This window comes from Electrona antarctica (assembly GCF_951216825.1).
Source record: "Electrona antarctica genome assembly, chromosome: 14".
NCBI lineage: Eukaryota > Metazoa > Chordata > Actinopteri > Myctophiformes > Myctophidae > Electrona > Electrona antarctica.
This window is the reverse complement of record NC_136795.1, coordinates 34,901,831-34,973,919: the sequence shown is the minus strand read 5'-3', so window position 1 is coordinate 34,973,919 and position 72,089 is coordinate 34,901,831. Positions and strand designations below refer to the sequence as shown.

General features: G+C 45.2%; 1 protein-coding gene and 1 pseudogene across 2 annotated transcripts; both read right to left on the bottom strand.

Annotated features, from left to right (window-relative positions):
• Window positions 1-97: 97 nt before the first annotated feature.
• On the bottom strand, window positions 98-19,703 carry LOC306936782 (neurexophilin-1; the record flags this gene model as incomplete). The annotated part of the gene is made up of 2 exons (XM_079520398.1): window positions 98-871; window positions 19,650-19,703. The coding sequence occupies 2 exons, from the start codon at window positions 19,701-19,703 to the stop codon at window positions 98-100; spliced, it is 828 nt and encodes a 275-aa protein (XP_079376524.1).
• Window positions 19,704-47,661: 27,958 nt separating this feature from the next.
• Window positions 47,662-51,210, bottom strand: LOC306937158 (bifunctional apoptosis regulator-like; annotated as a pseudogene). The gene is made up of 2 exons: window positions 51,178-51,210; window positions 47,662-48,235 (listed from the first exon to the last, which is right to left on the bottom strand). The product of its transcript is annotated as a bifunctional apoptosis regulator-like (transcript).
• Window positions 51,211-72,089: the final 20,879 nt, after the last annotated feature.

Below are 72,089 nucleotides of genomic sequence, written 5' to 3'. Positions count from 1 at the left end.
TGATTCACAGCCCTGGGGTTGGTTTTCCTCCTCACACATCGTATTCACTCCTCTTCAAATCTCTCCCCTCCTCCCATCCCTCCTGTGTGTTGTTCTTCTAGCCCGAGGGCAGGTAGGGCATCTCGTTGTGGTAGTTGTAGTCCGGGCAGACCTTCTGGACCAGGCGGTAGTCCGTGCTATAGAAGGAGATGTAAATGCAGATGACCTTGAAGGGCTTTGAGCAGATCCAGGACACGTGGCTCTGGGTCTGCTCCTGGAAGCAGGTCTTGGACGGGTCATAGTTGCAGAGTGACGTGCGCTTGCTGCGGTCCACCTTCTCGTAGTCCACGCGGCAGTTGAAGATCTTGGAGTCCTTGGGGTAGACCACGCTCTGACGCTCCAAGTCGAACTCCACCGCCTTGACCGGCGGCACCAGGCTGACGGAGATGTTGCCCTGGCCCGTGGAGTTGTGGCGGAAGTACACGCTGAACGTGCCGTTGCCATGGTCTACGATCTTTCCCGTGATCAGCAGGTTGAGGCGCACCGTCTTGATGTTGGAGTAGAAGTCCCCCCAGCCAAACATCTTCTTGAACTTGCCGGTTTTGACGATGGGCCGGCGCTTTACCCTGGAGCTGGAGGCGTCGGGCTTCAGCAGGTCGCTTCCCAGCATCTCCCAGAACTCCTGCTTGGAGAACTCCTGCTTGGAGAAGGGGAGCGGGGAGCGGTAGGGGAGCTCCAGCGAGGTGGAGTTGGCTGCTCTGCTCTTGCTGTGAAGCATCCAGCGGCTCAGGGGGGAGAGCGGGGCCTGCCCACTCAGAAGGCCCACCGTCTCGGATGCGTCGTCTGAAGAGCTCTTGGGGCTTGAAGCCTCATCTTCTTGACCCAGGGCCAGCTAGAGAGAGAGAGAGAGAGAGAGAGAGAGAGAGAGAGACAGATGCAGATTAGGAAAGGTAGAGCGAGAAAGGGAGAGAGAAGAGTGAGGAAAGAGGTAGCAGGGAAGTAGAGAAAAAAAGTAGACAGCTATTACCAAGGGAGAAAGGAACGTGTACTGAAAATGAATCATAGGCTTAATCGATACTTAATTTACCTTTCATACCTCCAGTGGTCATGAAACGATGTCTGTGTGTGTGTGTGTGTGTGTGTGTGTGTGTGTGTGTGTGTGTGTGTGTGTGTGTGTGTGTGTGTGTGTGTGTGTGTGTGTGTGTGTGTGTGTGTGTGTGTGTGTGTGTGTGTGTGTGCGTGCGTGCGTGCGCGCGCGCGCGTGCGTGCGTGCGTGCGTGCGTGCGTGCGTGTGTGTATTACGTTTTTTAGTTTACTCTGGCGAGACGGAGAAAATACTAAATAAAAATACTATGCAATTTCCCAAGCTACTTGACTAGCCTGAGTGATGACAACGTGGCTTGTAACAGAAAATCCACACCAAAAGAAAGAGAAGTTGCATAATGTTTTTCACCAATGGCCATGTACAGTTCAATCAGTATCTGTTTTGTGAGCAATTTTATTCTGAAGCTATAGAACACAATGCCCTGATGTCATTAAGAGGCACTTCATACTTGTTTCATAGACAATGAAGGGGAGATTGATTTATCCGCACCAGAATAAATGGCAGTTATATAAGCACTTTTATGTTTCTTTTTCCACATTGTCTAACAACTTCTGATTCTTTGTCAATGGAGCTGTTTCCGAATGCATTTGAAGTACTTGATCACATGACATACACTACAAGATTTTGACAAGAGTTTTGAAAGATTTTTAAAAGACTATTACATTCTGATTTCTGACACACACTCACACATTTTTGTCTTTTAAACATCTTTCCGAAACATTTTTCCAAAATCATCTTTCCAAAATCTAGCCACTTAAGCCCTAATTTTAAAAGAATTGAAACGCCTACCGATTGTTGACATGACCAAAATAGGGATGCTAGGTTGAAAGTGGTTAAAAGGGAAAGCTTCCTGAAAATATGTCCTAAATAGAATCCAGAAAGGAAAGGACTCCCCGGAGCATTCCTGTGTCCTTCACCTTCTCGCTGCCGTCAGTGTCCTATCTCTCTACTATGCTATCTAAATTAACCCATTTAGGCCTGACGTCGAAATTTATAAAATGTCTTCTAAATCCTGACAGTTTTCTGTCAGGATTTGCGCCACATTTTCACGAGTTTTCAAAAAATAGCAGACCTACAAGCTCGTAGCGCGGCACTCGGTGCCGCGCTATGATCTTGTAGATCTGCTATTTTTAAATAGCTAAAGTATAACGTAATGTTTAAAACACCAAAAGGGGTTCCCGCCCAAAATTTATTAAGGACAAATCTACCAATACGAAAGGAAGAATGGATTGTCCAATAAATAGACAAAAACATGAATTTTGGTTAAAACATGGATTTTCTTTATCTCTTCCGCTTAAAACCCTTCAGTGTGAGCAGTGTTAGACCATGCTATTGCTATTGTGCTGTTAGCTGGAGGCAGGAACGTGGAATGGGGGGCAGAAATATAAACAGTGATGTCCAATTAAGTCTTTTAATGTTTTAATTAATTAAATCTGTGTCGGCACGGAGCTGCTAGATGTGAACATCAACTGATGAGGAGGACCGTGAAGAGATAAGATAGTAGGGCTCAGCTCAGCTCGCCGGTGGCTTTGAGTAAGTGCAAGCGGGAGAGCAAAGTAATGGCTAATTATTTGATGGTAATGATCTATTAACAGGTAGTGTCTGCTAGTGTCAGCTGTGCTGCAGAAGCTTCCAGTGCCACCCTGTCCTATTTGATCCAGCCATGGAGAGGACGTGCTCATCTTTGTTTGTGTTCTTGCTGTCTGTTCAGTGTATATGGGTGTCATCTTATGATGAATGTGGAAAGTTACAAAGGTGAGAGCATCAGTCAGCGGGCAAATGAGTGAGTGACTTTTTTATTTTTGTGTGCATGTGCCGAATATGTGTCGGTGTAGACTATAGAGAATAAAGTGTGTGTGTGTGTGTGCGTGTGCGTGTGCGTGTGCTTGTGCGTGCGTGTGCGTGTGTGTGTGTGTGTGTGTGTGTGTGTGTGTGTGTGTGTGTGTGTGTGTGTGTGTGTGTGTGTGTGTGTGTGTGTGTGTGTGTGTGTGTGTGTGTGTCTGTGCATGCGTGCGTGCGTGCGTGCGTGTGCGTGTGTATTCATGCATGAAAGTGAGATGGAGAGAGGATCTATGCCCTCCGCCGAGCCCAGGAGGTTTTTTACTATCATACATAATGCATTCTTCTTTGTCTGTGCTCTGATCCATCCACTGTCTTTACTGCCTGGGCTTCCTTATACAAGCTTAGTCAGGATTATTAAGTCTTACTCATTCTTATTCCATTTTAGGCAGGTTTTTCAAGAGAGACCAGTCAGATTTGCTCACTTGTGCCACAGTCAGTCAGCACTATTGATTTCCTGTCTCTCTAAAAACGTGTATTTCCTTTCATAACAACGTGGATCGCATTTCAACGCGCCTTTCGAGGATTTCCCATGCACTGCTGTGGTTGTGGTCTGGTTACGGTATTGGACTCAGATGAGAGGGCTCCCCCTGCCCTAATCTGGCTTTATCCCCATGGGTCCATTGGAGGCTAGACGTCTTCTCCTTTAGTTACCTACCTATTGCTGCTCTGATCCTTTGGCTTCACCACAGGGACCAATGTTCTACCCTCACGACAGACAAAAAAAAAACATCAACAGCCATCGACAAGGACTCCTTCCTCTTTGAGTCAGATGGCGGTGATAACTCCCCAGAGAATCACTCGTTCATTAATAATGGAAGAAAAAATATTGGGAGAGCTGTAGACATATTGATTTTAATCTCTTCAGACGATTCTTTCAATTCTTTCTTTCTTTCTTTCTTTCCCTGGTGGGGGAGTTTGGGGCAGGCAGGATGACTTTCATAACAAATACAGACTATTCCCCACGGATGCTTGCAAAAGAGTGGCTTGTGTTTGACTACTCTCCTCCAGTAAGCTGCTGGCTTCTGGGAAGCAAGGACAGCACTCTACCTGCTTCCCCAGGTAGCACTTAACCCATTTTTGGCGGGAACCCCTTTTGGTGTTAGCATTGTTATGCTTTAGCTATTGAAAAATAGCAGATCTACAAGCTCATAGCGCGCCACCGAGTGGCGCGCTACGAGCTTGTAGGTCTGCTATTTTTGAAAAATCAAAGAACCACTGACATAGAAACATAGCTTTTTCAGAAAACTGTCAGGATGTAGAAGACATTTTTAGAATCTGATCTCAGGTCAAAATGGGTTAAGCATCCCTGTGGTGCCTCTTGATTGTTGGAGTTACGTCAGTCTGAATCTCTCTGAAACTGCCCCTGCTGTTTGACATCGCAGGGGCAGCCATAGTCCATAGTCCGTCTCATTGTGGTGCCAAGGCTAACAATGAGGTTATGTAAATGAATTAAAATACAACACATTACATGGCACTTTGTTATACTGTAGCTACAGACCCCCCCCCCACCCCACCCTTTATAGTGACATTATTTGGAAGGTTGAATGCCCAGGGCTACAAGGGTAGGATGATGAAGTGAGTATTGTGCTATTGTTGAACAGAGGATTTAAGTGTGTGGTCCCTCTAGTCTAGGTGTCCGATTCAGTGTTCACTGTCATTGTGAAATGGTAGAATGGGTTTAAAATATGTCTCGGAAAAAGCACATCTGTAACCTGCAACTGCTGAAGGCGTTGTGAGAGTGGGGGCTGTGCACGCACATGGCACTGAAGGCGCTGTGTGAGTGGGGGCTGTGCACGCACATGGCACTGAAGGCGTTGTGTGAGTGGGGGCTGTGCACGCACATGGCACCTTAATATGTTTGTAAACAAATAAATGATCATGCACCATTATGCAGTCAATTGCAAATGATACAGCAAATCATTATAAAAACAATTATCAAGTTTGGGGTTGATCACTCTTCTGTCTCCCTTTCAAATTCAGTTTTGAGGCTATTTGATGCTGCTTTTGAGGCCCTCTGAGGATATTGATATATTCCATAGTGTAAGAGTTTTTTTTGTGCGTGCGTGCGTGCGTGCGTGCGTGCGTGCGTGCGTGCGTGCGTGCGGTCAAATTACATCCCTAGCTCATTGATGTTATAAACAGAATGCACCTACTGTAACTACATCTTTGCTTATGTATCAATTGGGCGGTCATGGCTCACCTCCCAGCCCTCCCAGTGTCGAACTGTACCTGAACGAGACACTTAACCCCCCAAACTGCACCAACCCCCGCATCCTCTGAGCTGGATGAAGCTGAAACTGATTGGACTAATAAAGGTATAGTTAATTGAATTTTAAAATAGAGTAACCATACACCATGCTGTATATAACCACAAGCGGCAATAGCTTGTGGTTACTTTTGACTGCAGTGTGGAAAAACTCTGCAGTGTTGCAGCTCTAATTGTAGAGACTCTGAGGGTAACAAAGAGCAGAATGTTCCAAGTGCAAATAAAGCAGTATATGAAATGTCACATTTAATTGTCAGACCTGTTCCAGTCTTCACTTGTGCCTGGTAAGCAGAGTCAAAATAGAATAGAATAGCTCCATTGTTCGCTCCTTCAGTTACACTGCCATAAAAGTAATATTTCACTTCAGCAGAGTCTAGCCATCTATAAGAGGGTCTGTGTGTGTTTGTCAGTCAGTGTGTCCAGAGATAATCTTGTAAACTGCTGGACCGATCTACAGTAGGCCACAGAAGTACCTCCACTCATTTTCATAGAGCACCGAAGTCCTGACGTCACTGTCAGTAGAGGGCGCCAGTCCACAGGTTCGTGTACTTTTTATTTGCATTGAAATCCCCATAGGGGGGTTTTAGATCTCTTCATATAAGAACTGTGTTTGAAAAATAAACCGATCATCCCGGCCTTTTCACTCATATGGATATGAAGCATCGACTTAAGGTGGAAATGTACAAATATACCCAAAGACTAACACAATAAGCGCTAGAAACGAGTCAAACAACCCAGAGACTACATTTCCAGGTAGGCGGGGTGGCTGCAGCTGCCCGTCGCATAACAGAAACTGACATGTTAATTAAGTTTTTTTTATTTTTTTTATTGATATTTAATGTTTTGTGGTTACTACGAGTCGAGTCACTGCCAGCTTACGTCAACGAGGAATCTCAGGAACACAATGTGTTGACAGCTGGGTGTGACGTATATTATTAGCAGCGACATTGCTTTCATACACCTTGTAGTTTCAAGGCTTTTGCGGCCACATTAATAAAATTTTCTCCAGAAACTGGCTGTATCAAATATGAATGGACATCATTGACGACGCACAGCCACCCCCCTGACAGAAAGGCCACGATGATCGGTTTATTTTTCAAACACAGTTCTTATATGAAGCGACCTAAAATCCCCCTATGGGGATTTCAATGCAAATCAAAAAATCACACCTGTGTGAACTGAGTGGTGCAAGGTCTTATATAGTCTGATCAGCTATGTCAGTGACGTCACACACTAACCATAGCAACCATGCTCACCTGTGCACGGGCACGTATACAGGTACACAAACATAGATACAGACAAAGCTGGTTGTTGGAGTGGTTTGCACCACTCAAAAATACATGAACCTGTGGACTGGCGCCCTCTACTGAAAGTGACGTCAGATTTCGGTGCTCTATTCATGCATGTTTTATACTTTTGGAATTGTTTATCTTAAATTTCATAATGTAAGTCAATGGGGCTCTGATCAGGATGAAACCATGTGCCCAAATGTGGAGTCATGCGTCAGATTATCACAGGCTGGCCAGATGAAGTCTGGGAACCACACTGGAGCCACGTCATTCATTCCTATGTGGATCCTGAGATAAGGATAAGGATAAGGAAAACTTTATTGTCCACATGGGAGAAACATTCTGTGGTTTTTGATGTCAGTCTCACTGATATTTCTTCTACACTCACCATTACAAATTTCAAGAAGTCATTTTAGCCAATACAAAATAAGTATAGTCTGGGGCAGACAATGTTCATTCATTGTTCATCATTGCATGTTATAAGTGGAGTATTGGTTTTGATATGTGCACAATATAAAAAAAAGTCAAAATCACACCCTGAGTAGGCAAACCGTGGGCGACAGGCAATCATGTACTATTATATTGATGCTGTGATTTTGTCATCTGTCATGTATGCTACAGTCAGTGAGTCAGTGAGATGGTTGGGGAGAAGAGAAGGTGGCTGTGGGCTCTGTCACTACAGTAATTGTGAGTCATTCCGCCAGTGAGCACAAGCCTTCAGCCTCTCTCCCAGCAGGGAAGTCATGGTGGGAGAGGGGTGGGCTGGAGGTTGATATTCACAAACCTGCCAGTTAGTTACAAAGGCAATTATGAGCCTGTGAAACTGAAATGTACTCCGTTTAACCACTATCAACCACTTTGGGCATGTCATTGTAGGTGAAAATTGGCGAAAATTGGCAATTATGCCCGCCGCGCGACACCATCGTACAACAAGCTATAAAAGGAAGTCGATAATCCATTCTCCTTGGTCTCACATAGCCAGACTTTTTGAGTTTTCTTTTTCTTTTTTTTCTTTTACTTTTTCTTAGTTTAGCTTTGATTTGTGGGTTTGCTAGTTTAGTTTATTCTTTGTTTTAGTTTATATTAATTTGTCAGGGACAATATTCAACCAAGTCAGAAAAATAGCAAAAATCTAATCCAATCTACAAGCTTGTAGATCTGCTATTTCGTTTTGCAAACACACAATGCAGTTTTTTTAAATATATATATATATAGATATAGATATAGATATAGATATAGATATATGTATATAAAGCCTCATATTTTTTATTTCAGTTAACTAAAATGATTTTTTCCAATTCAAGTTTTTGTTATTCCGTTTAACTATAATAACCCTGCCGCCTACTGATACGCCTGGTGATGTTTTAATTATCTAGAGACAAAACCAAAACCAGCCCATACAATGAATTTAAATGTATGCATGTATCCGATTAGTGAGAGGAGATAGAGATATCCGATCATCTGGCTATGCAAGACTACTTTCTCCTAGAGCCAGTTGTATGCTATTGCCATAATTCAGCACAGAGATCAGAGCGCAACTTTCACAGAACTGGGCTCTTGCCAACAAAATGTACTCCTGCCAGAGTTTACATTATTCTAATTTCAATTCTTAGCAGTTGTCTTAGCACTTTGGAAATGCAGACAATGACAGTTAAACAATGAGAGAGCCTGCCCGTATACACCACGTGGTATACAGTACACCACCATGAAAGCACGTGATTGTCCTTAGGAGCTGACAGGTTCAATAAGCGCTCCATTTTCCTCTGGCTTGTTGAGTTGAAATCTTCATCTCTAATACGACATAAATTTTTAATTAAAGGCTCGGGCATAGCTCAGTTTTCCTAAGCGTTCATCAATGCTTTTGTGCTCCATCTCCACATCTAATAGGCTCTCTGCAGGAGACTTCTCTGTTACATGATTAAAGTCTAAGAACGGCTGTGCCCTTATTACTAATTATTCTACTGGCTAGTATGAAGGGGGGGGGGGGGGGGGCAGGGGGGGATGGGGGAAAGGTAATTTCACAAGAAACAAGCCGTTTGACTCTGAATGAATAATTTATGCTGGCTCCAAGGAGGTCACTGGTGCTTAGCTCCGTGATAGGTGGACGAACTCACCGCATTGAGGAGCTCTTTTTGTCTTTTCTATTTTCCTCCGCCAACCCCCTCCCCGATTATCCCCCTGACAAATTTTAGACAGGTTTAGTCGTGTGGCCCCATGTGAGCTACGGAGGTAGCAGGTTCATTGTGTATGCGGAGGGAGATGCCCGGCTCTGAATTGGCTATCAAATTTTTACATTATAAGATATCGACATGGAGGCGGGAGCACCAGAGTAGGGCGTCAATGGGGCACACGCAGTGAGAGAGAGTTCCTCCTGGGAGCGCAGAGCACACAGGGGCTGATGGGACGGACAGGGCTGATTAAAGCAGTGCTCACTGTCTGAAAAGCTCAAGCGGAGCGCTCTAGTACCATCTCACGGAGGCACAGGTAGAAAATCTCCACTCGAGTGTTCTCACATACAGTAAAGGGATCTAATTACTATTTATTAGTGCTTTCGGCCTTCTGATTAATTTCTGAATAGCGCCCCCCAAAAAGCTCACATCAGTAAGAGCCAGGCGCTGACAACAATACTTGAGGTTGTCCTATAGGTCCACCTCTGCTACACGTTATTCTGAGCAACTCTGAAACAATCTGACATTTAATGTTCCTGTTACCTGCATGCTGCCATTTTTTGTTTTTCTTTGTTTAACTCCTTAAGTGCCAGGGGGTGGACACCAGTTTTGGTCCTGGGTGCCACTGTCCCCATTATAAATATAAGAAAGAAAATGTAATTCTATTGTGCATGTCATGTGCATGTCATCACCTGCAAACCAGATTAGAGGAATTTTCAAAATATGGATAAAAAATATATATATATATATTATTATATAATAATATATATATAATAATAATAATATATAATATCATATTTTTTTTTTTCAAAAAATCTCGGTTTCTCGGTGGTGGCACCCATTACATGGTTGGATTCATCTCGTGATCTCGTGGGTGGCACCTAAACAGTTTAACCATCTCTTTAAAACTCATGCTAATTGAACCCTCCAGTGGCAAGATACTCCCCTTGTTAGAAACCGCTAAAGAGAGTCTGTGTACGGAGACAACTCTGAAAATCACTGTATTTCCCCGATTATGGGGGAAAACATACAGTACTGGCACACCCCACAATATGTGCTCATCCAAGCAGAACAGTCTGTGTACAGATAACTGAGAAGCGAGAATACAAATTGCAATGTGACCCCAGCACCCCCAGCCCCGTCTCATTCTGATGAGGAAACCAATAGTTCCTGTGATGAGATCAGCATGAAACCAGTGGTGTAAAGTAACTAAGTACATTTACTTAAGTACTGGACTATGTTGTACAATGTACTATGATGAGTATTTCCAATTCCCAATACTTTTTACTTCTACTCCGCTACATGTCGGATCCAAATATTTTTACTTCACTACATTTATTTGAAAACTTTACTTACTAGTTACTTTGTATGATTATTATTACAAAAAATGCATTACCCACTTCAGGCCTACCGTATATACATTTCGACCAATCGAAAATAGCTACAAGCTCACAATGCGTTGTGAGTACTTTCTACTTTAGGTACTTTAATTACATTTTGATACTAATACTCCTGATGTGGATCTGGGACTTCATGTGGCCAGCCTGTGACTTCTGTCGCTTATGTCACATCTGTCCCTAAACCAGTGTCTCTCAAAGTGGGGTCCGGGGGCAGGGGTCCTTGAGGGAGTTCCAGGGGGTCCCCAGCTATAGTAATCTATCGTGGTTAAAATGGATTTAAAAAAAAAAGTGAAATATCCCTTTAATGAGGTGTGGCGTCTATAGGTGTGGCATATTGGGATAATGAATAGGTCCTGGGATGCTAACGTTTGAGATACTATAAAACTTCTTTATGTACTTTTTTTGGGTGAGAAAAATACTTGACATGAACATGATTCTTCTGAGGATTTAAGCCATTAACATGTAAGGGTCCATTCCTATATTAAAATTGGCTTAATGGAGACGTCACTCTGACTCAGACATAACCATAAACAAATCCAATATGCCCATACAGTATACAGGCATACTGCATATGGAAATCCACAGACCCGACCTCTATGCTATATATGGTCCCGTCTGTGCATATATGGGACCGACCCACTTCCAACTTGGGTTGAGTTGTTTGGATATGCGGTTGTCCAGAAATGCAGATCCAACCAATATGTCCAGATACTGTATGGGCATATATGGATATCCAGACCATCTGACCTATATATACCCTGCCAATATACACAGTATACCGTATGGGTATCATATGACTATCTAAATATGGCTATCTGTGAAAGGAAGCTACCGTGGTATCTGTGAAAGGCAAAATATGTGACAGTAGTATTAGCACAATCCATAACTGTGGTGCTATATGCTGTGTTTTCAAGTGCGGGAACGTCTTTATCAAAACGAAAACCTACAGTATACACCTACAGTACTCATTCCACCACAGACTATGAGTCCCTCTTCTTGAACACTGTACACTAGTGTACACCTCTTCATTGATGCTTTCCAAACTAGCAGACAGACCATGGCTCACAGTACATGTGCAGGAGCCATTGTATCGGTCAAGGCTCTTCTCCTCGGAGCAGTGCCACAGTAAATTGTGTTGTTGGTTTGTGCAGACAGTGTGTTATGTCTCAGGACAGCTGCTCTGTGCTTCACTATGAGGGCTGACAGTGTCAGGGAGCATGCACTCTCTCCATCTCTCTCTCTCTCTCTCTCTTACACTAGCTGCTACAGCTGCGTGTCAACCAGGCAGCCGGGGTTGCCACGGACCTTGGAGGTTGAGGCTCTGCCGGGCTCCTCTGCGGGCGGTCGGGAGAAAAAGGCGCGCCTCTTGGGTCATTGATGCCGTGGCCGCGCATAACTCTAGCCGCTTTATACCTAAGGCAGGCAGGGAGCCACGGAGCCTGACCATTATAACACAAGGCAGGCAGGGAGCCACGGAGCCTGACCATTATAACACAAGGCAGGCAGGGAGCCACAGAGCCTGACCATTATAACACAAGGCAGGCAGGGAGCCACAGAGCCTGACCATTATAACACAAGGCAGGCAGGGAGCCACGGAGCCTGACCATTATAACACAAGGCAGGGAGCCACAGAGCCTGACCATTATAACACAAGGCAGGGAGCCACAGAGCCTGACCATTATAACACAAGGCAGGGAGCCACAGAGCCTGACCATTATAACACAAGGCAGGCAGGGAGCCACAGAGCCTGACCATTATAACACAAGGCAGGGAGCCACGGAGCCTGACCATTATAACACAAGGCAGGCAGGGAGCCACAGAGCCTGACCATTATAACACAAGGCAGGTAGGGAGCCACAGAGCCTGACCATTATAACACAAGGCAGGCAGGGAGCCACGGAGCCTGACCATTATAACACAAGGCAGGCAGGGAGCCACGGAGCCTGACCATTATAACACAAGGCAGGGAGCCACAGAGCCTGACCATTATAACACAAGGCAGGCAGGGAGCCACAGAGCCTGACCATTATAACACAAGGCAGGCAGGGAGCCACGGAGCCTGACCATTATAACACAAGGCAGGCAGGGAGCCACGGAGCCTGACCATTATAACACAAGGCAGGCAGGGAGCCACGGAGCCTGACCATTATAACACAAGGCAGGCAGGGAGCCACGGAGCCTGACCATTATAACACAAGGCAGGGAGCCACAGAGCCTGACCATTATAACACAAGGCAGGCAGGGAGCCACAGAGCCTGACCATTATAACACAAGGCAGGCAGGGAGCCACAGCGCCTGACCATTATAACACAAGGCAGGCAGGGAGCCACGGAGCCTGACCATTATAACACAAGGCAGGGAGCCACGGAGCCTGACCATTATAACACAAGGCAGGCAGGGAGCCACGGAGCCTGACCATTATAACACAAGGCAGGGAGCCACGGAGCCTGACCATTATAACACAAGGCAGGCAGGGAGCCACGGAGCCTGACCATTATAACACAAGGCAGGCAGGGAGCCACGGAGCCTGACCATTATAACACAAGCTGCCTCTCCCGTCGCTCAAGCCCTTGTTTTTTAGCTATGGTTTGCTGATAATAGGCAGAGGGGAGGAAGGGGAGTGAATTAAATGGTTGTTATCGATACCAAAAGGGGGAGTGTGTAGTTTTGGTCTGCTAAGGACGACCCCTCCACCAAACGAGTGCGCGAGCACACACACATACACACACACGCACACGCACACACACACACAGTCACACACACACAGTCACACACACACACACACGCACACGCACACGCACGCACACACACACACACCATTTGCACTAAAATGGCATCATAGCAGGAATATAGGAATGAAGACTCTACAGCATAACACCTCACTGTAACATACTGTTGTGATACCGGTAGATATTATTTGGATGAGTGTGTGTGAGACATACTTTGAAATATGTCATGTTTTGTGAGGATGAAGGCATAAGAGACATACAGAGAGGGGGGGGGGGCCTTGGGAAAAGAGAAACAGAAAGCCACAAAGACATCAGTATTCAGCCGGCTCCTGTTGTGACTGCAATGTGTAGTAGTATCAATGGCTAGCATTTCTACCATTTGTTTTTGTTTATACTGGAGTTTGCTTAGATTTAGCCTCAGAAACCCAGACGTTTTATTTCCAGGAAGAAAGAAAATGCTTAGATTTATCTGTCTGGACATGGTTAGTAACCGTGAAAATGGGGCAGGTAACATACGGCTGCTAGCTACAAATTTAAACTTTTCATTTGTGCAAGACGTGTCGCTTTGTTGAAAGTAAGTCAGAATGTGTGGTGAGTGGTACGGACATACATACGCCAAAATAAATAAGGGCTTAACTGTGAAACATTTTTGCCCGTGTTTAATCTCAGACTCTCCAACTATAATAATGCTATATAAATTCCATTTGTTGCCCTTATCTGTAGGTGATTTATGTTTCCTGCTGTAATGCTTTTCTGTGTTGTAGGCTATATGGCTTAATTAGGATCCCCTATCCATTACCAAATATCATAATCATCATCATAAAATTTAAAATACAATTACCTGCAAAACACTTCCTTAATTCATGACCAAATAAAAACCCTCTAAACTGAAGAATGATGACAGGAGATACTCTGTCATATTATTATTATTACAGACAGGCCAAGTAAGCAACTTCAAAACATAAACACCCTGAAAACATCTGCAAAGGGATAATATAAAAATCATAATGTTATACATGATGTATAGCGTAACATTACACAGCACATCACCATTGTCTGTCTGTCTGTGTGCTGTGCTGTGCGTGCGTGCGTGCGTGCGTGCGTGCGTGCGTGCGTGCGTGCGTGCGTGCGTGCGTGCGTGCGTGCACTCGTGCGTGCGTTTCCCTGCTGTAAGCAAGCAGTGGGAATATCAAGCAGAGCAGTCTCTCATGGGCACAGAGAGGCTATACCTGCATGGCTGAGATGCATGTTTCTATACTAAGAGACCTGAGCTTCTATACTCACCTCCCTGTGTGAGTATGAGTTGACTGTGATACGCATGCTTCGACATTGAGCTCATTGTGTGAGTATGTATGAATAGCTCAGATACATGCTTCTATACTGAGCATACTGTACGTGTAATTTGTATGCGATATACCTGAGATTTGTGCTTTTACACTGAGCTCACTGTGTGGCGAGTAGGCCCTATGTATGAGAAACCTGAGGCCACATACACCTGCAGTATACTGTGTTTGCTGCGTGAAGGTTACATTGCAAATTTAAAAGCCAGAGACCCATAACAAAATAAACCCCAGTGTGAGTGTCTGCATGTGCTTGCACATACAGTACCATGTGTGTGCCTGATGTGTCCATGTGTGTGTGCCCCTTTTGTTTTATCTTTTGTTTCCTCCAGTATTCTGAAATGTACATACGGGACACTAATGAATAAATAAGTTATTACTCTCCCAGGCATTTTTGTATAAATAGTAATACACATTTATATTTACATAAAAAAACAGGTATACAATTGGCTTGCACAGTCATGCATAATGTACAGTGAAACTGCACAGCCATTCCAGCAGCACTGGCAGCAATATGTCCCGTTCCAGTTGTGGGTTCACTGCCCTGATCACCCGTGTTTGTGCCGTTTAGCTTTTTGGCTGGACCGCAGCAGCTGGTGCAGCCTATAAACACGAATTACCTGACTGCCTAGATGAAGTTACACCATTGGCTGTTGCTGTTGCTGGTTTGCTTAACAAATAATTAGCCAATTGCAGAGCAACTGTCCCTCCAGGGTATGGAATGTACTAGTCTATCCTATAATAACCAACCTTTTCATATAATTTGCACTTTCTAAAGTGTGATTATTTCACTCGCAGTTGCATCTAAAAATCGATATGTGAGAACCATAAACTTTTCAATCCAAAGTAGTAAAAGTCATTTGTTTACTCATTATTTAAAAAAAAATGTTTTACCGCATAATCCTCTTTTATAAACTACCTTTGCAAGCAATCCCAAAACAATTATTGTCATCTGTTTGGATAGATAGATAATTATTGCTTTTTGGCTCTTGACAGCACACGCCCAAGAGAGAGGAAGCTAGAGAGAGATTGTGACGTGCGTTCATGTGTGCGTTTGTGTTTGAGAGGGACTATCTTGTCCAAGCGCTATACTTGCTGCAGGCACTCAATGCTCTATAGTTTCTACCGAAATTATTTCAAGATTGATACATTTACACACTTTTATTTGTAATGGTGGTGGTGCATATACTGTAGCTGTTGTACCTGCACCACGTTTGTGACCATATGAATTCATGACTTTGGATGAACTGACACAGCCCTATAGTCCATAGTTTCTGCCTCTGATCAGCAGTCAATCAAGCAGAGAGGACGTCTGGTGCTAGTTGACTACATATCTCCGACCTTTGCTTCCAGTCAGTCTTGATCTATTGATCTATTAAACTGCAGGCCCCACTGTCTACGGGGATAACAACACCACACCTTTAACATCCCTGACTGATGAAGTTATATCACTGGTCAGCTGGCTGCATGTCGACGCTGCCTGTAGGCCTATCTGTCGCTTCTAATTAAAAAGACCTTCTGCGTTCACATGAGCCAGCTACTTTCTATACGGTAACACTTTATATTAAGGTCGTCTTTATAATGCATTATAGCGCATTTATAATGCATTATAATGTGCTTATAAGGCATTATAAATGTTTATAATCATGTTTAACAACTTATAACCACGTTTATAACATATTATAAGTGCTGGTCATAATGCATTATTATGCTCAGTGGAACAGCACATTATAACTATTATAACTTAGGTGGTTATAAAGGCACATAGAAAAGTGCTGTAATGTCTGTGTCATAATGCATTATAACCAATGTGTTTAAATGGAATACTGTCTTATAAACATCAATAATATACTATAGCATATTATACAAAGTTTTGTCACTTTACTTAAAGGTCACAAAGTCATGCTATAGGGTATTATAAACTAACTGCTAATAACCATTAAAGAATGTTGCCACTACTTAAAGGTCTCAAATCTGAAGTCCTGCTATATCATAATTTATTGAAGACATTATTCCATTTAATACACATTGGTTATAATGCATTATGACACAGACATTACAGCACTTCTCTATGTGCCTTTATAACCACCTAAGTTACAATAGTTATAATGTGCTGTTCCACTGAGCATAATAATGCATTATGACCAGCACTTAATATGTTATAAACGTGGTTGTTATACATGATTACAAACATTTATAACGAGTGTTATAATGCCTTATAAGCACATTATAATGCATTATAAATGAGCTTATAATGTATTATAAAGGCGACCTTAATATAAAGTGTTACCGTATAGACTATAGGAGGTGAAGACAGGAGTACAAGTCTTTCTTAAAATTGTTAAATCCTGAGTGTTCATGTAACTCCGAGAGACTAAAAATCAACTGTGATTATTATTTTTTTACATTTTACATATCAGAAATAGGCCTATACAAAACATTTTCATGCTGCAATGTCAATTTGTAGTTGCATCAAGTGTGTGAGGAAGAGGAGTTTAGATTTTATATTCTTTTGTGCTTAAGAAGCATATAAACTTTATGTTAATATAGTCTCTTGTTGTGGGGCCTGCCTGGTGTCTCAGCCATGCAGCTATAGTGTAGCCTACTGACTATGGCCCTTATTTATCAACACGGTGTACACAATTGGGTGTACACCTGGTGTACACCCGGTGTACACCAGGTGTACACCCAATTTTGGGTGTACACCAGGTGTACACCCAATTTTGGGTGTACACTGCGTTGATAAATAAGGGCCATATATGTGCACTCCTATAGAGTGCGAGGACATGGCTTCAAATCTGAACCATGTTTATGAAGCATGTCTCTCCGCTAAATTGATCTTTATATGAAATAAAGCATACAAATCCCAAAATCAAAACAAGAATTTAATTATTTTCTCTATAGCATTTCATTTCTGTACACTGACCTTATCTTGCTCACTACGCAGACGCATTCTGAGTGTTCATTTAACCATGGGCCAATCTTTATACACGCTCAAAGTTAAAAGGATATTACTGTCCGTTGTGCTCTCTTTCCCCAGTTTTGGTTTATTCTGCTTCATATTTACTTCAAATGTCTTCTAATAAATGTCAGTTTATCTTCTAGTGGCCATTCCTCCTTGCTTTAATCTGGCTTTAGCTCACTTGATTAATTTCATTACACTTGGTCTGTAGCGTATACACCGTACGGTATATCTTTGAAGCGAAAACACTACAGATGAGGTGGAGTGCAATTGCAGTCTTTGTGTACTGAACCTAAAATCTTCATTTAACACAGAGAGTAGAGAAATATAACCAAACGGTTACATTTGTACACTCTCAGTTAGTTATTTCGCTATGTGCTTGAACTTTTCCCCCTGCACCTTTCACAAGGTCTTCCATAAAGCTGGAATGCAATGGGTTAAGACAAGTGAGTCCTCAAAGTTATCCACTCCATAGTTGATGACGAAACGGCGTTATTGAGCCATTTAGTTCATTACAAGGAAATCTATAGGCAGCTTACTGACTGTCAAAAATGAAAAATAACTATAGCTATTGCAAAAAATAAACACAATTTCTCTAGCAGTAAGTGGCATGATTTATATAATGTATTATAACCGTAACTTATATACAGGCTTTAATTAACATTTGAAACATGAAATCCATCATTTAAACAACACCTTGTGTTAATATTAGTCTAATAAAGTTGTATTTCCAAATGAAAATCATCCCTTGCGACCAGCAGACTGTGGGAATGATGAACTTATTACACCAGAAAGTCATCCACATCTAATTTTTAATTCACGGGAGGCCTATGCTTATTAATCACTTCTCAGTGCTGTAATAAAAAGTTGGATAATGCATTAATTGCCCCATAATTTATCATTGTCACGCAGCTAATGAATTGCCCAAGATCTCATGCTGAGGGATGTCATGTACGTTTTTCATACTGTAGATATACGGTCTGAAGGGGAAAAAACGAACATCAATTAATTAAATTATCATTCATTATAGGCTACAGCCATTCTGATTTAGAATAGGCCACAATACCATGAGCGCTCATATAAATGCCCCAAAGGCCGACATGGATATTAGCTCTCCTTATCAGCTTTTTCTTTTCTTGTCTGTCTTGTCTTTTTTATGATTATTTTTTCACTTGCAATCACATGCCTCAGTTTTTCCCTGCATGCATTTTGGAGATGATGCTTTCTTGTATTTCTGTGAATATATTTATATACAGTATACACACAATAAATATGTGTGTGTGTGTGTGTGTGTGTGTGTGTGTGTGTGTGTGTGTGTGTGTGTGTGTGTGTGTGTGTGTGTGTGTGTGTGTGTGTGTGTGCGCGCGCACGCACACACACACACCACCGCTCCCCAGTCAAATCCGAGGGCAGCTTTCCTTTTACACACACACACACACACACACACACACACACACACATACACATACACATACACATACACATACACATACACACACACACACACAGTCTGTCAGATATGGGATCCATATCCCCATGATAGCAAAGGCACAGCTGGTTAACCTATTATGTTTGGAATTCCCATGTGTATCACCCTCTTTAATGAATCAGTATCAGGAGATTTTCATCATCTTCTCATCGCAATTTGTAGGCAAAGCATATACAATCACTAGAAAGGCCTTTATCAGGTATAAAGTGGTATAGGTGGTTGGAATATCAACGACTATACAAAGCCACAATGTCATCAAGAGGACAAACAATGAGACGCGCCAAACAGACATCACTTGACTCCAGATTTAAACAAAACCACATGGCTGCTTAGCCTATACCTGACCCTAAAGGTATCCTATGTTGGGCTGTTTAAAAGTTCTCTCGAGGCTCATGCGTTTATAGCCTATAACTAAACGATGCATGTTTAGCCTAAATATAGCATTGTATTCGCACAAGGGCCCATTCACATGATCGCGTTATTGGTACATCATTATGCGCTTAGAGGCTGCTATATACTTGATCTTGGATCCTTTTAAAACGCTTAAAGGCCTAACCAGCATAATATGCCACACACACATCGAACAAGCAACCGTGGAGTCTTTCATGTCATCACAAAACTGTATATAAACGAAACGGTGTGCGTAGCATTTAATTAAATAAATGAAGAAACAAATACATTACAAACTAAAATAATAACGTCTAGTGCGCAATGGATAGATATAGACTTATATACTCTACTAATAAAAGGTATACCCGTCTGGCATGTAATTACTTTTGCACGTATAGGCAGTATAAGTTCTCAGTCCTTTTCGGCTGCAGCACATCACTAAAGGTGTTTCAATATTGTGGTGGATATCATGAGTAGGCTACGGTAATAATTGCAATAGTGGACTGGCACTGAGGAACGGCTGTGCGTTCGGAGTGGGACGGTGCGCTTCGCTCCAAGTCACACCGACAGCCAGACACATGCAGAATGAATGGTATTTACTGAACACACACACAACACAGCAGGGAACAAATGAACCGACGTGGACTTTTTTCATGTATACGGACTCATAGACGGACCCCCCTGTCTTACCAAACAAGCAGTTCCGTTGAGGAGGAGGAGGATAAAGCCGCGGATGATAGCCATCGTTGCGGCGCGCAGAGCAGAGCAGACCCCACCACCGCTCCCCAGTCAAATCCGAGGGCAGCTTTCCTTTCAGCACTACTACTCCTCCGGTAGCCTGCCGGTGCTGGATCTCGCACGGCAGGGTCCCATGTCCCACTCAGACACCTATAGGAACCGCTGGAACCCGCGCCCGCCCGGAGGGAGCCTTTTATCAATCCCGGATTTGAGTCAAATTAAGTTGATGTGAGAAATCCATAGATGGATACAGGATATGAGAATGTGCGGCGTTAATAGCATCCATGCATGAAATCCCAGTTTAGCCAGAGACGGGTTGACTGGGAAGTGGGTGAATCATGTTCTGTCATCGCTGTCAGCGTAGAGAGAATCCTCGGGGATGATGAAGCAGGCTGCTGAAAGAGAGAGATCCTTGGCAGAGCTCATCTCAGCGCATGTGGACTGGCAAGCCCTCACACACTTGCTTTGACGTTTAACAGTTTCGTCTCTCTCTCTCTCTCTCTCTCTCTCTCTCTCTCGCTCACTCCCCCTTCTTGCCCCCATCTCTCAAACCCCACACCAATATTCCTCACATGTGCAAGCCCCAGAGGACCTATGCCAACTAATTGACTCACTAGGCTACTTTGCGAGCGTTTTCGAGCACCAAGCATGTCATTAGATATAATCAGCTCTGTGGTGGGTCAGGGTGTGTAAAAAAAATCATTGATTGGGAAGCACTGACTGTTTTCATTCTATGAAACATAAATGCTATATATAACCTAATATCCGAGGGAGTTTATTTGACAGCTTACGGTGCTTACCCGCTTCTAATAGATTCGGCTTTAGGTTGCAATTTTGCAATGCCACACATTTGTTGCAACGTTGAACAGATCGATTTCCTTCTGATTGTCACATCATGCATATATAGGCTGCAGCCTATAGTCTAATCAAATTGTTTGGCCTAGGCATGTCTTTCCCATCGGGGGATCATGTGGATCCAATGATCCAGAACCACCACAGCTTACTGTATATTGACGTGCACCGTAAGCGTATAAGCCCGTTGAGCAAGTGAACATCACCTTAGCGCAGCTGCATGCTTAATAAAGACCCCATGCAGTTCATTACAGGCGGGTTAATGGACTGAAATGCAGGATGTCGCTACGGCAATTCCCCCGGCTCACCACAGCTCAATTTCTGCTTCATTAGCCATATATAGATGAGTTTTACTGTGTCCGTCTCTCGGTCCTCATCCACCCAACCCCACGGTGCAGGTCTGTGCTGCATGGTGCACGTCCTCCTACATCAGACTGTCACTGATATTTAACTTTAACCAATCTGTTTTGAACCTTTTGATCTCGTCTTTTCTGCGCCTGGTAATAAAGCACATGGAGTGTTTTGGGATTTGGCCTAATATCATCTGCTCGTGTGTAAATTGATCGGGGTTCATCGGGTTAATTGGCTCTACGTGCGTAATGTTGAAAGACTCGACATCAAAGGTGAAGGGTCAGCGGCGAGGTCGCGGGAATTGAGATAGGTGGCCTCCGAAGAAGAAGAAAAACAGAGTTAGCAATCAAACAAGGCTGATATATTAAAGAGTGTTGCGTTAAATCCTCCACAGACTGCTCAGATAGACACAGAATCACTCCTCTATATCGCTGTAAACACTGATGATGAAACATGGCTTTGAGCTCGCCGACTCGGGAGACTTCAGGATGTCTCGTTTTTTATTTGGTTATTTCAGACTCTAAACGCGTCTCTGTATAATTGAATCCACACAAATCAGTTGCCCATGCATGGTACCAGGGGGCTCTGTGTGTGTGTGTGTGTGTGTGTGTGTGTGTGTGTGAGAGAGAGAGAGAGAGAGAGAGAGAGAGAGAGAAGGCAACCTATAAAGGGAGATCAGCTCCCCAATCCACTATCTAGAGAAACTACCGACCGTAATAAAACGCCTCTAAAACGGAGCACGTTCATTCATACACACGCTTTCTCTCCTGCACATAATTATAGGGCAGTAACTCAGTCTGTATAGTCCCAGCGGAGCACTGCGACTAGCGGCTCTGCTATTTTTTACTCACTTGAAATAAGCAGTGTGAATGCTAAAGACACCCATCATTCCGCACCTCGGAACGACTTTAATGTTGGTGCGCGAACGAGTCGCATGATCAGTATGACAAAAACAAACATATACATAAAACAACGCGTCTTTGTGTGTGTGTGCATCGTGCTTCCTTTTTATCCGGCTCTCCTGCCAAACAAAATTGTGCTCAATCATAGCATTGCTTGACACGTAATCTTATTTCACGGTATAATTTAATTTGAATGAGGAGCTGCTGCTGCAGGCAGCTTGCCCGATGAGTTTAGGCAACAGACAGCAAGTGTTATAGCGAGGTATTGCTGCCCTCTAGTGTTTCATAGTTGCTATGGTTTGGTGACGTGTGAGCTGTCTGTGTTCACTTCATAGAATAAATAAGATCTCCATGTGGGTGCTTCATTTAAATCACTTATCAATGCACCTAATATCAACCTCATAATAAACAATGATGCATAATTCAATAGAAAAATTATATTCACACAGTATCTAATGAATAACTAATGCACTTGCTTCCCTACATGTGTCCTGCATGGTACATACAATGATAAATACGACGGCACTATAGAACACACACAAATTATACTTACTTATAACTAAACATCAGTAGCACAGGAAACTTCAACAAAGCTGCGAACAACCTGAGAGGAAAGGCAAGAAGGGCTTTCTATGCCATCAAAAGGAACTTAAGCTAGACTGTCCTAATGAGAATCTGGTTAAAGATATTAGACTCAGTCATAGAACCCATCAAATCTGATGCGTTTTTGAGTGGTGTAAACCACTCCTACGACTGGCTTTGTTAGTTTACGTGTCTGTCTGTCTGTGCCAAAAAAATGAGCATGGTTGCTACGGTCACCCAGTTCACCCGGGTGTGATTTCATTACGTCAGACATTACGTCAGACCACAGCTGATCAGTCTATATAAGACCTTACACCACTCAGTTCACACGGGTGTGATTTTTTGTATACTATTTAAAAAGCACATTTTGAGGAAAAGAATGATGCTATTTTATTTGTCCCAAAGTGACTCCAAAGATTGCTGCTATTTGTTTGAAAAATCTTTATACCCTGTATAAACATGCATGTATATGACAACACAATGTGACATAGCTTACATAGTTTACACAATTATGTAGCCTACCCCTCAACTGTATAATATTTTCAACAGTTTTTTATTCTATTTTGACACCTGCTTTGGCAAAACGTCTGTTTTCTCATGCCAATAAAGCTCATTTGAATTGAATTAAGCAATTTACATCCTATCATAATTTGTAGCATGTATAAAAATGCTGAGCAGGCCCAATTATTGAATGGATCAAGATAGCTAGAGAAAAAGATCTAAGCGACTATGAAAGGAGCTTCATTCACAACAACTTCGCAACTGGCTAGTTCGATCGAAGGGGAATAAATGAAGGTTGACATTGTGGTTGAAAGCACACATTTGATGACTGTGATGCGTGTGCATTAAAAAAGGAATAGCACTTCCTCCTCAGGTTGAGTACTGTGTACTTCCTACTCAGGTTGAGTACTGTGTACTTCCTACTCAGGTTGAGTACTGTGTACTTCCTACTCAGGTTGAGTACTGTACTTCCTCCTCAGGTTGAGTACTGTGTACTTCCTACTCAGGTTGAGTACTGTGTACGTCCTCCTCAGGTTGAGTACTGTGTACGTCCTCCTCAGGTTGAGTACTGTACTTCCTCCTCAGGTTGAGTACTGTACTTCCTCCTCAGGTTGAGTACTGTGTACTTCCTCCTCAGGTTGAGTACTGTACTTCCTCCTCAGGTTGAGCACTGTACTTCCTACTCAGGTTGAGTACTGTACTTCCTACTCAGGTTGAGTACTGTGTACTTCCTACTCAGGTTGAGTACTGTACTTCCTCCTCAGGTTGAGTACTGTACTTCCTCCTCAGATTGAGTACTGTACTTCCTCCTCAGATTGAGTACTGTACTTCCTCCTCAGGTTGAGTACTGTGTACTTCCTACTCAGGTTGAGTACTGTGTACTTCCTACTCAGGTTGAGTACTGTACTTCCTACTCAGGTTGAGTACTGTACTTCCTACTCAGGTTGAGTACTGTACTTCCTCCTCAGGTTGAGTACTGTACTTCCTACTCAGGTTGAGTACTGTACTTCCTACTCAGGTTGAGTACTGTACTTCCTCCTCAGGTTGAGTACTGTACTTCCTCCTCAGGTTGAGTACTGTACTTCCTACTCAGGTTGAGTACTGTACTTCCTCCTCAGGTTGAGTACTGTGTACTTCCTCCTCAGGTTGAGTACTGTACTTCCTCCTCAGGTTGAGTACTGTACTTCCTACTCAGGTTGAGTACTGTACTTCCTACTCAGGTTGAGTACTGTACTTCCTACTCAGGTTAAGTACTGTACTTCCTCCTCAGGTTGAGTACTGTACTTCCTACTCAGGTTGAGTACAGTACTTCCTACTCAGGTTGAGTACTGTACTTCCTACTCAGGTTGAGTACTGTACTTCCTACTCAGGTTGAGTACTGTGTACTTCCTACTCAGGTTGAGTACTGTGTACTTCCTACTCAGGTTGGGTACTGTACTTCCTCCTCAGATTGAGTACTGTACTTCCTACTCAGGTTGAGTACTGTACTTCCTACTCAGGTTGAGTACTGTGTACTTCCAACTCAGGTTGAGTACTGTGTACTTCCTACTCAGGTTGAGTACTGTACTTCCTACTCAGGTTAAGTACTGTACTTCCTCCTCAGGTTGAGTACTGTACTTCCTACTCAGGTTGAGTACTGTACTTCCTACTCAGGTTGAGTACTGTACTTCCTACTCAGGTTGAGTACTGTACTTCCTACTCAGGTTGAGTACTGTGTACTTCCAACTCAGGTTGAGTACTGTGTACTTCCTACTCAGGTTGAGTACTGTACTTCCTCCTCAGGTTGAGTACTGTACTTCCAACTCAGGTTGAGTACTGTACTTCCTACTCAGGTTGAGTACTGTACTTCCTACTCAGGTTGAGTACTGTACTTCCTGCTCAGGTTGAGTACTGTACTTCCTGCTCAGGTTGAGTACTGTACTTCCTACTCAGGTTGAGTACTGTACTTCCTACTCAGGTTGAGTACTGTACTTCCTACTCAGGTTGAGTACTGTACTTCCTCCTCAGGTTGAGTACTGTACTTCCTCCTCAGGTTGAGTACTGTACTTCCTACTCAGGTTGAGTACTGTACTTCCTACTCAGGTTGAGTACTGTACTTCCTACTCAGGTTGAGTACTGTACTTCCTACTCAGGTTGAGTACTGTACTTCCTACTCAGGTTGAGTACTGTACTTCCTACTCAGGTTGATTACTTCCTACTCAGGTTGAGTACTGTGTACTTCCTACTCAGGTTGAGTACTGTACTTCCTACTCAGGTTGAGTACTGTACTTCCTACTCAGGTTGAGTACTGTACTTCCTACTCAGGTTGAGTACTGTACTTCCTACTCAGGTTGATTACTTCCTACTCAGGTTGAGTACTGTGTACTTCCTACTCAGGTTGAGTACTGTACTTCCTACTCAGGTTGAGTACTGTACTTCCTACTCAGGTTGAGTACTGTACTTCCTACTCAGGTTGAGTACTGTGTACTTCCTTCTCAGGTTGAGTACTGTACTTCCTACTCAGGTTGAGTACTGTACTTCCTACTCAGGTTGATTACTTCCTACTCAGGTTGAGTACTGTACTTCCTACTCAGGTTGAGTACTGTACTTCCTCCTCAGGTTGAGTACTGTACTTCCTCCTCAGGTTGAGTACTGTACTTCCTACTCAGGTTGATTACTTCCTACTCAGGTTGAGTACTGTGTACTTCCTACTCAGGTTGAGTACTGTACTTCCTACTCAGGTTGAGTACTGTACTTCCTACTCAGGTTGAGTACTGTACTTCCTTCTCAGGTTGAGTACTGTACTTCATACTCAGGTTGATTACTTCCTACTCAGGTTGAGTACTGTACTTCCTACTCAGGTTGAGTACTGTACTTCCTCCTCAGGTTGAGTACTGTACTTCCTACTCAGGTTGAGTACTGTACTTCCTACTCAGGTTGAGTACTGTACTTCCTACTCAGGTTGAGTACTGTACTTCCTACTCAGGTTGAGTACTGTACTTCCTCCTCAGGTTGAGTACTGTACTTCCTACTCAGGTTGATTACTTCCTACTCAGGTTGAGTACTGTACTTCCTTCTCAGGTTGAGTACTGTACTTCCTACTCAGGTTGATTACTTCCTACTCAGGTTGAGTACTGTACTTCCTACTCAGGTTGAGTACTGTACTTCCTACTCAGGTTGAGTACTGTACTTCCTACTCAGGTTGAGTACTGTACTTCCTCCTCAGGTTGAGTACTGTACTTCCTACTCAGGTTGAGTACTGTACTTCCTACTCAGGTTGAGTACTGTACTTCCTCCTCAGGTTGAGTACTGTACTTCCTACTCAGGTTGATTACTTCCTACTCAGGTTGAGTACTGTACTCCCTCCTCAGGTTGAGTACTGTACTTCCTACTCAGGTTGATTACTTCCTACTCAGGTTGAGTACTGTACTTCCTACTCAGGTTGAGTACTGTACTTCCTACTCAGGTTGAGTACTGTACTTCCTCCTCAGGTTGAGTACTGTACTTCCTCCTCAGGTTGAGTATGTACTTCCTACTCAGGTTGAGTACTGTACTTCCTCCTCAGGTTGAGTACTGTACTTCCTACTCAGGTTGAGTACTGTACTTCCTACTCAGGTTGAGTACTGTACTTCCTACTCAGGTTGAGTACTGTGTACTTCCTACTCAGGTTGAGTACTGTACTTCCTCCTCAGGTTGAGTACTGTACCTCCTACTCAGGTTGAGTACTGTACTTCCTACTCAGGTTGAGTACTGTACCTCCTACTCAGGTTGAGTACTGTGTACTTCCTACTCAGGTTGAGTACTGTGTACTTCCTACTCAGGTTGAGTACTGTACTTCCTCCTCAGATTGAGTACTGTACTTCCTACTCAGGTTGAGTACTGTACTTCCTACTCAGGTTGAGTACTGTACTTCCTACTCAGGTTGAGTACTGTACTTCCTGCTCAGGTTGAGTACTGTACTTCCTACTCAGGTTGAGTACTGTACTTCCTGCTCAGGTTGAGTACTGTACTTCCTGCTCAGGTTGAGTACTGTACTTCCTACTCAGGTTGAGTACTGTACTTCCTACTCAGGTTGAGTACTGTACTTCCTACTCAGGTTGAGTACTGTACTTCCTGCTCAGGTTGAGTACTGTACTTCCTACTCAGGTTGAGTACTGTACTTCCTCCTCAGGACATCCTGAGAATGTCGAGGCAGGACATGATCAGATCATCAGACTCTGTCTACAAGGACAGTCCTTTGGCTGCAGGTGTTACACGTAAACCCCTCATTATAAAGACCAGTACACTGTATTACTGCAACGGTTTCTTTACAGGTCTCCCTAAAAAGATCAATCAGACAGGGCCCCGGCCGGCCCAGCGGTACAGGCACCTATGGCTGCTGATCCAGCCCATTATAACTCTATGATCCAGCCTGACAGCGTGTCGCAGGTTCGACTCCCGATCCCGATGACCTTTGCTGAGTGTCACTCCCCATCTCTCTCCCCCATTGCCTGTCAGCTTACTATACACTACAGACAGGTGCTGTTGATTCACAACGCTGCTGCTCGAGACCTATGAAACCAAGAGAGATAATATCACACCGCAAGCTTTCTTTTTACTGCTGCCTTTTACTGAGCTTTATTTTATCATTTCTTCCGCACTGTAAAGGTCATTTCAGATGGGCTAGTGATTAACGGGCCTAGTAATTCATTTTCAATGAGACCTGCGTTTCTTTGTTTTTTGTATAGGCCTACAGTATATGCGCAGAGAAGTCGAGGGGCGACAACGCAAGCGTATTTACGTGAGCGCGGTCCCATGAAATTGTTGCACGTGTGCTCGTTTCATGCACACGCCCACGACTAACTAGACCTGGAATGTGTTGAGCTTTCTTTTTTTACGCTTGCGTTGTCGCGCCCCTCATGAGCAGACCTGTCGTTGATCCAGGCCACAACGTCTGTGTTAATCGATGCCCATCTGAAAGTGCGGTGAGGGGGGTCCATCACAGTCTTGCTAAATCTCTTTGTCCTAGTGCTGTAAATGATGTTCTCTTATTGACTCTGCCGCTATGTTTTTTGCCTCTGTCTATCCGTGTTCCTGTCTGTGAGTCTGTGAGCAATCTCCAACACCGTTAGACCAATTGGCGTGAAACTTTGCATACACACTCCCTGGCTGAAGGCAACCTCTGCCTTGCATTTTCCCTATCAGAGACAGTCTTAAACCGAAGGTCATACAATACAATGTATTTTTCCCCTGAATTCCTTGGATAATTTCAGAACTCCCCAAATAGTTGTTGCTATTCTACAGATTTAGTCCAAACCTCACACAAATCAGTATACACCAGTAAGACACCCTGAGGGCAAGACGCGACCTCGCCCTAAGCATCCGCCTGGGTGACGGCAGACTGCTGGGCGAGCGCTGGCGCTTTGGCATGGGGGGGTCAGATCAACATATGGAATGAATACTGTACTGGCTATATACGGAGCATATTCAGGACATTCAAATTAAGTTCTGTGCAGCGGGCGGGATATCAGGATAATGAGGATATCATTGGCAGCTGTGCATAGGCTACTTGATCAAATAAGCAACACATTGAACAAGCTAGATGATTTCAGGAGGAGTATAGAGACGGGAAAGCAGGAGAGGGAGACAGAATTAGGAGGGAGAGAATTAGGTAGGCTACCGGAAAGCTTTTTTTCCCCTCCTTGACCTTGACCAACCTTGACCTGCGGGCAACGGGCCGGCCCGCGCATCACTAGTGCAGGGTTTGATGAGGTTTGGCCATATATGGAGCGTTTCTTGAGTGTACAGGGTTTGATGAGGTCGGATCAACATATGGAATGTCAGAACAGGTCAGCTCCATATAGAGATCTAAGGGTTTGAGGTTTGAGATCAGATGTAGAGTTGCTGGCCGGCTCCATGCAGATCTAGGTGATGATCCAGTCTTCTCCATGTATGGCTATCCAGGGTTTGATGAGGTCAGTGTCGAAGATATATGGAGAAGATGGCCATATATGGAGCATGTCACGAGGCGTGATGGACCGACGGCCATATATGGTGGCGTGACGTGTCATGGGGCGTGACGGACTGACGGCCATATATGGTGGCATGACGGACTGATGGACTGACAGGTTTTGCAGGTTTTCATAGTAATCTGCGACCTGCGGTCGCAATTAATTATCTCATGATCAAGATGTATCTGACACATTTCTCATATTCCATTCCGATTGGCTATGTTCGGCTTCCAAAGTTTGCACAAAATGCCACGAATGCCATGAATGCAGCACCCGATTGCTGTGAGACTGTACATGCACATTCCCGCTAAGGCAAGAAAGAACCGACATCCTAATTTATTTTCAAATCTCAGAGAGTCAGATCTTTAATATTCCCATTCCAATTGGCTATACTGTATGACTGCCTTCGTTTGTAGGTCCTGAGTAGACAACCCGGCCTGTCAGAGAACTGTGCTCAGAGGAGCACACGTTTACAGTCAGCTCCGTCATAATGTGTCTGAGCAAATTGGCTATTTTTGTCCTGCACACAAATGTAATTCCCATTGACAATGAATGGAGAATTTACGTCATATGTACGTCCAATGCCATTGACAATGATTCAATTCCCATTAACAATGAAGAAATAGATGATAAGAGCGCCCCCTCACTTCACACGGGTGTGATTTTTCTCTTTATGTGTGCAACACTGTTGTACAATGAAGTATACAATATCAGTAATATTATTCACTCAACACACACTGGGGGGAGCTATAATCAAAGGAAAAGCTTGGAGGCGCTCCAGCTCTGAGACTGTGAATACATTGAGTACAGTATTGTACAGTAGATTGTTATGCATCAGGAGACTGCATGGTGCCATTACACGAACAAATCTCTGAGTCATTGCTTGTTTACTGGGATGATGTCCCCCCTATTGTGAGAAGCACATCAGCTGAAAGAGAAGGAGGGTGTTTATTTTTGCCCCGTTCCATCTGTCTGTCTGTCTGTCTGGGACACTATCAGACTTCAGGAGTCTGGCAAGTCTTCCAGCTAAGTGCTTTCCTCACCAGAGTCTAACTATCCCGTTACAGTGGTCTGACTCAATCTACAGTATCATTTCTATGTAATAGGAAAATGTTGAGGAGAAAACACAGTGCATTGTTGTTGCACAGCAGGGGCACGAGGAGGCGGGGCTATAGACATCATAACCATACAGATGAACATCTCTGTGTATTTTTCTCACGTAGTGGCCCTGTATCTATTTCATTCTCCGTATCACTGGCTTTCTTATTGTCTGTCTGTCTGTCTGTCTGTCTGTCTGTCTGTCTGTCTGTCTGTCTGTCTGTCTGTCTGTCTGTCTGTCTGTCTGTCTGTCTGTCTGTCTGTCTGTCTGCCTGCCTTTGTCTGTCTGTCTGTCTGTCTGTCTGTCTGTCTGTCTGTCTGTCTGTCTGTCTGTCTGTCTGTCTGTCTGTCTGTCTGTCTGTCTGCCTGTCTGCCTGCCTGCCTGCCTGCCTGCCTGCCTTTGTCTGTCTGTCTGTCTGTCTGTCTGTCTGTCTGTCTGTCTGTCTGTCTGTCTGTCTGTCTGTCTGTCTGTCTGTCTGCCTGCCTTTGTCTGTCTGTCTGTCTGTCTGTCTGTCTGTCTGTCTGTCTGTCTGTCTGTCTGTCTGTCTGCCTGTCTGCCTGCCTGCCTGCCTGCCTGCCTTTGTCTGTCTGTCTGTCTGTCTGTCTGTCTGTCTGTCTGTCTGTCTGTCTGTCTGTCTGTCTGTCTGTCTGTCTGTCTGTCTGTCTGTCTCTGTCTGTCTGTCTGTCTGTCTGTGCCTGCCTGCCTGCCTGCCTGCCTGCCTGCCTGCCTGTCTGTCTGTCTGTCTGTCTGCCTGCCTGCCTGCCTGCCTGCCTGCCTCCCTCCCTCTCGCTCTCTCACATTATTAAAGTCCTATAGATGTGAAGGGATCCAGAAATATATTAGATTGTGCCCTTTTGATGATCGATGTGTTTGTTGAGCAGAGGAAAAGGACGATGATAAGAGCAAGGGTGAGAGCTACTGTATCTCAGAAGCTGGCAGCCTGGCACTAGAACGATGGGGGATTGGGGGAGGGAGGGAGGTCTAAGTGCGGATTGAGGGATGAAAGAGGGCTAAATGAGAATCGTTGAATGGATGGAGGAGATTCAAACCTCAAGCTTTGGGAAGGTCTACAAACGCAGACTCCACTAATCCACGATAGAGCCCTCTTTAGTTTTCGTTTCATTTCCTCTGTAACGAGTTGGGGAAAGTGGGGAGGTCCCCAGTTATCCCTCGCTGGCTTTCCCATGGCCACCAATCCATATTCACCGCAAAATCCTCAGGGTTAACTTAATTTAACTCTTGAAAGTGTAAAAATTGACCTATAATGGTCCATTTGTGCATGCCATTTTTACGCTCTGGGTTCAATGAACGCCAATACTTTTTGCGGTGTACTATCACTCTTATTGTTTATTTATTCTCTAGTTAATGTGTATATGTAGCCATTGTGTTTGAGCTCCTGTGTTTATTTTCTCTCTGCGGTTCCTCTAAGAATATTCTTCAGATGTACGTTCCCATGTTGTTCGTCCATCCTCCTCGTTCTCCAGGGTCATATCTCTGCCTAGAATGTGATGGAAAAGTTTATGTTGGATAAGTACCACAGAGGGTTAATTGAGTCACAGCGGGGGAAAGCAAAGTCATTTGCGACTTGACAGCTTTTTTCCTCCTTTCTCTTTTCTTCTTCTTTACTTCTTTTTTGGGAGAGGAGTGGATTACTTCCAGACCTAGAATGAGTCTAACTGTTCGCTGTCCCCCTTTCTCTATTTTCTGCACGTATTTTGTCATGTATGTAGGGCATCATTCTACTTTTATTACTTAAAATCATTACTTTGGTCTCTCTCCAATTGGAAATCACCACTATACGTATACGCATAGTGGTATAGCTACGTATAGTAGCTGTTACAACAATCTTGGTACAATATGAATATGAGTATAATAAAGGCAATAGCTATAGCTACACAGTGGTCAATGCTTTGAAGTGCACTGAGAGGATATAGGGGAGGGAGGGAAAGAGACCACCGACAACACAAAGATGAAAGACCAGTAGTTTTAACCACATGCATGTAAGCCCCATTTCAACTAGAAAATTATGTGGATCTCGGGATCCTGATAGAAACAGAGTGTCTCCAGTGTGGATCTCTCAGGCTTCATGTAATGTTAGCCTCGGTCCCAGCCTTACTCATCTGCGAAGAGAAAAGCCTGGTCACAACCTAAGGCAGAGAGTGCATAGTGTCGGGCCGGAACATCGGTCAGATGTATTTCCCCCGGATACGATATTTTCCGACCACTTGTTTCATACACATAGAATGTAAACAGATTTGTAAAGTGTCAACGGCATTTCCTTGAGCGGTACTCAAGCAATGCCCTCTACAGTGTAGGTCTTGCCCAGTGTAGGTTGTAACTAAGGTTGTCCCGATCCGATCACGTGATCGGAAATCGGGCCGATCACGTCATTTTCAAATGATCGGAATCGGAGCGAAATCGGGAGCAAAAAAAATGTGATCGGGACATCATGATATTAGACTGGATATTGTCTGTGGTTTTGGATATTGTAGCCTACTTTTGTGATTATGGCATAAGTGTTCTATAAAAATATAAATATCGGATCAGGAAAAATCGGTATCGGTAGATACTCAATCAAATGATCGGATCGGGAGCAAGAAAACGTGATCGGGACATCCCTAGTTGTAACATCATATGACGTCATATGACTCATTTATGATGTCAGTTATCTATGCCATATCTATGATGTATGACTACATATTTGTGCAAGGTTTGAGCACAGCCCCATTGACTTTGTAAGAACTAGATGGGCAATGGCCTACGAAGCAAGTCGGGAATGATGCAAAGTGTTATCTGATGTACTCGTTGTACCCGTTGTCAGCGCCATGCACATTGGTTCGCTTCTTTCACTATGACCACAGCTCTCGTACTTTCTGTTCCATTCCACAAGCTGGCACTTCTACTGGCGCTGCAGCACAAACAAAGTGAAGCTCGGCCAATCAGTTAAGCCAGCGGGTCGGAAAGGCTAATAAGGGACTTATATATTGGCTAAGATATTTGCAGTTTTCTTTTTTCTCGGAAACCGTTGGTCCGATCGAATTGCCATCGGCCAGCTACAGTACACACACGCGCGCGCGCACACACACACACACACACACACGCACACGCACACACACACACGCTCAACTAAATAAAGTTGTCATGTATAGTACATACGCTATTCGTGTGTTAGGTAAGAAAACACTCTATCAAGCCATGTGCTTCCGATCAGTAGTGTGTCCCTTCTTGTGACCCATTCAGAATTCATGAGGAGTTAGATGTCTAAGAGAGTTAGCGTCTCAGCGCCACATTGCTGTTTATTTGGGGTTTGGACACCATGGGGGTGAACAGTGACTCAGTCTTTACACGAGGGGCTCTCGGTTATAACACCTTTCCTCAGCGTATGCCATTTAACCTCACTCTAATACTATAAATAAACATCCTGTGGAGCCCAGAGAGATAGATTAGGGTTTCCCACTGAGGCCGTACTGGGGGTTCATTCAAACTCCCTTACTCGCGTCGATCGGGTGACACGGCTTAAACCAATCTGGCGTTGTGCGTAACCTTTGCCCTTAAACAAGACAGTTGGTCCGTTCACAAAATGTTTCCTGAACGGTTACTGAAACCATGTTTCACAGTGGTGTCCCTTGGGGGGGTCAAACCTAATACCTTTTGTATTTTTGGTCGGAAGCCCTTCCAGTTCCATAGGAACTCAACAAACCTTACCTAATCAGCACGAGTACTGGTCATCTCTATTAGTGAAGCCATAGAGAAACCATGTCACAACTCACAAGGTCATGCTTCGCTGCCACTCTTTAGATTAGATAGGTTTGGACTGCTCAGGATATCCATCAGTGAAAATGAGATTAAAAATGCTGGCCTAAGGAAGATGGTGAAAGTTTCACAAAACAGATCCAAGGTATAAAAAAAAAACTATAGCTCAAATATAAAAGGCTAGTTCATTCATAGTGGAACAATTAAAAAAACACTACTGGCCGATGCAGCTTTCTTCAGGGCTGTTTGCAATTATCTTTGTTCCACTATGAACTAGCCTATTATATTAAAGCTTTTTAACTTTTTGAAGAGTGCCTTGAATTCATTTCTTTTGTATTTCTGTCACTTTGACTCCCCTTGGAGTATCATCAGTCAACAGGCCTTTACCACAGCCTCTGGCATGTATAATGATAAAACCCAGAGAACAGGTGAGACTTTGTTCCAGCTTTCTCTTTGTTCCTCATTCTCTTTTGTCCTGAAGCTTGAGAAAGGACAAGCCTCCAATATGGCTCCTCTTATATATACTTAAACAGTGTCCTTTTAAGAGGCTGTGGTCACAACCGTCCGCTCCATATGGTCCATATGGACACAGCATATCGGATGCTTCGGTCCTGATGTGACGATGTCAGGTTACATTGGTACAGGCAGATGAAAGTGGAGCCACCGATCAGCTCCCAGCTGATCGGTCAGCTCCGGTCTGCTCTGATCACCAGAGGTGGAGGGAAGGTCACCCAAGCGGGACTGAGGGACTACTGTGGAGGTGTCTAACTTCAAGGTCTTGTTTTGAGTGCCCTGCGTCACTTGCCTTTGTGAGGACGGGCAGGGGGACAGCAGGGTGCCCTCGGGGACGAGGAGGACAGTGACTCTTTGAAGTGGCTTGGGCTGAGACTCTGGCTGTGTGATTCAGTCAGAACCCCACCCTGCTATCACACCACATATGGACACCTTCTCAACCAACCCCCACAGCATGCATGGCTCCCACCCAGACCCGGCCAGCGTAACCCGAGTGCTGCTGCTGCAGCAGCCCGATGAATTGTCCCTGTTGGTCCAAGTAGGAAGTGACCGTGACCCCGTGAAACCCTGGGGTCAAACGTGGAACACGTCTTTGAGAAGAGCAATGATTGGATTAGTGTCTCATGGAGACCAGTACAGCCTCGAGGGCATGTAAACACGTTTTCACTGCATGGTAACACAGACAGTATACAGTACAGCAGGGTTCAATAAAAAAATATAAGAAATAAACCAGAGAGGGGGGGGGGGTGTATATTTTCCTAACCACTTAAGGCTTAGAACATTGGTTCTCAAAGTGGGGCACTGAGGGGTTCCAGGATGTCCCGAGCATAATTAGTTAATAGCCTCACAATAGTTTTAATATTTTGTACTTTGGCTATTCAAAAATAGCAGATCTACAAGCTCACAGCGCGTCACTTCATGCTGTGCAGCGGGCTTGTACATCTGCTATTTTAGATTCATTTTTTTTTTAAATATAATCTAAAATGTTTGGAAAAACTGAATTAAACTGAACTGAATTAACATAAATCTTCTCTTCTGGAGAGATTGTCCTTGGCACGAAAAAGTTTGAGAAGTGCACTGGCTTAAAGGAGTATATTTAACCCCAAAGAATACAGCGTTGCATTAATTTGGTGACCGGAGTCAGGTGACTTGAGGTACAGTAGGAGACTCAAAGACTCTTCTACTGAGTCTCCTATTGACTGATGACTCCATCACCAAATTATTAGCATAGCAATGCGACAAAAACAAAAACAAACAACAAGGCTTCATGGGGTGTGTAATTGACAGAAAATGAGTATTTTGGGGGGTGAACTACTCCTTTAAACCTTATACTTAACTGTACGGAAAAAAGAGAAAATAGCTGATCTAGGGGGGGGGCCTTTATTTTGATAGAACAGTAGGGAGAGACAGAGAGACAGGAAACGAGGAATAGAGTCAGTGAGTGAAATGCAGCAAATCCACCGCCAAGCTCTGGAATCAAACCCAGGACAAGCTGTCAGGCATCAAATCCTACAGTATGTGGTATACCATAACCACATGGCCTGGCTTCACATTGTAAACAATAAATGTTTTATTCAATTGTTTAATTGAATTCAGGGCCCTGAGAGCCATGAACAATGTATGGAACTCCAACCTCCCCGTGAAATCAAACTCAGCTTCTTCTATGCAACGGTAGGGTCTGTTCTTCTATATGGCAGTGAATGCTGGACCCTGAAGCCAACCCTGCAGAAGTCTCTAGACGGGTGCTACACCAGAAAGGATGTCCTGCATTAACATTCGTGGATGTACTCAAGAAAGACGCAAGAGCGCAAAGCACCAACGAACTGGGCAGATGCATGGAGAACCGGGATGACTGGAAGCGACGATGGAGGGCTCGTCTGAGGACGACCTGGAGAGAATTGTGATATTATCAAACATTAACATCAGACAGTCTACGTATTTAATTTGTAGTATTTAATTCAGTCAAAACATGATAAAATAAATGTCCAGAAGGAGGTAATCAAAAACAGAGGCAAGGATTCCAGCAAATCAAACACTGACAGACAGACATCAGGGTGGGTGCCCACACATTTATGACGTGAGATCTACTTTCACAATGACGAGCTCAACAAGATCTACCCACTGAAAAAATAAGTGTACCATTGCTGAAAATAGTTTAAATATATAATGTACCTGGGGGGGCTTTGGAATAGGGAGGGGGATGTCCCCCCAGTATTTAACTTAAACGCCCAATGCATTCTCAATGGCACGTCAAAAAATCACTTTCACCTAGAAACTCCATTCACACATTTTATAATTCAGCTTACTGTGGAGACACATGCTGGAACTTTTTACTTTGAAATGATTTGTAGTTTCTGAGTTATTTAACTTAAACGCCCAATGCATTCTCAATGGCAATAGCACAAACTTTGGCATGCTACTATTCCTACATCAGGGTGGGTGCCCACACATTTATGACGTGAGATTTACTTTCAAAATGACGAGCTCAACAAGATCTACCCACTGAAAAAATTGTACCATTGCTGAAAATAGTTTAAATATATAATGTACCTGGGGGGGCTTTGGAATAGGGAGGGGGATGTCAGGCAGTTTCTACTGTCAAAATATGTCCCCCCAGTATTTAACTTAAACGCCCAATGCATTCTCAATGGCAATAGCACAAACTTTGGCATGCTACTAGTCCTACATACTTACACCTAGAAACCCCATTCAAACCTATTTAGGTTCATCTTACGGTGGACATGATTGCCTGAAAACAAATCTTTGAAGCCGAACGGATAGCGGCGCGGTCTAGATACCGGAAGGTTCCCAGTTCGAACCAGCCGTCCGACACGTTAAAATTACCACCGCTGAAATGCCCTTGAACAAGGCATCAACCACTACGATGAAATGTGTTCTATGAGCAGGGCCTGGCTGGAAACAAGTTCTTGAGCTTAGCCCAGATACCCTGGGTAAATATAGATTTCATTTCATTTCATTTCATAGTTTTAGAAATATAGTGCTTTCAAATTTGAGGGGCTATGAAACCCCTCGAGCTGTGGCCAAGGGCGCATACATATACTCAAGGGGTTAATGTGCTGCATTACTATGTGTGTGTGTGTGTGTGTGTGTGTGTGTGTGTGTGTGTGTGTGTGTGTGTGTGTGTGTGTGTGTGTGTGTGTGTGTGTGTGTGTGTGTGTGTGTGTGTGTGTACCCATGACTGCATGGCTACTGTATGTTCAGCTCCAACAAAGTGATCAAGTTTGCAGATGACACCACAGTCATAGTCTTGATCACAGACTATGATGAAACAGCCTACAGGAGAGCAGTGGAGAATCTGGCACAATGGTTCCAGGAGAACAACCTGGCTCCCAACGTCGACAAAACGAAAAAGCTGATCTTCGATTACAGGAGACCTCCCAGAGACCACTCTCCCATCCAGATCGGGGGTGCTGCAGTGGAAACGGTCAGAGTGTTCAAATTCTTGGGGGTGCACATCACTGAGGATCTCACCTGGGCAGTACAGACGCAGCTGGTGGTGAAGAAAGCACAACAACGCCTCTACTTCCTGAGAAGACTCGAGAAAGCTGGCATGGGCCCCAAAGTCCTAAAAGCTTTCTATACCGAGGAACCACAGAGAGCATTCTGGCTGGCTGCTTCACTGCATGCCTGGTATGGCAGCTGCACTGACCTCAACCGCAAAGCAATGCAGAGGGATGTGCGAACAGCCGAACGCATCAGCGGATGTGATCTTCCGCCCATGGAAGCCCTGTACGACGATGGTTGTGTCAGCAAAGCTCGTGGAATTATGAAGGACTCAAGCCATCCCAAACGCAGACTGTTTGAGATGCTGCCGCATGGAAAATGTTTTGTACATATGTTACTTGTTTGCTCTTTCTTGCACCCTTTATTCTATCCCTTTGTTTGCGGTGCTTGCTGTGATTGATGTTTGCTGCTGCATCGTCTGAAGGAAGCAAGCAAAAATAAGTTTTGCTCTTATGTACCTGTCCTGTACACAAGATGTAACGATAAAGTACAACCTTGAAGACTTATGTATCAGTTGGATTCTAGGTAGTCCAGTGTCTAATATACATATTCATTGTATGACGTAAGAGCAACAAATGTCCTAACATGTGAGAATGGTCAATCAGCTTTTGTAAATTCATACTCGCAAACACTGTACATATTATGTTAACTATAGCTATAATTATAACCATAATACAGCTAATGGAAAGTGCATGAGGGATCATTTCCATTTTTATTTCATGATATGGCACCGCAAAGGTATCTTTTAAAGGGAGAATCGATAGTTTAAGTATACTTATCTATTTTCAATAGATGAGTCACACAGGCCGCTACACTGCCCTCGCTATGTTTAGAACTGCCTTTCAGTGCAGTCTGGTGGCCGCAGAGAGAGACACACACACACACACACACACACACACACACACACACACACACACACAAACACACACACACACACACACACCTCTGCTCTTGTGTGACGCATAGAAATATCATTGTGTTTTATAGCTTTGTTCCCTCGTTCCCTGTCATATATCCAGCCCCTCCCTTTATGTCTCTCTCTCTCAAAGTATATCTCCCCCCTGCCCCCTGTGTGTCTTTTGATCAGATGTTCCTTTCTCTATGGGAGCATGGCATTCTTTGATTGTGCAGACTTCCACAGTAGCCTGGTGCATAGGCAGATCTAATGCCATTGGAGACCATTATTTCATTTGGTCAAGGCATGTGTGTGTGTGTGTGTGTGTGTGTGTGTGTGTGTGTGTGTGTGTGTGTGTGTGTGTGTGTGTGTGTGTGTGTGTGTGTGTGTGTGTGTGTGTGTGTGTGTGTGCGCGCATGTACCTGTACATTATACTGTATGTGGGTGCTGTGTATAATATAGGCAGCACTGTGTGTGTGCGTGCCTCTAATGTCTATATACAAATAATCTATTCTTTGCATGTGCGCGTGTGTGTGCGTGCGTGCGTGCTTTGGGTGGACAGTGGACACACATGTATCCATTCAAGTGCGCTGGCTAGAGCAGTGATGCATCAGTCAGAGTAGAGAGCAAGCCTGCCTTAATGGGCACCATAATTAAAAAAGCTTTTAGACTGGGGCGTGTCACTATAGGGGCAGGGACTCTGTGTGCGTGCGTGCGTGCGTGCGTGCGTGCGTGCGTGCGTGCGTGCGTGCGTACGTGCGTGCGTGCCTGCGTGCGTGCGTGCGTGCGTGCGTGCGTGCGTGCGTGCGTGCGTGGGGCGTGACAGTGCTTGGAGGAGCTGAGTGATGAGTGCAGAGGATGGACGCATGTTAAAAACGCAGCATGCTGCATAATGTGGGAGTGAGTTGAGGTACAGCACACCGCATGCATGGTCTCCAGTGGGCTGGTTAATCCTATCATGATGTCGCAATGGGGTTGTGGCAGTGGCTTTGAAGGCTACTATAATCCTTTATAAACTTTAAGAATTGTAATTTTGGACTCGCCGTCAACTCCCCTGCGCAACGTGCTATACCTGTCCCATGTAATTACTGTTGGATAAACCGTTTTGCTGGTGTGCTCCCAAATGATGCCCGCCATGTTTATATGTGCAGAAAACATTTATTTTGCCGGGGAAGAAGTGAAATGCAAACACAGCGTATGTATGGGAACCCCAGTCCTCCGTGCCCCTGGTGATAACAGCACCAAACTCCAATCCAAACAGAATGGAGAAAACATCAATATTCATAAGAGCCATGGGAGACGCCGGATTAGATAGTAGTATAAATGTAAAATATGTCCTCATGTTTGAGTCATGATGGAGGAACTGCTGCTAATGAGTTTCCAGTATACTTCACTGGGAAATATGTGCAATATGTTGTCATATTCACTCTGGTTATGAAACTTTAATAGCTATAATTTGAATAAATCGAATCTCATTATTTATCGTCACAGCGGGATTTGTGAATGAAATGGTTTTGTTGTTCCATTCATTCAGCGACGGAGGCCACTGTGTTTGTCCCTCCGTCAGTGTTTCAAGTGAAATTGCGTCAGGATGGGTCTCACCGTGTGCTTGTGATTAGCACGGCCCTTAAACTGTCCCAGGTTGTGAAAACATTTGAAAACGCTTTTCATTTCCTCAGGCTGAACTGGAGAGCATCCTAATTTACACACACACACACACACACACAGGCACACGCACACACACGCACACGCACACACGCACACATTAACATACTTAACATAAACACACGTACACACAGAGAATTACTGTGGGACTTTGGTGGGACAGCGCCGTCCCGTAGGAAGATAAACGATCCCTCTCTTACACAGAAGTCCAGTAGAGCGCACCTCAGTGGCTCTGGCCCCCTCGTTGCCTCTGGGGTCATGTAGAAAAGGTTGCAGAGTTTAAAAAGAAAATCTCTGAGCCAGGTGCACAGGACCCTTAAGGCCTAGGGTTCCCAGATTGTAAAATGTTGTTCCTCCATCTTGGGAGAGTTTGTAGGCCTTTCACTGGACCTCCTAGCCACTAAGATGACCACAGGCCCACCACTTAAAGGCCACATGTTAGGGTGCCCAAATCTGAAGTTAGGTGGTCAAATTAACTGAAACTGAAGCAATTCAGTAAAGGTCAACGCTTCCTCATGGGGTCATTTTAGGGCCTAGGACCTCCAGTAAAGGGTAAAATACTCTTCTTGGTTGTGGGAACAACATATCCAACGATGAGGACCCCATGCCCAAAGATGTCCCCCTTGCAACTGTTTCAACTTTGGGTCAGCCTACATGTAAAAGTGCCCAAAGTTGAAGGGCAGAGCTTCAACTTCAGATACCCAGTACCCAAGGTTGAAGCCCTTCAACTTTGGGCAGATCTACAAGCTCGTAGTGCGGCACCGAGTGCCACGCTACGAGCTTGTAGATCTGCTATTTTTCAGTGGGGTACATTTAATCACTGGTCCTGGGTCAATCCAAGGGCCTACCACTCCACTCTCTTGATATGTTGTTCCCCAACTCTTGGAGAGTATTTAGGCCTTTTACTGGAGGTCCCAGCCCCTAAAATGACCCCAGGAGGAAGTGTTGACCTTTACTGAATTGCTTCAGTTTGAGTTCATTTGAGCACCTAAATTCAGATTTGGGTACGGTAGCATGTGGTTTTTAAGTGGTGGGCCTCAGGTCATCCTAGGGGCTAGAACAGGGGTGCCCACACATTTATGACGTGAGATCTACTTTCAAAATGACCAGCTCAACAAGATCTACCCACTGAAAAAATAAGTGTGCCATTGCTGAAAATAGTTTCAATATATAATGTACCTGGGGGGCTTTGGAATAGGGAGAAAATATGACAGGCAGTTTGCTGTCATATTTCCTCCCCGTATTTAACTTAAACGCCCAATGCATTCTCAATGGCAATAGCACAAACTTTGGCATGCTACTAGTCCTACATACTTACACCTAGAAACCCCATTCAAACCTATTTAGGTTCATCTTACGGTGGACATGTTTGCCTGAAAAGAAATCTTTGAAATGTTTCATAGTTTTAGAAATATAGTGCTTTCAAATTTGAGAAATGTATAATGGGGCTCAATGGCAGCTCTATGGCACGTCAAAAAATTACTTTCACCTAGAAACTCTATTCACACATTTTATAATTCAGCTTACTGTGGAGACACATGCTGGAACTTTTTACTTTGAAATGATTTGTAGTTTCTGAGTTATTTAACTTAAACGCCCAATGCATTCTCAATGGCAATAGCACAAACTTTGGCATGCTACTAGTCCTACAATGTAGGACTTTCCCTGGACCTTCTAGCCGCTAGAAGGTCCAGGGAAAGGCCTACATACTCTCCAAGAGTTGGGAAAGAACATATCAAGAGAGTGGAGTGGTAGGCCCTTGGATTGACCAGTGGATGCAATGTACCCCACTTTGAGGTGTCACGTCTTAGATTTAGGTAGGATTGAACCAGTCACATTGTAGCCATACAAAGGCCTGGGGTTCCCAGATTGTAAAATGTTGTTCCTCCATCTTGGGAGAGTATGTAGGCCTTTCACTGGACCTCCTAGCCACTAAGATGACCACAGACCCACCACTTAAAGACCACATGTTAGGGTGCCCAAATCTGAAGTTAGGTGGTCAAATGAACTGAAACTGAAGCAATTCAGTAAAGGTCAACGCTTCCTCATGGGGTTATTTTAGGGCCTAGGACCTCCAGTAAAGGGTAAAATACTCTTCTTGGTTGTGGGAACAACATATCCAACGATGAGGACCCCATGCCCAAAGATGTCCCCCTTGCAACTGTTTCAACTTTGGGTCAGCCTACATGTAAAAGTGCCCAAAGTTGAAGGGCAGAGCTTCAACTTCAGCTACCCAGTACCCAAGGTTGAAGCCCTTCAACTTTGGGCAGATCTAGAAGCTCGTAGTGCGGCACCGAGTGCCACGCTACGAGCTTGTAGATCTGCTATTTTTCAGTGGGGTACATTAATTCACTGGTCCTGGGTCAATCCAAGGGCCTACCACTCCACTCTCTTGATATGTTGTTCCCCAACTCTTGGAGAGTATTTAGGCATTTTACTGGAGGTCCCAGCCCCTAAAATGACCCCAGGAGGAAGTGTTGGCCTTTACTGAATTGCTTCAGTTTGAGTTCATTTGAGCACCTAAATTCAGATTTGGGCACCGTAGCATGTGGTTTTTAAGTGGTGGGCCTCGGGTCATCCTAGGGGCTAGAACAGGGGTGCCCACACATTTATGACGTGAGATCTACTTTCAAAATGACCAGCTCAACAAGATCTATACTGTCCTGCCATTTATCGCCACATAAAGAAAACACACCCCTTCATTTAGCTGTGCACCCAAGAATAAATCAGCAACTTGTGTAGAAGGTGTGAGTTTTGGGTGTCAGACAGTCCCAGACCATGAGTTAACCACTTATGCTCTATTTAAAAAAGAGCGGGAGAAGTTGTGCACTTGTAGATCTGCTGTCTTTGGTATTAAATTATACTAGACCTGTATGTGCCCGTCAGGCCGGTCTACTTGAGAACGATGCAACTTGTGGAACCTAATAATACCCGTTGTCATAGCACCCGTTTTAACTATCTGTCTGTGTCCCACATGGAGATCTCTGTATCTGTCTGTCTGCCTCTTAGAGTATATATAAATAGAGACGGCACCCGGAGACCAGCATTCAAATGCTGCCCTGAGAGCAGCAATTTAACATGGTGCCCTGAGACCAGCATTCAAAGGCTGCCCTGTGAGCAGCATTTGAATGCTGGTCTCAGGGCAGCTTAAATGCTATACATATAACCATGTTAAATTGCTGCTCTCAGGGCAGCATTTGAATGCTGGTCTCAGGGCAGCTTAAATGCTATACATACAACCATGTTAAATTGCTGCTCTCAGGGCAGCATTTGAATGCTGGTCTCAGGGCAGCTTAAATGCTATACATACAACCATGTTAAATTGCTGCTCCGAGGGCACCATTGGAATGCTGGTCTCAGGGCAGCATTTGAATGCTGGTCTCAGGGCAGTTTAAATGCTATACATACAACCATGTTAAATTGCTGCTCTCAGGGCAGCATTTGAATGCTGGTCTCAGGGCAGCTTAAATGCTATACATACAACCATGTTAAATTGCTGCTCTCAGGGCAGCATTTGAATGCTGGTCTCAGGGCAGCATTTGAATGCTGGTCTCAGGGCAGCTTAAATGCTGGTCTCAGGGCAGCTTAAATGCTATACATACAACCATGTTAAATTGCTGCTCCGAGGGCACCATTTGAATGCTGGTCTCAGGGCAGCATTTGAATGCTGGTCTCAGGGCAGCTTAAATGCTATACATACAACCATGTTAAATTGCTGCTCTCAGGGCAGAATTTGAATGCTGGTCTCAGGGCAGCATTTGAATGCTGGTCTCAGGGCAGCTTAAATGCTATACATACAACCATGTTAAATTGCTGCTCTCAGGGCAGCATTTGAATGCTGGTCTCAGGGCAGCTTAAATGCTATACATACAACCATGTTAAATTGCTGCTCTCAGGGCAGCATTTGAATGCTGGTCTCAGGGCAGCTTAAATGCTATACATACAACCATGTTAAATTGCTGCTCTCAGGGCAGCATTTGAATGCTGGTCTCAGGGCAGCATTTGAATGCTGGTCTCAGGGCAGCTTAAATGCTATACATACAACCATGTTAAATTGCTGCTCTGAGGGCACCATTTGAATGCTGGTCTCAGGGCAGCATTTGAATGCTGGTCTCAGGGCAGCATTTGAATGCTGGTCTCAGGGCAGCTTAAATGCTATACATACAACCATGTTAAATTGCTGCTCTCAGGGCAGCATTTGAATGCTGGTCTCAGGGCAGCTTAAATGCTATACATACAACCATGTTAAATTGCTGCCCTGAGGGCAGCATTTGAATGCTGGTTTCAGGGCAGCTTAAATGCTATACATACAACCATGTTAAATTGCTGCTCTCAGGGCAGCATTTGAATGCTGGTCTCAGGGCAGCTTAAATGCTATTCATACAACCATGTTAAATTGCTGCTTCGAGGGCACCATTTGAATGCTGGTCTCAGGGCAGCTTAAATGCTATACATACAACCATGTTAAATTGCTGCTCTCAGGGCAGCATTTGAATGCTGGTCTCAGGGCAGCTTAAATGCTATTCATACAACCATGTTAAATTGCTGCTTCGAGGGCACCATTTGAATGCTGGTCTCGGGGCAGCTTAAATGCTATACATACAACCATGTTAAATTGCTGCTCTCAGGGCACCATTTGAATGCTGGTCTCAGGGCAGCTTAAATGCTATACATACAACCATGTTAAATTGCTGCTTCGAGGGCACCATTTGAATGCTGGTCTCGGGGCAGCTTAAATGCTATACATACAACCATGTTAAATTGCTGCTCTCAGGGCACCATTTGAATGCTGGTCTCAGGGCAGCTTAAATGCTATACATACAACCATGTTAAATTGCTGCTCTCAGGGCAGCATTTGAATGCTGGTCTCAGGGCAGCTTAAATGCTATTCATACAACCATGTTAAATTGCTGCTTCGAGGGCACCATTTGACAGCTTAAATGCTATACATATACAACCATGTTAAATTGACTCACCTACACAGAGACGTGGCGCATTTATAGTAGGATAGCCTACTGTAGAAAATAGTTTACATTTGTTTTTTGTTTAAAAATCTTTTGAATTTGTTTTTAGAATGACATGCCCAAAATAGGGACGCCGAGTTGAAAGTCGTTAAAGATAGTATATGCCTTGATACTGGAGAGGTTATTTATGGATGGATGGTCTTTTCTCTCTCTGTACTGTACATGGCCCTTATCTCCATCTTCCCCCTCTATAAACTGTACTTGACATGGCAGAATGTTTGACGCTGGCCCTGTAGGGTGCACGGAGAAGCCCGGACCCCCCTGGCTTTGCTCCAGAAACCAGAGATGGGTGGAGGGGCACAGCGGAGGTGCTAAACCCAGTCTCTCCTTTCCTCGGCCACGTCGGGTGCATCAGTGACCCCTGCTCTGCTGCAGGAGCTCTAAGCTGGTGCCTGTATGTGTTTAGGAAGAGATCGAGGCAGGCAGGAGCCGCAGGATCTGAGCAATTACACTATTTGGGTTACAGGGGAGCTATTTATTTGCGCGGTTTGACATGTTTCTGTCGTACGGGGGGGGGCAGTGTGCCGGGGAAAACCGATAGCGCTGAAACGGATTTATTTATTCTGGAGGCAAGGCAAGCAAACAGAACAAGGCTGTGGAGAGCAGTTACAAAATAGGGAAGTTAAGGAGAGTATAGGAGAGTGAGAAAGAGAGAGAGAGAAAGAGCGGTTCAAAGAGTTTGTCAAAGTTACATTCATGAACTTTCATCCCCCTTTCAGTGATTTCTGTCCCAGCGTGTTCTGAGACGTGGCCTGTGGTGTTGATGGTGGAATAGAGGACATGTCCTCTATTTGTGCATGCGTGCGTGCGTGCGTGCGTGCGTGCGTGCGTGCGTGCGTGCGTGCGTGCGTGCGTGCGTCACCGTGCGTGTTGGTCCACTCTGACAACACAGTAGTATGTCCTGTTTGTCATCATCAGCATCATCTTCAACATTATTTTTCTTCTGTATGTTATTTACTTATCAGCGTTCTCCTCTCCTCTCCTCTCCTCTCCTCTCCTCTCCTCTCCTCTCCTCTCCTCTCCTCTCCTCTCCTCTCTAACTATTGTATGACATTCAAAGATATGGTGTTCATGGTGCTGGATGGACGAAGACACAGCTGGCCTGGTTCTGGATGTGGGCCTACTGTTTATAGTGCTTACCCTTCTCTCTCTCTCTCAAACTTTCTCTCTCTCAAACTTTCTCTCTCTCTCACACACACACACACGCACACGTACACGCACACGTACATGCACAAACGCTCGTGTGCTAATGTTGACCATGTGTATATCTGGCAGCTATTTTAAACTTCAAACCTTTGCCCTTGAACTGTACTGAGACCACAAACACAGCTAATGGAGCTCGCAGATGAAGCATACAGATAGATGAAGAAAAATAAATCCATTCCAAATTGAGTAATCAATATCATGATATTCAGCAATTTGGAATTCACACATTTTTGGAGGTGTTGTTGAGTGCAGGGTTCGATTTTCTGTGGAGTGTGGGGAGGTGGGGGAGTAATGTGGCCATTCATTCTTATTGCACCAGTGGGGTTATGTTTTATCCTTGCATCTGGTCAGAGTACCCGTTGTACCCGTTGAACTAGCAGTCAGAGTACGTCTTGTATAGGGTTGTCCCGATTCGCCATTTTCAAATGATCGGAATCGGACCGGGGGCAAAAAGAACGTGATCGGGACATTATATCCATATCATGATATTAGACTGAATATCGTCTGTGATTTTGGATATTGTACTATTGTGATATGCATACATGTTCTTTTTTTTTAAAGATATTTTGTTTTTGCGGCTTACGCCTTTTATTGGTTTTTGAAGGGACAGACAGTAGGCTGACAGGAAACGGGAGAGAGATGGGGGAAGACATGCAGTAAAGGCCGTGTCGGGCTCGGGAGTCGAACCCGCGGCACACTGCGACTGGATTACCAGTCGGGTGCCCAGACGGTTACGCCACCGCCTGGGCCATGTTCTTTTTTTTTTATCTTAAAAAATTTACTTTATTTATCTTTAAGTCATTCTGAACAATAAGAACTCATATGCAGAGCATAATCACAGTGTAAGTGCAAAATAACATAAATAAATAAAATCTGTGTTTTGGATTAGCTTAGCGTCTTCTATTGTTCCACTTTCAACGGTCTAGCAGAGAGACATGAAACAGAGCCGCTGCCGCTCTCATATTCTAGATCCCTCCAGAGATCAATAAATATTATTTTATCTTATCTTGTATGAGAGTTATGCCCTTTGGGTCACTACTAAATCCTCCACAGACCTGTCCTCCACAGAAACTGCATTTATGGCCATTTATTTTGGCAAAAACAACATCATCTACTGGGATGCAGACTTAATGTGCATTCCACTGCAACTGTGTCTTCACCAGGTCTATATTCATAATGGGGTTGAAGTAGAGAGCCCAGTAAAACAGACAATTGCACACAAACTGGGGGATGAGAGGCCAAAAAAGGTCAAAGGCAAAGCCTTGCGATGAGATCTTCCACAAGTGACTCCACATTCTGTTTGGCAGTGTCCTTATCCTCGCTCCTTTCCAGAGTCTCCACAGGGCACACACTTCAAGCACAGACAGCAGCATGGCATCAACGATGATACATCGAGATGTCTAGTAGTGGACAGCTAGCCAATCCAAATCAAATGCAGCTATCAGCTGGTATGGGAGCAGGAAGTACATCACCAGAAACTCTGCCCATTCCAGGTGGGTTCCAACTGTGTGAAGAATGGGAGGCTGTTCTCCATTGGTTGGTCGGTGTTGTGAGACAGCTGGACAGCACGTGTGCATGAAGGGAAGGAAGGTTTCCGAATAGTCAAAGAGGTACAGGTAGAAGAGTGTAAGTCGAGGGGAGTTCTGCAGAGCATAATAGCAAGAACAGAGATTTCCTTGCATTAACAGCCTTGTATGTAGTCTAGTTCAAACAGAATGGCATGTCTGTGAGCCTCATTCTCTATGTTGAAGTTACAGTTGGAGGCCATCGATATTGTCCTTTTCTTTTTGCTGAGGTTTGCGTGATCTGCGCAAAACCCCTTTGTGTTTTAAACATTATGTTATAATTTAGCTATTGAAAAATAGCAGATCTACAAGCTCATAGCGCGCCACCGAGTGGCGCGCTACGAGCTTGTAGGTCTGCTATTTTTGAAAAATCGTGAAAATATTTATTTCAGAAAACTGGAGGATTTAGAAGGATTTTTTTTTAATTTTGAGGTCAGGCCTAAATGGGTCAAATGATAAGGGACAATATCGGTGGCACCCAACTGTAGGACTGAACAGTTCCTTCTCCCCAACATCAGCAGTAACCGTCCATTGACATTCTCTTGCCAGAAGAGTTCTCTGTAGAGCTGAGCCCGCAGGGCCCCAAGTGTTCAAGCCAAGACTGGACTTCCTCTGTGGTCCAACGGGTCACAGGTTTGAGGGACAGCGAGTGCATTTTCCGGCAACGGCATGAGCCGCGGAACACCCGCGGCAGGCGGTAGTGGAGTGACAAATCCCCCGCGGCAGCTGACGCCAGTGGAGTAGATGTCAGTGGGCCCTGACGCAGGCTGATCAGCGAATGCGTATAGCGCTAGTAACGCCCCTGCCCAATACGCCACTTCACACCTACATCGCACCACTGATATGCATTGTCAGTTGTACATCTGTCTGTCTGTCTCCCTTTTATGACCATATATGGAACGATCTGTCTATATCGGTGTACGTGTTTATACACTGTATATTAACCGCTGATTCGACCATACAGCATGGTTGCGTATTTAGTGTGGTTGCTAGAGACAACCAGACTATAGTAACTGCCCGACTACATTTATGTATTTCTCCCGTATAAACCTCAGATATGCAATACCCTTTGTAAGTGATGGTGCATTCACACAGGCAGATGTAAAAGATGCAGTCTACCATTCATTGTCAATGGAAGCTAGCGACAAAGATGCAATGATGCTTGTAGTTGCTCCATATCAACACGTCTTTGTGTCTGCCCATGTGAACGCACCATTATCCTAGTATTGGAGGCCTGCAGTCTATGATTTCAGTTACAACATGATATATATATATATATATATATATATCAGGGGACCATGTATTACCATATTTCACAATTTAATTAAAAACTATATTAACCACATTAACTCTGGCCTCCATATTTTGGGCAAATTTGTCAACGTGTTTCCAAAAAAAAAATATATATTTATTTATAAATAGCATAAAATGCGTTGTGAGCTTGTAGATCAGCCATTTTAACTATTTGTTGCACAAAGCCATACATAGAGCTTAAGTGGTTAAGAAAATGTACCGCCACAGTTTGTCTTACAAATCCAATCCTGCTTGTGTGCGTGGTGGGCTGAAATCCGTGTTAAAAGACCACCGGATCAGCCCTCTCATGGTGGGCATGGCGGTCTGGTCTGCATTCCTCCGTGTGTCAGGCATGAAAGTGGCTTGGCGGATAAAGTCAAGCATGACAACCACATCCAGATCACAGTGAGATACCGTCATGACGGCTCTCAGCACTGGATTACCAGCCGATTACAGGTGGATTACCCCAGCTGCAGTCCTGACAGGATATGAAACAGCTCTGCTCCCCTCCCCTCCGCACGACGTGGCATCTCATTCCCGACCGAGATAGTTTCCATGCACTCACCTTTCCGTCACTTACAGCTTCTGTTTATGGCCAGCTTTGATTAAGGAGAGAAAAAAAAAAGTGAGTTTGAGGAGAAACAGAGCTCTGTCTTTCTGGCGTGCTTAGATGTGTGTGTGTGTGTGTGTGTGTGTGTGTGTGTGTGTGTGTGTGTGTGTGTGTGTGTGTGTGTGTGTGTGTGTGTGTGTGTGTGTGTGTGTGTGTGTGTGTGTGTGTGTGTGTGTGTGTGTGTGTGTGTGTGTGTGTGTGTGTGTGTGTGTGTGTGTGTGCGTGCGCGTGCACATATGTGTATTGTGTTTGTGTATTATATATACGTGCTCGTGTGTGTTGAAATGCAGGCCAGTGACCATTTGTCTGATGCTCTGAGACTCATTAGGTGCGTATGACGCTGATGGTGACTCTGAACAGGATTGATTTTACCCCACGGCAAAGTAATCAGCTGCAGACTTTCCAAAACTCTGGGCCATGTTAACGCAAGATGAAGTGGCTCCAACATATCTTTCAACTATATACACTCGGGGAATGGGGCAGATTTGAGGCCGCCGCCTTATCTTAAAGAGATCAAATGATGATGAGCCCACCAGCTTTTGTCAACACCCCGAGCAATCCCTCCCGTCACACTCTAACCCATCATCCTCTCCTTTGCAACGTGCTTGACCATCCTGCCATGAACTGTACCCTATGATCACAGTCGCCATGTCTCTCCTGAGCAACATGAATCTAGGGCCGAGAACGCTGACACGGGTGTTTACGTATACCAGCAGCAGGTCAGACTTACAATAACCACCCACTGTGGGTGGTGACACCATTAGCCCAACAGGTCAGCATCTGAATAATGACCGGAGCCCATGAGCGAGTGACTGAGTGAGGGAGTGAGTGTGAGAGAGAGAAAGAGCGAGCGAGACAAGTGAAGCTTTATTTAGAGACAGCAGCTCCTCTCCTTCACTTTCTGACGGCATAGCGGGAATTATTTTCATCAAGGTGATCAGTCTTCATTCTTCAATGAGGGCAGGCCTTTTTTGGGTAGGGACGAGGGGGTGGTTGGATTTCTCACCCTCCCCCGGCGTGGACCCTGTTGATATTTGGGCCGAGGCCTCTGCCCTCTTCCGCCAGCGCTCTGCCCCATGCTGTGATTGATAGTGCATCGGTGCTGTGATTGTAATCCAGAGCCACCACAGCCCTTCCCCACTTCCTGGACCCAGGACTGAAACAGTGAAACATACCTCCTGTTCCTCTGGCGCCAGGAATCCACTCATGTTCAGGTCCTGTGATAAGGCATTAGCTACGTTCTTTGATATCCACTGTAACGCAACCTCTCATTACTCACGCAGCCTTTTATTATTGTGAATAAAAAAAACAGAACGGCCCTGAGCTTAGAATTCGTCAATGTCACCTCTTTGAAAGTCATGGCTTCATTGATAAATCAAGCAGGGCTGTGTGGCGAGCATCTAGCTGATAAATCAAACAGGGCTGTGTGGCGAGCATCTAGCTGCGTCAAGCCTGCAAATGAACCACTGCTGTGACATTCCATGTAATGTCTTTCGTTGTAGTTTATTTTCTCACCCCTTTTACATTTAACACCACCCCGTCCCCCGTCCCCCTTTCCCGACTCAGGCCTGTTTGTTTTTCCATCACATGAAATAGGTGAACGCGACCTTGACTCCGTCAGGTTCAGCTAATGAGTGTGTAGGGAGCGGTGGGGCAGGGGTGGGAGTGGGGATTGGGTTTGGTGGTCATGCATGCTCCTTCAAAGATTGATTTGTATGCTCAGAATCCCGGGTGGCCTCAAAGGCAGAATAAGGCAGGTAGAAGAACAGGGACGTTTGTTTACAAAGCCATTGGAGAGAGAGAGAGAGAGAGAGAGAGAGTTTATGTTGCCGTAGTGGCACAGAGGCTGCTAATTTGTCCGGGTAATGCTCTAATCCCGCTCCTGGAGATTGTCTGGGATCTGACTGCCTAAATGCCTTCCAGGCCATGCATGCACGGAGAGGTAGGGGAGAAAATCATTTTTATTAATCTGTTTATGATGAAGGCTCATGAGCTGCACCTATAGAGAGCTATCAGAGTGAATGATGAGCTAGCCCAGGCAATAGGTTTAGGACACACATTAGAACAGATAATGATTCGCTCTATCTTCAAGTGCCAGACACGCACGCACGCACGCACGCACGCACGCACGCACGCACGCACGCACGCACGCACGCACGCACGCACTCACAAGCACGTACGTACGTACATACGTACGTGTACATGTGCAGCCCACACGGACACGTAGACAACAGAAAGTACAGTGTACTGTAGCCTGAAGTCACCACAGCAAAGTGTGAAAAATCCTCTGTCAACATTTGATTGTAAATGATGAATGGAAAAAGACGTTAGGCTATTTTCATTTTGTTCATTTGTTTAGGAAGAAACAGCCAGCTTCTATTACAGTCTGATCTGTTTCTGTTTAAACAGGTCTGTGAAGCTTTCCAAGACTCCCATACACTCCCTAGCCTTACACACACACACACACACACACACACACACCCACACACCCACAGAAATGTACGAGGTTGGCAGCACCATCTATATTCTGTAGCAATTCATCTTCATGAAAAACCATCCTGGGGTGTCTTCATCCGTGTAATTTGTATTATTGCACACCTGCTTCGGGTGTATAGTGCTCTAAACACTGGAGCCTTCACAGAAGTGCAGTTTTGCACAGTTTCTTTCTGCTTGGTCTACTTGGAGCCATTGGTCTGTTTACTGTGGTTGGCCTCAGCTTGGGGTTCAAACACAGCAGGTCAGTTCACGTTTGCTTCAAAAATTGACTATATGTTCACGACTTTGACATTCCGTGGGTTAATCTCTGGGTTTCTCCGATCATTGAAACTATTTTCTGTCAGGACTGTTGGTGGGATTAGCTGCATTAACGACCGGCGGCTGGCGGGTTTGGGCTGATGGACGGGCGGAGGAAGAGGATCGCGGTCTGACTGAGACGATAACGGGCTAATCGTCTGACTCCTAGTGCCGCTCATCATCATCTCCTGTCATCTCGTTCATGTTTAACATTAAAGACGGAACGCCGCTCCGCACTGACTTACAACACATCACTGCACGTTTGGCACATGTGAAATAATGGAAAGATGCTTTTGATTTGCTCGCCCTCTCCTCACATCTCCCTCCGTATATACCCTGTACCCCCCCTCCTGCTCGCCCTCTCCTCACATCTCCCTCCGTATATACCCTGTACCCCCCCTCCTCCTGCTCGCCCTCTCCTCACATCTCCCTCCGTATATACCCTGTACCCCCCCTCCTGCTCGCCCTCTCCTCACATCTCCCTCCGTATATACCCTGTACCCCCCCTCCTCCTGCTCGCCCTCTCCTCACATCTCCCTCCGTATATACCCTGTACCCCCCCTCCTCCTGTTCCCCTTATGCTTTCAGTTTGCCTCACAGGAAGTGATTTACTGTCCAACACATTCCAACAGCCCTCCACAAACTACATACACACTAATCTATCCCAAAAGACTTTTATTTCCAACATTTCACAGTTCACACTCCCCCTTTTCTTCTTCTACTGTGGAACACTGTTGTGTCCACTACACATAACAGTATTATGTTCTTATGTAACCCCCCCATCGGTACATCTTGCTTTGGTTCACCTCAGAGCTTTGGCTCTTCATTAGAGAGCCTGGGTTCATTTCTCCACCCTGTGTGGTGCTGTCTGTTCTGGCCTGTTTGTATTGTATCCCTAATTGTTAACATTTCTATACTGTAGGCCTATATTACTGTGTGTCTGTCTGTCTGTCTGTCTGTCTGTCTGTCTGTCTGTCTGTCTGTCTGTCTGTCTGTCTGTCTGTCTGTCTGTCTGTCTGTCTGTCTGTCTGTCTGTCTGTCTGTCTGTCTGTCTGTCTGCCTGCCTGCCTGCCTGCCTGCCTGCCTGCCTGCCTGCCTGCCTGCCTGCCTGTCTGTCTGCCTGCCTGCCTGCCTGCCTGTCTGCCTGCCTGCCTGCCTGCCTGTCTTTATTCTTCATTCTTTATTCTTTATTGGGATCCCCATTAGCTTCCACAAAGTGGTCGCTAGTCTTCCTGGGGTCCACACAAAAATGTATACAATAAAAATCACACCCGTGTGAACTGAGTGGTGTAGGGTTTTATATAACCTGTCTGACGTAATGAAATCATGTCTGACGTAATGAAATCACACCCGGGTGAACAGGGTGAACATAGCAACCATGCTCATTTTTTCTGCACTAACAAAGCCAGTTGTAGGAGTGGTTTACACCACTCAATAACAAAGCCAGTTGTAGGAGTGGTTTACACCACTCAAAAACAGATACCTGTAATTGAAATTTAAAACAGACGAGATCTAGTTATCAGCTAAAACAGTGAAGTCGATCTGCATTTAACAGAGACAACAACGACCAATAGTAATAAATACAGTGTTTACACAAAAAATAAAAAACACTAAGTATAAGGTATACAAAAAATAGAAAAAAACACAAAACTTCATCTATAAAGGACTCGTCAATTTATGTTTAAGTAATTTTTTTTAACGAAAATCTGCTTCTGGTTTGTCTCAGATTTTTGGTTGTGGACTTATCAGCTTTCTCCTCTCCTCTCCTCTCCTCTCCTCTCCTCTCCTCTCCTCTCCTCTCCTCTCCTCTCCTCTCCTCTCCTCTCCTCTCCTCTCCTCCTCTAACTACTGTATGAAATTCAAAGATATGGTGTTCATGGTGCTGGATGGACAAAGACACAGCTGGCCTGGTTCTGGATGTGGGCCTACTGCTTAGTGCTTATACCCTTCTCTCTCTCTCTCTCTCTCTCTCTCTCTCTCTCTCTCTCTCTCTCTCTCTCTCTCTCTCTCTCTCTCTCTCTCTCTCTCTCTCTCTCTCTCCCCCCCCCCTCTCTCTCTCGCTCTCTCTCTCAATCTCACTCACTCACTCTCATTTCAGTGATAGAGAGAGAGGAACAGCATGAGAAGTGGTTAGGCAACTGAACGGTGGCGCAGATGGCAGCAGTGTTCAATTGGACACTGCTATTGTACCCTTTCGTAATTGGTACTTGGAGCCAAGTGGTTCATTAATTATGCATGAGGAGAGGACTGTTTTAATGCATAGTGAGAGTGTAATTCTAATCAAGTGAGTGGTTTAATAAATGAGATATACCTGTGGTGTCGCTGCATTATGCGCAGCAGAGTTTGATTTATTTTGATCAAGGCCAAACGCAGTCGACACGACACAGATCACATTCTCTCTTACACACCTCACAGCTTGCCTCCGATATATAAGGCACACTTTAAAGTTTAATCACATCACATCTTATACCGTAACCCACAGTGTTTCCCTATATGCATATGCAGTACATAACACAGCATGTCAGAGCACATGGTTGTCCAATTTGAACATGTGCGATTTGACTGGTATGTAAGCAGTTGTCACTTGGCGTTCTTAATGGCGTGTTTACCTCACAGTCCTGACCACATGTCGAGTGTCGAGGCTCGGGACTGCAGAAATGTTAAACCACAGAACGGCACAGCCCGGTGGATTCACCAGACTCAACTGGCGCTCCCACTTCCAGTGGCGCAGCTGACAAAGCATGTATGTTGGTTGGTGGTCTCGTGAGGTTCGTTGGCATTTTAGCACGTGTGTTAGCCTATGGTAATTAGCGGGATCCTGCTGGGATTTAGTCAGTCAGCGGTTTGTGCTGTATACATAGCATGCATGAAAGACTCTGGCCTCTGGTTGCGTGGTGGTGGAGGTCTGTATACTTCCACAATCAACATGCATTAGGAGAGCACAGTCATATGACACAACATGGCAGAACAATGAGAACAGGCTGCTTGGTATTCAGGCAGAGTGTAAATACTGCATTGCACTTACTCTACATGTTTGCATGCATATTTGTGCGTTTATGCGACTAATCATGCACGTACGTGTGTGTGTGCGTGTGTGTGTGTGTGTGTGTGTGTGTGTGTGTGTGTGTGTGTGTGTGTGTGTGTGTGTGTGTGTGTGTGTGTGTGTGTGTGTGTGTGTGTGTGTGTGTGTGTGTGTGTGTGTGTGTGTGTGTGTGTGTGTGTGTGTGTGTGTGTGTGTGTGTGTGTGTGTGTTTGACTAATGGGCTTGCCCCGTCTCTCCCAATGTGTGTTTAGTTCCCAGGTTTGCCAGTGCTAGTATATAGAGTATATGAGTCTCAATTAGCTGGACACACGGTGCTAATGTGAGATAAGTAAAAGTAGCCTTGCCGAGCCATGAGGCCCATATAAGGGCAGGAGCCTATCTCCTGTTTCTGTAGCCTTGAGGCCCATAGGGCAGGAGCCTATCTCCTGTTTCTGTAGCCATGAGGCCCATAGGGCAGGAGCCTATCTCCTGTTTCTGTAGCCATGAGGCCCATAGGGCAGGAGCCTATCTCCTGTTTCTGTAGCCATGAGGCCCATATAAGGGCAGGAGCCTATCTCCTGTTTCTGTAGCCATGAGGCCCATAGGGCAGGAGCCTATCTCCTGTTTCTGTAGCCATGAGGCCCATAGGGCAGGAGCCTATCTCCTGTTTCTGTAGCCATGAGGCCCATAGGGCAGGAGCCTATCTCCTGTTTCTGTAGCCATGAGGCCATAGGGCAGGAGCCTATCTCCTGTTTCTGTAGCCATGAGGCCCATAGGGCAGGAGCCTATCTCCTGTTTCTGTAGCCATGAGGCCCATAGGGCAGGAGCCTATCTCCTGTTTCTGTAGCCATGAGGCCATAGGGCAGGAGCCTATCTCCTGTTTCTGTAGCCATGAGGCCATAGGGCAGGAGCCTATCTCCTGTTTCTGTAGCCATGAGGCCATAGGGCAGGAGCCTATCTCCTGTTTCTGTAGCGTGAGGCAGCTTGATGTACAAGTACACCCCCTGGACATGACGCTAGTATATATATATATATAGAATGTGAAATGCTGTGTATAATATCATGCTGAGGCCTGGCTTTACAAGAAAATAACAATAGACATCTTAAGATTCATTAGGATAAACAAGTATAAGGTACAGTACTGTTCATGATATGAGGCATTTTGTTTAAAACGAGCCAACACCTTTGATGTTTGGACAAAATCTGTAGGAGTAATATAAAAAATGTTTTGTATAAATCAGCCTCCTGGTGGCGCTATAACACGTTGCTGATGTGAATGAATTGGGTCAGAGGTTCTGTTCTGGCCTCTAGTCTAGGGAGTGTGTGCAGTTTCACGTCAATCGGGCCTACGGTGCCAGAGATTAGCTGTACACAGACGGACACACACACACACACACACACACACACACACACACACACACACACACACACACACACACACACACACACACACACACACACACAGACACACACACACACACACATACACACATACACACATACACACACACACACTGTAGTCTCGGTCACGCCTTCGGCCTGGCGGAGACAACAATCACATAAACAGTCATAAGGGAGGAGAAATAAATATACGTTTCACACCATTTAGATAGAGAAGCAATTGCCCAATGGTGTCTGCCAACAGGTCGAACAGTAAACGTAGATTCACATCAGTCTGCTAGTGATTCAGGCTGCAGGAGCGGCACACATGAAGGCTTGTTTACCAAGTTCATTTTGAGCTTTAGGAATAATAAGTAGCAGGGAGTCGCTTGAACGTAGCCTGTAGCTATACTGGTTTTGTGTTTAATGTCTCCACAAAGGTAAGAGGGAAGACAACCAAGGATATATTTATAATTGAAAGAGGCTACTGTCTTGCCGACTGTCAGTCATCTTCTGTGTCTTTGTGTGTCTGTCTTTGTGTGTCACATACATCCTTGTCATCATGAAGCAATCTACATGCAAATGAAGGGGGGGAAAAAGGGAAAAAAATAGAACAGGTTACCTTTGTGCATTCTTTGCACTAAATGACACTCGTCACTCGTGTGCTGAGAACCGATTTGGACAATTTACCTGGCTGGATGTCGCCATGGCAACATGACAACGCAGTATGGCTGATGGACTTCAGTCTCATTATAACGCCTACCTTCCCGTTCCACTCTGAACATCTGAGCAGCAGCGCCACCAAAAACGTCATTGTTCTTCTTTTCAGAACGTTCCTCTCTTCGTTTTCCTTTTTTGTTGTTGTTGTTGTTGTCCGTAGGCTACACAGTAAAATCCTCAGTACTGTAGGATCCAAGGTGTACAAATGTAACCAAATGGACCCTAGACATTGGATAGAGGAACACTGCGGATTTAACTGTGTGACGAGTGAGTCATCATCGTTGTGTCTGTCATGATCTCCATTCAGGGGGTAGACATGGATGATTATACAGTAACTACACATCAGGTTCTGATCATACCTCCATTGTGCACTAAACTTTTTTTTCTTTCTCAGACAAAGACAGCGGAGGGAAGAAAAGTGGGACTGGGAGAGAGCATGCTTTTAACCGGGGACAGACAAATCAGTGTTTCTCCTCTCCCGCTCTTCTCCATTCTTCTCTCCTCTTTTTTCATCTTTCACTGCTCTTTCCTTTTCTTTCCCCTGGTGGGCTGAGAAATGTGTCCATTTCACCTGGTGCAGGCTGGGTAATAGCAAGACTTTGTCATCCTTAGTCAGATGAAACACAAAAATCTTAATGATGATTACCTTAATTGGTGCTCAATTTGTCTGCCTCCACTCCCCCACTCCCCCCCCCCCCCCCCCTCGCCCCCATCTCTGCCTCTTGTCTCCCTTCCATCAGTGACCCCCCCAACCCAACCCAGCCCTTCCCAGTCTGTCATCAACAAGACTTTCCCTTCTCATACAATTAGGAGGGAGCGTCGTTTATTTTTGGTTTCCATGGTGAGCTCCATCATGGGTTTTCTAAAATAAATATGAAAATACACGATCCAGTTGTTCTGCCCCCTCTCTCTGTGAATCTGTCTGTTGTTGACCCTTGATCCCCCCTCTATATTCTTTCACAACACTCTGGGTAACTGATTGTTGACTCAGATTGTGGTCAAGTCTGCTGGTCCTCTCCTATCCCCCCCCACACACACACCCCTGACAGTCCCTGAAACAAAGTGCATGACGTCTACACATGCATGTTAATAATGATGCAACCTATGTTACTTGTTTCTGTCCCATATACTGCAGGCACGGCACATGCATGTGCACACTCACGCACCCACGTGCACACACATGCACACAAACAGTAGTCAAAAGCGTATAACCACAAGCCACAGAGAGGCTATACAGTACACAAAACCCTACCGTTTCTCACACACACAGGGAATCCCCAGTCCTGATTTCCTGGACGTATAACATATTTCTATACACCACTCTCATGGTGACCGCCCCCCTCCAACCCACCATCTTTTCATCACATTGTATGTGGGAGCAGAGCGGTGGCTCTGTGGTGTGGTGGCCTAACGTGGTTTCAGCCCACAGGCATTCTCAGTGTGAGAGCGCGGACGCCCCGGTCTCGTTCTGGCATGGCTTCCCATGCAGTAGTCCCGTTCTGGCTGGGAGTGGGAGAGCGTGAGTGGGTGTTGTGAGAGGAACGCTGACAGAGTGGGGAGCCGGGCACCACAGGGGGGATAGCAGGGCACTACACTGGGGCTCAGAAGACCTCAGACGCAGCCATGAGGGTCGGCTGTGGTCTGGCCCTTTTTAACAGATGCGGTTAAAATGGCTGCTTTGACTCTGCTCTTCCACACTCGGCTGCCAAACTACACCACCCTGTGCCCTCTACCACCACCTCTCTGTCTCTATCTCTCTCTCTCTCTCTCTCTCTCTCTTTCTCCCCCCCCCCCCCAAGTCCCCTTCTACCCCTCTCACCCTGTGGAGTTTTTCTCTGCGTCAGACCAGACGACCTTTAGTGTAATTGCCCTAACTGCACCTCTCTCATTAGAGTCCTGCGGTGGAGCCCATAAACAGCTGCAGTGTGTAGCCCCCGCTGGGCCTCACACACTATGCCACCCTGCATGAAGAAGGCTCACCGTCCACTTGAATATTATCAAACCTCGGTTGCAGGAGCGCAGGTTTAGGAAGAGACTGTAATTTGTCGCAGTAGCTGACCAATCAGTAGCTGACCAATCAGTAGCTGACCAATCAGTAGCTGACCAATCTGCAGGCTAAAGGGCCAGCGTGTGTTTAACTATCACTGCTATAGCAACCTCGCTGCGGAAGAAACTCAAGCATGTTAAACGTGACCGGCATAGTAGCTGTGTTGATCAAGTGCTATTTGCTTTTTGTTGTCTCTCTGATGAAATAAGGCCATGGGCATGTGCTCATATATAAATGATCTCATGTGTATTCGTTGATAACCACCCTCCGGCAAGGGCGATCGATCATACAGCAGTATTAGAATAATGATAAGCATTCTATATGTGTCGGATTTAATGCAGATTCTGACACTTTCATGTGTATAAATCAGTCAAGTACACATTCATGTCTGTGCTAATGACATAGCTAACAACAAGTCTGGATCTGCATGTGTGTTGCTAACCTAGGTCATATATGGGTCCAAAATTGTTCCCAAATTATGGTATATGTCAGGAATGTTGTCTAATTGGGGACAAAGTTTATGTCACCAAATTTAAACTGTTAGAGCTAAGGTTATGGTAAAGGCGTGCGTGCGTGCATCCATGCGTGCGAGAATGATGTCTCAGCCATGAGTGCTTAGAAATAGTTTTGACAGTGGCTAAGGAGATACACCCCCAGATATTGCTCTGTATTTTCACCCTGTGACTTTGATGTATGGTTTGTTTACCCTCACCTCCCCGCCAGTTGCTTGGAGCAGCTAGCATTGGGTCACCTGCGGACTCTGGCAGATGTCTCATTCAGCAGAAGCAACAACAGCCATGTTTGAATAACATCATTTTCATGACCATAAGGAAGTGCAGAATTCAAAGAGGCACTGTTTGAGCCTGAGTCCATTAATAAAACATCACTGTAAGCTTGGTCAATATATGCCAAAATACATGGACACAATCAACAATAGCATAGCAAAACTCCTGCCGGTAAGTGAGTCCTGGGGGAGTGGTGTTTTGCAGTGCGCTGCGAGACATCTAATTCAATTATGATCAGAATAATGGCTGGTATTGACTGGTGTGACAGGCCATGAGAGGCAGGGGTGGTGGAGTGCTCTGGGGATGACCCCCTTCCCACTCCTTGATTGATTGGGTGTGTCGGAGCAATTCCTGCCCGAATGACTCAGTATGCAGGCCTGTGTATCGGGCCGCGTGCAGGCTGGACTCACATTATTAACTTACCCAGGAAGAGGGCACCGTAAATAGCCTGGAGTGGAGCCTCACTAGGGGACACTGCAGAAATAAGGAGGGGAAAGCAGCTCTGCTAAACTCGATTTGTAATCTAATCCTGGCTGCTGCCATCGTTCGATAATCTCCTGCTGCAACTGCAGCCAACCTGGTCAGCGGATAAAAGTGGACGTGCGTGCATGCGTGCACACACACACGCACGTGCGCACACGCTTTATCGTCTTCGCTACTTCTCTCCCATGTCTGATTTGTGCTTCATCATATGACGGTGTCGCGCACCAATATTGCAAGGCCACAACGTGGCTATGATGATCAGCATAAGAAAATTGGCTTTATTTCTGAAACTGGCTTTATTTCTGGTCATGATAGATAGTGTCTCCCTGTGCTGGCCATGCATTCACTCTGTATCTGTCTGTCACTCTGTATCTCTGTATCTTTCTCTAGCTTTCACTCTTTTTTCTTCCTCTATATCTCACACACACACACACACACACACACACACACACGCATGCACACGCACACACACGTTCCATTTTCAGGTCCGATGCCAGGTACAAGCCCAGAGATTGCAGCCATAATAGTAGTCGTCTTACAATTTCATTTCCAACTGAGACTGTCCTGCCCCAGTCTCCATCAAGCTGTTATCAGAGTGCCTCCATCACCACCCATGCAGTATCAATGTGGCCAGCGCTGTGTCCGGCCTCTATCGCCCTGCCTCTGCCCCTGCAGGTGCTGCAGGCCATTGTGTCTTCCAGGACCCTCAGGACTGAGGGTTTAAGTGTGGTCCTTTTATAGCCCGTATAATGCATTGCCACGGTTTGGGAGGCGTTCTCCATTCAGCTCCCAGAGCGTTTGATCTGGCTGTCAAACGATACCTGTGTTAACTACCATCTGTCAGCTGAGTATTGTCTGCGACCGGTAGCTCCCTCCACACCAGGGACCTGGTTCGGATTAGTTAAGGATGAAGTCCTTCAGCTCTGACCAACATGCAACTTCTGGACTACGTATGACTGGGATTTTCTGGGTAGCTGAATGCACTGTACGGTATGTCTCAAATGGGAGGTAGATTTGATGGCAGTGCTGGGCCATGGCTCAGTGGTCCAGGCACCTTGGCTGGTAATCCAGTCTGGCAGTGTGCCGCGGGTTCGACTCCCGATCCCGACGGCCTTTACTGCATGTCTCCCCCCCCCATCTCTCTCCCCATTTCCTGTCAGCCTACTGTCTGTCCCTCCATAAAATATAAATATAAAATAAAAGGTGAAAGCCACAAAAAAAACATTTAAAAAAAAAAGATTTGATGGCAGTGTGTCTGCCTTGTCAGAGGTTTGGATTGTGGGTGGGTGGGGTGGATGTGTGGGACCCCTCTGCTCAAATGATAAACTTTATATTTACGTGATTCCACTAGACGTGGGGTTAGAGTTAAGACATGTCTGTGACAACAGCAAGCTCAATATAAGCACGGTAAGATAAACCATCCATCAGCGTAATTAGACTCCACAAACACACTTTGGCTGAACTGTTTGCCATATGGAACAATGAAAGGCTTTCATATGTGTTCCAGTGTTCTGCAACTGTTAGTGGGGTATGAAGGGAAAAGGGTCAAACATGTGGCGCATGCTCTGTGAAGTAGTTTTTTATTAGTGCTGTGAATTGTGTGCACAATCTTATATTACGCTCACGAGTACAGTGTGTTTTTACTTTTACAACCACAACTTTTAATCAGCTACTTTAGTATTGTTCACACAAATTCAGCGTCTTTTTTAAAGGGGTTCACTTTTTATTAGCAGGCCCCCATGTGTAAGGTGAAGCACTATTATTCTCTATATGGCTTTGATTCTTAAACTTTCCATGTGTTCGTGGCCTGTATCAGCCCACGAACACAATTTGATTTTCTTTTTTTTGCCAGGGACTGGGACAGGGGACAGGAATAAGATGTCTGTTGTTAATGTTAAATTACATTTTATAATTCATTCAACTGTCTAGGTGGAGAGAGTGAAACCTATTGTCACGATATCTGTCTGTTGTATACTTTTATTATGTAGTCATGTCCTAGTGTTTCCTGTTTTCCCTAGTTACTGTTTCCTGTGTTGTCTCACCTCCATGTGATTACTAGTTTTCTCCACCTGTGTCCTGTTAGTCTCCCAGCCTATCCCAGTGTTGATTGTTAGTTCTGTTCACCTGTGATTATTATCCCTGTGTCTACTTAAACCCTCAGTTCCTTGTGTTCCCTGCTAGTGTATAGTTTATGTTATGGTGTGTCCACTGTCCAGCCCATGTATGTCCTGTGTTGGTAAATAAATCTTCATATAAACTTCCTGTGTGGTTCTGCACATCGGTCCAACACCTGTCTCATACCGTGACACCTATGATCTGAATATTATACATTCTCTCACTGGGTTGACTTCTTTTGGTGAAATAACAGTGAAATGAAACTGTTCCTTATTTTTGCTGCAGGGGACTGCTGGAACCCCGCATGGGCCTCTGGGGGTCCCTGGACCCCACTTTGAGAAGCACTGCTCTATGGAGGCTGACCTCACTCCGATGGTGTATTGACTCCCATAGAAGCTGTCATGGTAATCACCAGCCCTTACCCAAACCTTCTGTATCATTACCCCCCGGTTACTGAGGAGAATAGATTTAATCGGTGCAGGTTATAAGTGAAAGATAATACTGTGATTTTGAATTTGAACAGTTTAGAAAACCTCCAACACACATGTGTGCACGCCGTGTGCACACACACACACACACTGCGACACACACACACACACACACACACACACACACACACACACACACACACAGAGAAAAAGATCTCTCTTTCTCTGTGTGAGTGTGTCTCTGTACATGCAGCCCGTGCATTGCGTTGGGTTTATTTATCGGTTCCATGTGTTTCAGACCTGGCTGGGGAATATGGGGGATGAATCGATCCCTCATGAAACGACCCGCTTCAGTTCTTCACATCGGCTCAACCAATCAGCTGCACCCCCTGCTGCACCCTCTCTCTCTCTCTCTCTCTCTCTCTCTCGCTGCACTGTCTCGCAAGACCCTCTGTAATATCTCCAGGAATGCATGAGAACACGCCTCCATGTGAACACACGCATGCACACACGTACAGCGTACTTGTGTGGGTTCACACGTGTTGTTGCTATGTAGAACCTTGTTAATTTAACTCTAATTGATACATTTGTTTGTAACTTCAAACTCAATTTTAACTGATAGATTCATTGAAAACACCCGTCTTTGGTTCTAGTGGCTGATATTTTCCTTCTAATGAGTGAGGGGGACGTGATTTGAAAGTGAAATGTGACCCTTTAACACACTTTACTTTTACTGCGTTCTCCAACCATTTGCATAATATGTGCATATTTCTGGGCTCTGGCTGCATGGCTGCTACATGCCTCATTGTTCAGATCTGGAACATGAACTATTGAATGAACTAACATACAGACATGCCCCCAGACCGTACAGTACACACCACCAGGCCCCCAGACCGTACAGTACACACCACCAGGCCCCCAGACCGTATAGTACACACCACCAGGCCCCCAGACCGTATAGTACACACCACCAGGCCCCCAGACCGTATAGTACACACCACCAGGCCCCCAGACCGTATAGTACACACCACCAGGCCCCCAGACCGTATAGTACACACCACCAGGCCCCCAGACCGTACAGTACACACCACCAGGCCCCCAGACCGTATAGTACACACCACCAGGCCCCCAGACCGTATAGTACACACCACCAGGCCCCCAGACCGTACAGTACAATTTACAATTTACAATTTAGGCATTTAGCAGACGCTCTTAATCCAGAGCGATTTACATTAGGCAGGAACAAAAGTATGGGAATACATCACATGTATAAAATGCATTTATCAAGAAACATGCGTAAGCTAAGAACGTAACTAGAACATATCTATATAATGACACTATACATATTAACTATACATATATACTATACTATGCTATACATATGTACTATGATGTGCTATGACTATATACAATGCAATTATTGTGCTGTCTACATGACATGCTATAAGTCTGTTTCAAATGCTATCTAAGTCTAAAAAGTGCTATCTAAGGGGGTAGGATAAGTGCTATGGGCCATGATGGAGTCTGAAAAGGTGGGTCTTCAGACTACGGCGGAAGATTGGGAGTGATGCTGCAGTTCTGATTGCAACGGGGAGTGCATTCCACAGTTTTGGGGCCAGAAGGGAGAAGAGTTTGGGACGTGTGGAGCGTTTTTAGTGAGGGTACTTCCAGCTTTCCTGCGTTGGCTGATCTGAGTGCGCGGGAGGGTTTGTAGGGTTCAATCATGCTTGCAAGATATGGGGGAGCCATACCTTTGGTTGCTTTGAATGCCAGCATCAGAGTTTTGTATTCTGTGCGGGCAGCGACTGGGAGCCAGTGCAGGGAGCGGAGCAGGGGGGAGACATGTGAGAATTTTGGCTGGTTGAAGACCAGACGAGCTGCGGCATTTTGGATCAAGTACACACCACCAGGCCCCCAGACCGTATAGTACACACCACCAGGCCCCCAGACCGTACAGTACACACCACCAGGCCCCCAGACCGTATAGTACACACCACCAGGCCCCCAGACCGTATAGTACACACCACCAGGCCCCCAGACCATATAGTACACACCACCAGGCCCCCAGACCGTATAATACACACCACCAGGCCCCCAGACCGTATAGTACACACCACCAGGCCCCCAGACCGTATAGTACACACCACCAGGCCCCCAGACCGTATAGTACACACCACCAGGCCCCCAGACCATATAGTACACACCACCAGGCCCCCAGACCGTATAATACACACCACCAGGCCCCAAGACCGTACAGTACACACCACCAGGCCCCCAGACCGTACAGTACACACCACCAGGCCCCCAGGCCGTATAGTACACACCACCAGGCCCCCAGACCGTACAGTACACACCACCAGGCCCCCAGACCGTATAGTATGCATGAGCAATAGAGCGCGCAGCATGGGGATTAACACGGAGCGCTCGTTCATGAAACGATTCAGCCGCGTTAGCACTTCCACATTTGGGCACCAAAAAGTGGTTCCCAATCCCAAACAAAATGAAGAAGTAGAGTGTTCTTCGTTCCGACTTCCGAGTGCTTCAAACACCACTGAGCAACACTCATTGAAATGAATAGCTGGGGGCGGGGCAGTCCGCCCTCTAGATATATTATACCTCTATGATAAACACAGATGTGCACTTTACTTCTACTCTACATAAGAAACTACCACATTATTGTCTTAAAGGTGAGAGTATACTTTACAGTTTGAAGCTATTATAATGACTCATATTAATGTATTCATAGCATTTAATCCATTAGTATAATTATTTTTGGATTGATTAAGGTGCACACGTGCGCACGTATGCACGCACGCGCGTGTGCACGCACACACACACACACACACACACACACACACACACACACACACACACACGGAAATAGATTATTATTACTATTATTTATTAGTTTCATTCATTAGTATGTAAAAGTTCTTTCAAGGGGAGAGCTAAATAATGCATGAATCACAGTCCCCTGCACAGCAAAGATAGTCTCTACTGCATGTACGTGGGATGAAATTATTAATGGACAACAGACCCACAGCCAATGAATCCCTGTACAACATTAATGATGTCATTCTGACCTTTAACCCTGGACTAATTTATCATTTTCTATTACCCTGAAAAAGGAATTAAAGCTGCAATCTGTAAGTTTCATGTCCCCCCTCCCCGGAGACCTATTGGCAAGGGGAGATATTGTGCTTATGAGCTTGAGGCAGCACTACTTGTCAACCACTACCTGTGTCCTATACTCGACATCAAGGTCTAAAATTATCATTGAAAGAACATCCAAAAAAGCCTTAACAAAAAAGTGGCTTACAAATGTTATACCAACTATGAATGAATGGATTGATTTAATCTATAGTATATTTATTATGGAGAGAATTACAGACCACCTCCAACCTCTTAAGATACTGGAAAATAAGTGCTTAAATAAGTTCCAGATTGTAGCTTTAACCAGCTGGATGCAGGGAGGGTCATTATGAAGATTGTTTTAATTTAGTATTTGGGATAATTTATAGCTATTATGATTGTCTTTGACAGTTATAAAAGATGCCCAGATTGTCGCGGGGCTACGGTTTCAGCTGCCAAGGCACACACCCTCCATCCCAATTAATGTTTCTTGTCCTGACCATATCCCCCCCCCCCCCCCCCTCCCCCCACAGCCCCGCCTTACAACTTTCTTTTGTGATATGATTTATGAGATCCCTAATCCTTCACAATCAAAAGCTGGGGGGTGATATTTTCAGCATCACCACCACACTTGTCAGGGCATTCAGGATTTAGAGTTGTTCCAGCTTTTGTAGGGGTTGTAAATTACCACAGATGGATCCCCTGCCGCTACAAGGGGAAGGAGAGGTTTTAGTTCAACCGGGCCCAGTGGTCTCTGACATGGGTCAGTGGAGAACGCCAAGGCCCCCGGAGAACGCACGCAGGAAAGATTTACTCATTCTCAAAGTTTATTTTTCTGGGTGCTGAATGGGGCGTTGGGGGTTGGGGGTGCACCTGGCATCCAGGTTTCAATTGAACACGATGGATCAAACATTGTGGAAAATAAACATGCACTCATGTTATACACACACACACTTTGACTCATGCTTTGTCATTCTCCACTTTGCACACAGAGAGTAATTTGCTCCATCAGTTGTTGTACACATGCACACTCACTGGCAGACACACACACACCCTCACAAGTGTGAGCGCACGAGTGTACAAGCGCACGCATGCACGCACAAGTCAATTACCTCCTCCGTGCACCGTGCAGTCACTCCAGGTCCCTGACACTGTCTTTATTCTAAAATAAACAACCAGATGAAAGCTCAGGTCTGACGTCTGTCAGTTCTCCCTTAATGAGATGACTAAAGTTAATGGATTGCCCATTACTGCGACTTTACTGACGCTTGTCCAAATTCCTTAAAAGACATATTTAACGTTAGTCCAGGCTGTGAACTCCACTTGGCCCCCACTGTAGCAGTGAAGGTAGTGGCCTGGCTGTCTGACTGGATTAGTTAGTGTGTGTGTGTGTGTGTGTGTGTGTGTGTGTGTGTGTGTGTGTGTGTGTGTGTGTGTGTGTGTGTGTGTGTGTGTGTGTGTGTGTGTGTGTGTGTGTGTGTGTGTGTGTGTGTGTGTGTGTGTGTGTGTGTGTGTGTGTGTGTGTGTGTGTGTGTGTGTGTGTGTGTGTGTGTGTGTGTGTGTGTGTGTGTGTGTGTGTGTGTGTGTGTGTGTGTGTGTGTGTGTGTGTGTGTGTGTGTGTGTGTGTGTGTGTGTGTGTGTGTGTGTGTGCGTGCGCGCGTGCGTGCGTGCATGCGTGCGTGCACGCACCATGGAGGTGGGCAGGAACTGAACCCCTGCAGCACCCGTACACCTCTGTCCCTGTGTTTTCATTCACTACTGCTCTCTGATGCGTGAACACATCATGTTTACGCCACTTCAGCCTAGTAGCGGATACTGTAATTATATAGTGAATGAAGGACTCAGTTTGTCAACCTGTAGTACGGAGCGGACCGGTGATCATTGAAACTCGCCGCATTACATATCCCTGTTCAAACACATGCAGTGTGTCAGAGACAGCATGGCGCCACAGTTCAGCCACATTCTACACAGCCTGTGTTCTCACACCTGTTTAATAATAAGAGATATGGGGGAGAACAAAATCACCCAGTCACTCACTTCCAAAATGAACCCATACTCTGGTCGTCTTTGTGTTATGTGTGCGTGCGTGAGCGTGTGCGTGTGCGTGTGTGTGCGTGTGCGTGTGCGTGTGTGTGTGTGTGTGTGTGTGTGTGTGTGTGTGAGCGTGTGCGTGTGCATGTGTGTGTGTAATGGACATTGGAAACATATCAGGTTGATAATGGTCTGCTTTGAATGGTGTCAGGTGTTATCCATTACAACCCCCCCCCCCCCCCCCCCACCCCCCACCACCCCCTAACCTCCAGCCCATGCATTTCACACACAGGTGCATAACACATCGTGACATGCATTCAGCTCATAGGCATAAAGCCTGGCGTATAGGCGTATAGGCGTATAGACGTATAGACGTATAGGCGTATAGTTGCCCGCTACACGTGTCGTGCACCCAACAATAGCTGTTCTACAAGCTCGCTGGGATCTACAGTTGGGTGCCACCGATATTGTCCCTTATCATTTGACCCATTTAGGCCTGACCTCAAAATTTTAAAAAATCCTTCTAAATCCTCCAGTTTTCTGAAATAAATATTTTCACGATTTTTCAAAAATAGCAGATCTACAAGCTCGTAGCGCGCCACTCGGTGGCGCGCTATGAGCTTGTAGATCTGCTATTTTTCAATAGCTAAATTATAACATAATGTTTAAAACACCAAAAGGGGTTCCCGCCCAAAATGGGTTAACTGTCCTTTTGCGCAGATCACGCAAACCTCAGCAAAAAGAAAAGGACAATATCGATGGCCTCCAACTGTACAACCTTGTAGATCTGCTATTTTTGGTGTGCGATACTATAGGCTGTGGAAAGTAGCTAAGTACATTTGACTTAAGCAAAATGTTGCAGTGCTTTTACTTTACCGGAGTATTTATAATTTCCTGTATTTTTACTTCCATTCCACTACATCTCAGAGAGAAATGTTGTACTTTTACTCCACTACACTTATTTGAAAACTTTATTTACCAGTTACTTTATACATTTGGACTATTATTACAAAACATACAGTAGGCCTAACAACTTCTTACAAAACATACAATACTTAACAACTTCAGCCCTACAGTATATACATTTCAGCCATTTCAAAATAGCTGATACGGGGGCACGGTGGCACAGTTGGTAGTGCTGTCGCCTCACAGCTAGAAGGTCCTGGGTTCGATTCCCGCTCGGGGCGCTGTGGGTGCTGGCGGCGTGCTTCCTCCTCCGCGTCATCAGTGCCCATACCCGAGCAACTTGGACACTCAGGCATGAAGGAAGCATGAGTTCAAGTCCGTTGCTCTCCCCATGTCCCCCATATATGGGGACTAGGTTGGCGGAGGGTGTGTAGAGCCCAGGATCACATTAGATAATTGACACAGGGGTGAAAAATGGGTTACAAAATCGTGGGATAAAAATTATAAAAAATAAATAAATAGCTGATACAAGCTCACAATGTGTCACGAGCGACACATTGTGAGCTTGTAGATCGGCTATATTCTAAAGATTTGTATTCATGTGAAACATTTGAAACAGGACATTCTGCATAATTTTGGTACTTTAGTTGCGTTTTGATTCCAATACCTTTGTACATTTACTCAAGTCAATTTTGAATTCCGGACTGTTATTTCTAACAGAGTATTTCTACAATGCACTATTGATACTTTTACTTATTAAGTAAGATTTGTGAGTACCTTTTCCACCACTGCGCGCGGTTAAGTATAACCCATGCACAAGGATGACAGACAGACAGGCCTTCGTCCACTGCACCTTCCTTCCCTCTCCCGCTGCAAGCTGTCCCGCGCTCCAGGAAGCACAGCTCAAAATGAAGGCTCACAAGTATGCGCCGAAGAGCCTAAAAGTGCAGACCATGCTAGCCTTCATCTCTCTTCTCCAAACCGAAGCTGTCACTGCTGACACCTGCCCAGGAAGCGCTTAAAGCAATTACAACCCTCGCCTCCTCCTCCTCCTCCTCCTCCTCCTCCTCCCAAAATGCCCCCCTGCCAAGAAGAGAGGGAGAGAAAAAAGCGTAGTTCCCTTCTTAGATTAAAAACCCTAAATTAAATCAAGTGTGCCATCAGTGTGGCTCCCTAATGGCGGGCCACTCTCTCTTTTATTTTCCATCTCCTCTCCTTGATCCACCCCCCCCCCCCCCCCCCCCATCTCCCACTAACAGCCATCTCTGACTCATGCCTGCAGGATCAAAGTGAGAGAGTGTGTGTGTGTGTGTGTGTGTGTGTGTGTGTGTGTGTGTGTGCGTGTGCGTGTGCGCGTGCGCGTGCGTCACGTACGGATTAACCCCCACGAGGTTCCCCTCGGCCGATCATTTATTAGGGCCCCCATAGCGCAGGGAGGGGGGGATGCAGTGAGCATGCAGAATTGTCAGTGTTTCTCCGGGGTTTCTGTTATCTTTTTGACCTAAATTTAACACAATCAACAGCCAGTTGATTGTCAGGGTCTCAAACCCAGTACTACACAGTCCAGTTTCCCCAAAGGGCCCCAGGGGGCCTGGCACCCAGCAAGACAAGACACACTGGGTGGCGGCTGGTGGGGCGGGCGTGGTGCCCATGCACCAGAGACACACTGGGTGGCGGCTGGTGGGGCGGGCGTGGTGCCCATGCACCAGAGGGGCTGGTGGGGCGGGCGTGGTGCCCATGCACCAGAGCCCAAGAAGATGAGTCACACCTGGCTCCTGCCAGGTCTGCAGGCTGCAGCATGAGTTCCATTCATCAGCATCACAGTGCGGCGCTGGCACACGGTCCACCTTGGCACCTTGGCAGTGTCCATCAACACCAACCTGGGCAGCAGTGGAAATTAGCCCACTTTATCTCCGGACCCCTGTGTGTTATTGCTGTGTCGGAACCGCCCACGCTCACCCTGACCCCCCATTGTTTGTTCAAGAGAATGATAAGCAAAACTGTTTTTGTTTTTCCACGGCGCTCTGTCTCTTCTGGTGCGTTGTCAGTAATGGTCGCGGTAAGACTTTGTGGTCTCCAAGCGATAGAAGGATATCCGATCCGTCACAACACACATAGTAACTTCCGGTTACGTTTTTTTGGGTCCTTCAAAATAAAGGGTGCACTGGAAAAATACTGGCCGGTATACGGGTGAATGAATTAGCGCTGGCGTTAAAAAGCGTTAGGACAACTCGAGAGCAGACTC